At 33.3% G+C, this 68,950-nt stretch overlaps 1 protein-coding gene across 1 annotated transcript; it reads right to left on the reverse strand.

Moving 5' to 3' along the window:
- Positions 1-13,398: 13,398 nt before the first annotated feature.
- On the reverse strand, positions 13,399-41,960 carry LOC108360439 (Ecdysone-induced protein 75B). Its single transcript, XM_017612714.1, has 4 exons — positions 40,470-41,960; positions 40,016-40,160; positions 21,820-22,058; positions 13,399-16,183 (listed from the first exon to the last, which is right to left on the reverse strand). Exons 1-4 carry the CDS (start codon positions 41,958-41,960, stop codon positions 13,643-13,645), a joined length of 4,416 nt encoding a protein of 1,471 aa, XP_017468203.1. The 3' UTR covers positions 13,399-13,642.
- Positions 41,961-68,950: the final 26,990 nt, after the last annotated feature.

Below are 68,950 nucleotides of genomic sequence, written 5' to 3' on the forward strand. Positions count from 1 at the left end.
AAATGTCACGATGCAGCGAACAGAAGGTGACGACGCATTCCGCAAACCGATTTTGACAAAAACAAACGAGGCGCCTAAAACTTTAAATGCACTGAAATTCACTAATTCTTTCACTAAAATCACAGTATTTTTCACTTTTTTTTTGGTTCATTGTTTTTGCAAATCATCTAAGTATTTTCACAATTTAAAGCAATTAAAACACCTCTCCTATCGAAAAATGAAATGTTTAGTTAACTGGCTTTTCTGTCATTTTCATTTACATCAGAAATGATATCGCCACCGGAAATGCGTATTGTATTCTGTTACTCTTCACCAAAACTTCACAATTTTTCACCGACTTCAAAAAAGGGGAAGTTATTGAATATTATTTGCTATATGAACAGGCATATTTTCTTCGTAAGACTAACGGTTTTCGAACAAATTTCATTCAAAAAGTTATAACGTGCAGCATGCACTGGGGCTGTGATTTTGTTTGCCTTTTTTGATTTTTAAGAAGCAACGTTTTAGAAATTGTTATTTTAAAAGGATCTTCAAATATTAGCTAGGAATCCAACTGTGTAAACTTAATTTTTTGAATTTTTTGTAGTTTTCTACAGAGTTTTAAACTTGGGTTTATATGGTTTTTGTTAGAGAATTAACTGGCATAACTTCCTTTACTAAAGTTTTATTTAAAACAAAACAAAAAGAAAAAAAATTTGAAAAAAATGCAAAAATGCAAAAATGTATACGAACAATGTACATATATATACAGCATGTATTTTTCATATCCATGCATTTTTTGAAGGAATTAGTATTATTTTTTATAATTTCACTAAATTCAAGTTAGAATCGTTTCATTAAAAATAAAAATTAAAAATGACCAAATAATTATGAAAACCTTAAATTAATTTAGACAAGTATGATAGACTGTAATATAGCAAGAGTACCAGTTTGACAGAATAAAATATAAGAACGATCATAAAAAATAAGGATGCTGATAACGAAAGTGCTGCCACGTTTTTCGGAAAAGTGGTTTTTGGGCCAGGGTACAGGGAGACTCTTGTTAAATTAATAAAGAAAACACTGAACATCGGGATTGAATCGGTGAAAATATGAAAAAACCGACCGCCACCGTATCTATAGTACTTGAGGCGAGACGGATGGTTATAAAATTTAGAATCTAAATTACGCTGCACCAATTTGTAGGTAGGCGTAGTAGGGCGTAATTGGTTTATGAAGTGATATATTTATAGGAATATTAAAGTTTAACGATTGGAAAGATAAAGTATTAAGAAGATTGAACTAATTTCGTGGCCTGCTTCATCTTCATAAAAAAAGTTAAGTTTTCAATGACGGGTGTGCACCTGTTTATAAAAAATTGCTTACACCTAAGGACGTACAATGGTTTGAACTATTCAACTCTTCTGACAAATTTTCACTTTTTTACTATTCTCTAAACGAGTTAGTTAAATAAAACCGCTTTTCAGCGAAAAGATCATATCACAGTTCGTTCATATACCGGGGATCAATGCCAGGTATTAGTTCTAGTCTTTCAAACTATCTACATACATCTACATATGTACGTATGTATATAGTATATACTTTTCAGAAATGCGCCTTTAGAAAACTTTGGCAATCAATGGATTTCCCCCAAAATTTATAAGATTCATGTTTCCATTGCACCTTGGCTTTGACTTTTTAGAGCCTACAACTTAAACAACAATGCTTATCTATGTATAAATATATAAGTATGTAAATGTGCACATTGAAGCGTGCATTTTCCAACAAAGGAAAAAACTGGTTGCCAAACCGTCAGTCAGGCCACGCTCATATCTCCCCAACGAATGCTCTCCTTCATTAATGAAAGTTCAACAAACTTTGTATGCTCCAAATTGGGGCCAGTGACACTATGTTGCCTCCATTCGTGAGCTCACTGTTTTAAATTTTATTTCGCTTTCAGCCGATATACACTTCGTTTAAAACCATCATGGCCACCAGCCGCTATTCACTCGCCAATTACTACGCGTAATCGCTCGGTTGTTGGGTTTCACATGCATTGCATTCGTCTTTTTGGACTTTCTTGTAAAGCAGCTGAATTTTTGCTGTTCATGCTGGATTTACAATACTATACGTCACTTTCTTCGGTATACATATGTAGTATATGTACATACATGTGTATTTTGGAAATACTTACTTTCTATTTTCATGCATATTTTGCGCAGTGTTTTTGAAATAATAATCACATTCAGATGTACATACGCTGGCAACTATGTTTGGTTACATTAAGGTTAAGTTGCCAAAACACGTACATACGTAAATGCCTGTACAGACGTACATATATACATATGTATGTATGTATGTATGTATATAACATCACATGCAAATTCATGTACATATGTACATACATACATATGTATGAAAAACATACAATTAAACAAATATGTATGTATGTTTAGATAGCGAAAAACTATCAAGAAGAGCATTCCTGCCTATGTACTTTTAAAAAAGTTTAAAAACAAGAGTGTACATACATACATATGTATACATATAACTCGCTAGTTATTATTAAAACCGATTATTAAAATCGATTGACGATCCAACTGTGTGCACAACAAAGTCTGGCACTGATGGCGGATTGAGAAAGTGAAAAGCAGGTCAGTGAACGAGTATCACTCCAACGAAACTAGCTTTCATTTTCAGTCTTAATTTCGTTTTCAAAGTTTTTACGTGTTTGTATATATGTACCTACATACATATGCACATATGTACATATGTATGTGTCTGCATAGGTAATATTTATGTTCACGAATGCGGTACATGCCTCCGTATCAAAAATCGGTTTATATTTTCTTTTATATTATGACTGCCAAAGTTAAAATTGTTTGGTTCCTCCACTTTCGCTTTGTTCCATATGTTGCTTTTATACTTAGGACCAGTTTTTGACTGCACGGCTGTGGTTTAAACTAAGATTAGCCAATCAAATGTCAGCCAGCTGTTCAAGATGAATGCAATTTGCGTGATCTAAATTTAAATTTGCACTGAAAGGCTGGCCCTTGATGTACTGGTAACTGCAGCTCCTTTTAATGCTGTATTCTTTTTATTCAAATGAGAGTTAGAGTTGTCTACTAACATCCAATAGAACCCAGTTCCGAACATAACAAAAACAGAAAGAAATTTAATATACCAAAATCTAACAGATTATAAAATTGCATACTCAAAAAATTTCTATAAATTTAGATAAAAAAGCTCAAAATTTTAATGAAAATTTGTTGAATTTTTATAAGCTTTATACAGATTTATATGGTTTTTGTTAAAACATGAACAATATTTTTATAAAAAAATAACTGAACTTTTTAACTTTAAAAATATTTAACAAACATTTCATATTATCTTATAAAGTTTTCTGGTTGCATAAATGGAAATAAATTTATAAGCTACAAGCAGACCCGGCCAACTTCGTCCCGCCCAAATTAAATTTTTTGTATTGAAACATTTTCACCAAGAGTCCACGTTCATGATTTTCAGTGACGCATTTATCTTCTAATATTACGGTTTGGTGATTGTCAGATGGAATATTTCCAGTGTCGTCTTAAATAACCTAGCAAAAGTGTAAATGCATACAAAGATACATAATAGTTTCAATGCGTTTGAAAGGCACCAGGCCCCCTTTTCAAATAGCCCCAATTTTCTCTAAGAGTATGGGATGGATTTCATATATCTCCACGCCATGTTCGAGTACTCGACCATGAACACTTCCGGAGATATGCAGTGTGAAAAATTCGGTTGCTATGGGAGGTGCCACGGCCCTTATTCCAATAGCCCCAATTTATCTTCATGACTATGCGATTTATCTTATAAATATATATCTTGTACATACCAAGTGAAAAATTCGGTTTGTATGGGAGGTGCCACGCCTCTTTTTCTAATAGCCCCAATTTTTTTTCATGACCATGTGATTGATTTCATGTATCTCCATACCAAGTTCCAGTGCTCTACTATGAACACTTCCAGAGATATGCAGTATTATATATTCGGTTTGTATACTTTTCCAATAACCGCAATTTTTCTCCATGAGTATGCGATTGTTTTGATATATTTCCATACCATGTTCGAATACTCTACCATGAACACTTCCAGAGATATGAAATATGAAAAAGTCGGTTTGTATGGGAGATGCCACGCCCCCTGTACCTAGCGGTATGAAATATACTTTACATCCGATTCTCATTCCTACTAAATATACACAAAAAATTTCATAAAAATCGGTGCAGCCGTTGAGGAGGAGTTCGATCACTAACACCGTAACACGAGATTTTTATATATTAGATTACATATGTACATGCTTTAAACTATGAAAAAATGGGTCCAGATCTTGGGGGTCAGTTGAAAACTCAGAGAATTTATTTAATTTGGCACCTAGTGTTGTCATATTAATTCAATTTTTAAGAAAAATAAGGAAAGGGCTCAAATAATGAAAAATGATTTTGACAAATACCTTTGTAAATGGTGCATTTCTAGCGATTGCGGGAATTTATCTTGGTAAATTTGAGATACCTGCCTCTCACTTCTTCTACGAATTAACAGAACCACTAAGTGAACGTTTTTATAAAGGTTTAATGTTCGTTTCGACCGATTCTTAGTAAAAAAATTTTCCACACCGTTTTTTTTTTATTTTTTCTCTTTTGTGAAATATATCTAGTAGTACCATATTTGTTTACCATATGACAATTTTTATATAGCGTATACATATATATTTTTTTATTGTTAATTGCCGAACCGTTGAACCGAAACTCCGGCCAAACAAATCACTTTGGCAAACCAATCCAAAGGTTCAAAAACGGTTCGAACCGCCAATTTTTTCACGTCCCTGCTTTTTAATATTGTTGTTATTGTAAGAACATACTTTGGTATTTTTCTCGTTTGGATTGTCACCTGGATTTTTTTTTTTTCGAAATACAACTCCAGCCTACGAGCAAGTTTTACGTGCGCATCCCTGTTCTACTTTAAGTTTGTGTTTTAAACGTGTGTCTCTAATTTTTTTAAAACTTGGTTAACGTACCTACGAAAAGTACAGTTTCGTATGTGCAAATACATTTACACATGTGTGTATGTATGTATCTACATTCAAATGAAGTCACGCACGAATATGTGGCACAATACCCCGCTTTCGAGGTTGGAGTTAATGTTTTTTATGTTATCTTATGAAAATATTTACGCATATACTCACTTACTGGAATGAATGTATATATAAAAATATGTACATACATATGTATATGTTTGCAATGGCGGTGCTTTTCTTGCATTTTCGTTTTCTTTGGACCAAACGAAAGTGAAGTGCCATGGTGAGAGCATCAGCTTCGTGTAATGGCAAAAACTTATTACAGTTGCAAGCCAATGAACTCGTGCACTATTCATGCAGTGAAAGTGATTTCAATTGCATTTCTTTTTTAGCTAAAGTTAAGGTATTCCTACATATACATAGACATACGTATGTATATATGTATATACTTTTATTGTACAAACATAAGCACATATGTATGTACATATGTATGTATTAACTTTTCTTTCCGTGGGTTGTTTGAAAACGTGGAATAAAGCTAAATTGGAAATCAGTATGTCGAATGAAATCATACTGTCCTAAAATAGGGAACTTTGTATATAGTACCACGAAACTACTGAAGAATTAATGTTTTATTAAACCTGGGTATATACTCCGGAATTATCAAATCAATTAAACTAGTATCGGCCCGTTGTCGAAATTCGACCACCTCCTCACTTTTTTACACAATTATTCATTTTGCTTGGGAAGTTATGTCCAGCAGCATCTGTTGATCGTCTAGGTCACTTATGTTGTTTGATGGAGTAATATCCATTCTGTTAAATAATTTGAAAATTCATAACATCAGTAGGGAGGAATAGATTTGTATTTGTATTTCGTTAGCGTATTAATATATAGATACTTATATACAACTATTATATTTATTTATATTTGTAGTGAAGCGGGCGACAAAGAACCTACCTTGGGAGCCATGCACGTATTAAGGTGGTTGAAAATATGTGGATGGGGAAGGAGTTTACGTGTCTGAAGTGACAGCCAAGCTGCACTCAAGACATTGGCCAGCCCTCTATCCAAGTTCTTCCAAACTAGTTCGGCAATGCAAGTATCGAATAAATTATGTTGGTAAACATAACGAGCTTGCTTTACTCTGGGTGCCAGTTCACCCGGGAGACATCTGACCATTTGGCCACAGTTGGCTTGGACCAGCAATCCTCGCAACCAGTTATAGCACTATCCACTTCGGAAATCGAAGCCACCATCAGAAACTGGGTGAATACTTCGCTCAGCAACGGCTGGGGGCATCGAGGGAATGCGGGTCGGCAAAACTCATGTTGCCATCAATCTCAGAAGTTCTATCTAATTTGTTGCTCTCATTGAGCAGATGAGACTACAGACAATTTCTAGAACTGCTGGCTGGTCACTTCAGGTGGCACAAACACCTGAATGTGATCAACGTAAATGACATCCATTTGCCCATCCTGCCTAGAAGAGGATGAGACAGTGGAACAATTTTGTGATTCTTGCTTACTTGGTTGTTTGTCATCGATTTTTCTAGATTCGGTCTTTTCTCTATTGCCAGTTTCTGAATTTAAAGTTTGGCGTAAAAGGCTATGCGGTTTTGTTGTTTCAAGTTTTGTGTGTTTAAAAATGTTTCATAAATATTTTTCGCATCACTTTAAAACTCGGAGCGATAAAAATAACAACTATTTTACAAATACTCTGCACGCAAATTCATTCGAGCATATGAGGACTTTATGGTAAAGAGAATGTAAATAAAGCTAGCGCTGGGAGTGCTCTTAAAGATATAACTCTTCAGAGCGAGAGAGTACTTTGATGGCTTTATGAGCTCTGTTCCTTACTGCACGTCTATACCTGCTCGCATATCGTAAGAGATATCTCATACCATTTATCGCATACCAAGCTATGGGTTTTGGCACTTTTTTCATATTTTCTTTGATGTGATGCGAGCTCCCATAGCAGGTATAGACGTGCAATTAGAACTTGCAAGCGTGTAATCACATAACTTTAATAGATCGAACACAAGAAAATATTTTATTTTTGCCACTCCGAATTTAGTTTTGGAACTCACTCGCGATGCAAATTTACATCGTTAGATCTAGTCTTCAAAATAGAAGAAAATAAGACATATTTCCTTTAGGTTTTTTAATTAATTTCAAATCGTTTACACATTTTTGTATTTGCCAGCAATAAACACTTTGGGCGTAAGCGTAAGCGTCACGCGAGTCCTCGCTGGGTAATCTCTTCCTAGGGACACGACTTCCGCTACGATACAATACAATGTCTACACTTTTTCCAAAAAATACCGATATTTCTTACCCGATAATTTTAAGACGATATTTTTTGGAATCGACTACCATAACCCTAAGTATCAACGTTTTAAATTTAGCTTCGTCCTTCTAAAAAACAGTTTATTCTGTCGAAAAGATTTTCTTACCTGAAAGCGGTTAGGGGCTATATAGTATAGACTAGTAAGGAAAACACAGTAATTTGTCATTTAATATATCTTTATTGTTTTTCAAAGTATTTTTCAACGTACCTTCAAAACATGTGTTTTTATACGCATCAACCGCTTATCCCGATGTCGAAAATCGCTGACCACGCAGTTTATTTTTGTTGCTCGGGTGCAAAGAGAAGCCGTTGGATACGAAATCATGGTGAAGAAGGATTGCGTTGTTTTTACTTATTTGGTTGAAAGCTTCTTATTCCATATTCCGTTTCTCTAACGGTACCGTTACAATAAAAACAGCTTTTGTAAAAGAAATGCTGACTATTTGTTTTGAAACACTTCGAGCGTGAGTAACTTTTGTGGGGCTAGGTTCACTCTGAAAATCCCAGATAGTCTACTGCTGCATAGATCCATGACTCGTCACTTGCGTAGAGATTATGGACGGCATTTGGCGTACCTCTATTGATTTTTTGCATCAATTCACACGATCTATTTTTAGTACTTAATTGCCAAATTATGCGGGATCCACAATTTGTTTTACGGCGATTGTTGTATACAACTCAACCCAACACCAATGTCACCTGAACATCACGGTATGCCTCATATCGGTCCTGCATTTTCAGTTGACGCACAACATCGATGTTTTCTGTAGCAGCAGCTAATTTTTGGCGACTTCCGCGAGGTTCGTCGGAGGTCTAATTACGATTTGAATTGAATTTATTAAATCCGAGACAAATAGTGGCCTTATAAAGGTGTTTCATTGCCAAAAGTGCAAAAAAGTTGATCGACAAACTCTTGTACAGATAATCCACGTTCAAAGTCGTTAACTCTATTTTATCGCTGGCATACAATTTTCAATTCACTGCAGGGTAAAAAATGCAAATAGTGTCCGTACGATGAAAAGTATGGAATAGACCAATATCCCAAACTGCCAAAAACGTGTATGGTAATTGCAGTGTTGCCAAGTCGCAAAAATTTACTTACATAATCATTTTTTAAAACATAACGTTATTGCTAAGCTTATCTTTGAAATTCCAATAGCAAGCTCATGTTCGAAGTGAAATCCTTTTTACGTTGTTTCGGCAAGAATATCATTGTCTGAATTCTGTATTCGCATTATGCTCACGGAAACCTTTCACACTTTGTAAGCATACTTCCATTTGTAATATAAATATGTACTTACATACATACAAGTACCAGTATGCCTCTTTTAGTCCGGATGCCAGTTTTTATAACCCCCTCATTCGCTTTCTTAGGAAACGGACAACTCAAAAACACTTGGAGTTTACTGAGAGCATTCAAGACCTGGTTTTTAAGTGTCGACCTTAGAGATTTAGTTCTGCAGTGCGGACTTCTTGTGAAAAATCCCACGTTAGAGAAGCAAAGTATCCGAAATGTTTTACAAATAATGGGGTTTATAATGTTTCTATTAAAAAAAAAATATATATATAACTGCTTGGACTTTTTTATGCAATTTTATTGGTTTATTATGTTCTTACAACAAAAAGTTGTTCTTATCTTATAATTCACAATTTTTAAATCATGTTCACAATAAATATGTATGTTAAGAAATAAGACTGATCTTTGCTTGTCAGCCCGACACAAAACTCCATTTATATGTGTGCAAATATATTTATACCATTCACTGGAGATACAAATGGTACTAATGGTATCCAATTCGTGGGTTATAATAACCATTGTCTTTTAAGAATTCAAGTTTGCTTGCATCAAATATTAAATTTTTAACTTTAATCTAATAAAATTTACTCAGATAATATGTTTTGTTGTTTAAATATTTCGATTTCAATTCTTTGTTACGAAAATATATGAATTCGTCTTAATAGATAAATAATGCTGTGTTTAAAATTTAATTTTTTCATAATTTTAACCTTTGTCATGCGATATCTACAAGAATAAGTTTTCACAAGTTCTTCTCAATCGTACAATTTTGGCAGGCCATACATTACACAAACATTAAGTTTTTATTCTTATCGGTAATTTATAAATAGGTATTTATATATGTATGTATAGGCATATTTACATTTAATAATATACGTATGTATGGATGCAATGATTTTATATCGTGTTTTAAAAGATTTTATATACAGGTGTCTACATGCCTTACCTTATCTTTTTTTATGCATACATACATATGTATGTATATCTGTGAATGCATCATTCATTCAAACGAGATTTCGTTATATTCTTTAAAATCGTGGAATTTACAAGGTCCTTTATCAAGAGATTTTAAAAATTTAAGATCCATTCCAACATTTCCAAATCCGTAGCAGTCATAGATGCCGGCTTAACAATCCGATCCGTTTTGCAAGAACTTTAAACTCTAATGACTTTCAATCAATTTTGGACCTTATTTCTTATTAAACTAACACTTACTTATATTTGCAAATATGTACTCTCATCTACATAAGTATGTATCAATCAATGGTAAATGTGTGTTAATTGTGATTTATAATTTTTACAAATTAAACATTATCCGAGGACTTTATACCTTCAATGTTTAATAAATAATATAAATACATGCAGAGTATTGGCCCTTAAAAATTGGAATCTTTCAAGCCTAGCCTAGCCTAGCTTCGTTCAATGCGTGTTTATCTTGGTAAACATATGTACGTACAAATGTACATACAAATACGTATGATCTGTCATAATAAGTACTACATGCTTGAATGAATGTTTGTGTAATAAGATGAAAGTAAATACTTACTTACATATGTATTTATGTACATACATACATACATAATTATATCTGTAATGCTAGATAAACTTAGTATATGCAGTTTTATTTGAATCGAACCTGCCTAACGAAATTATACTTTTACTTATTTGGAAATTTATAGCCTTTATGGGAGTAGTGTCGCCTTTGAAATTAGAAACACATTTAGGATATCAAATATTTTTAAAGGAATGTATGCCAAAATAAATTTCGCAAATAGCAAATCTATTTATTTTCCATGAAGGGTTTGTATTAGACGGAACTCGTAGTAATTTTAAATTCTCTTCGATTGTGTCCCGCCATATTTCTAAGCGACTGGATGTTTGTAATTGGTATAACAAAATATACCCCAAACTTAAATACTAATACTAAGGGATTTAAGAAAAATGTGTTGATCTGTAATTTGTTCGCCACATTTACTTATTTATTTATTGTATGCCCTATTTTGGAGTAATTATATATTTAAGAGCAGTAATATTAAGATTGTTGCGATTTTCAAGGAGTAATTAAGCCAATAGAAATCTAGTCAAATTTCATTACAAGAACCCCGTGGTCGTTAATTGTAATTATTTTTCATCTTTGGTTATCTGTTGAAACTAAATACTACGTTATTTTTATTTCGCTATCAATAAATATAATAAATATATTGATGTGTAATCATAGAAACGTATCAATCCATTTAAAGCTTTCAACACATAATTAATACCCTTTACTAAAATGAAGGCAGCATTTAATTAAAAAAAAAAAAAAAAAACAAAAACACAAAAAAAACAAAGATCTCGAATATCAGAAATCAACATAATCATGCATATCAATGTATCAGAATAAAGAGAAATCAACATTACATATTAAGCTTCAACTCAAATAAATTAAACACAACGATTTAAATATATTTGTTTTTTATTTATGTATATTTGAAAAAGTTTTGTTTGTTTTATACCTACTACAAATATAGTATGTACTAATTACAATAATTATAATAGTAATTTCATATTTTCGTCTTAAAATCTTAATGAAATGAAAGAACCTTAGCTGATATTATATAATTTAATCAAATACATCTTCGGTCAATACATCCAGAAATTGTAGACACATACACACAAAAAATTATATTAAGGGATTTTCACTACTTCAACAGATACATAGATTAAGTATGTACAAAATAAAATATTTACATAAATCAAAAAGAGTTTTCTTAAATTAGAAACAATTAAGAAAACAATAATAATTATAGTCATCGCAAAAAATATTAACATATTAAAAGTTTTATCACGCGAACAGATAAATAGTGAATTTATTTAATAAAGATAAAACAAACCAACGAACAATAAAACGATTTCATCAAAAAATAATGGTCTTTCAAGTAAAACTGCCTACCAAAGCTAAATTTATAATTTTCTGTACACAAAATAGGGAGAATTAAACATTAATCAACTTTTCCTTAAAAAAAAAAACTCGCAGAGTTTTTAATATCAAACAATTATTTCAACCGGAATAACATTTCTTTTCGGAAATCGTAAAATAAGTTATGTAAATAATTTTAGTATCCTTTTCTTCCTTCTATTGCCAAATATTTTAAATCTGCTTGAATTCGAAGTTAATTCTAAATTCTTCTTTTGCCCAAAAATGAATACATGCACTTGCGCGTACATAGTATGACGAGCTCATAAAACAAAAAAAAAAACATTACGAATATCATAAGTAAGAGCAAAAACGAAATATTTACCAACGCTACCGTTTGCTTTATTTTACTCTTACTTGTGTAGTATTCGTGGTTTTTGTTCTGAGCTTGGCATAAATACCTACATATATATGTAAGCATGTACGTATGTACACGTCAAGCTGATCTATAACTTTTTAGGGCCGTTTTCTAATGTAAACTGTAACTTTAAAGCTCACTTTCTTTTTAAAGGTTGCATTAAAATTTATGATTGTGCCTAAGGCAAAGCATTTTATTATCGGTTTAAATGGGTTTCCAACCAAGAAACATACATACGTCAAAATCGATAATAGAAATGCTTTACTTTAGATATAGATTTACTTTTTAACCAACCTTTAAATATAAAGTGAGTTTTAAAGTTAAAGGTTACTTCGGAAAATGGCGACCCGTTTAGCCTGTTATGATGTTATTTTGATTTTGTTTTCAGATCATTGCCTTATTCTTGAGGATTATTCACACTACGATGATGTTTTGACATTCTGTAATAAGCACACATATGTATGTATCTATGTATATGCACAATATAAACATAAAATGGCATACCAGTGCACTTATGTACATATGTATGTATATACAAGTAATATGCTATCGTTGTGCCAATGATCCTTAAAATATTTCATTGTCATACATTTAAAATTATATGCCTCCAATCTACAGATAGATAAGCTTTAAAAGGAATTGCAGCATAATCTTTGTTTCCTATGTTATTAGGGATATTATTTTTTAATCTATATTGCATGCATTTTGTACAGTTTTTGTGTGCTTTAAAAATACATTAGGTATTTGATGGGATTTCGATTAATCATTAGCAATAATAATAATATCAATGCCAACTGCAATCCTCTCCAAAATGTATACATATACTCGCATGTGTTTGCATATAAATTTATTTTACATACATTTCTTATTGAAATTGTTGTAATTGGTATCGAACGTCTTCTTGGTCCTCCTCATTCAAAACTTATACTTTGTTTTTATTTGTTTTAATACGTAAGTTACATAGATTAATATCCTAACAGTAATTTATATGTATTAATTTTAAGTGTATTAAGGAAAATATATATGCTTAACTGATTTTTATGTTGTTCCACAAGTCGTGTTCTCATTCACGTCAAACTTCGTGTAACACCGCCCCATTGAATCATTATTACTTTATAATATTTCTTTCTTTTTTTCATAGTTTTATGAATATTCAGTCTCGCTCTTTTTGTTATAGTGAAAACTTCACCTAATTTTATTACTTTTGCATATGCGCACACATGCGCTTTTATGTAATACATAATGCTCCTACATACATACGTACATACTTTGATATTCATTTGTATCAGAGTTGATACTACATAGTATAATCCGAGTCTTTAATTTTCCGACTCACTTTTTCCTGCCATTAATCTCAACGAAATATTTTATGCNATTTTATTACTTTTGCATATGCGCACACATGCGCTTTTATGTAATACATAGTGCTCCTACATACATACGTACATACTTGGATATTCATTTGTATCAGAGTTGATACTACATAGTATAATCCGAGTCTTTAATTTTCCGACTCACTTTTTCCTGCCATTAATCTCATCGAATATTTTATGTACGCACGAAAACGCTTCATTGAATTCTTCACATTAAAAACTTACATACATACATAGTTATTAAACTTATTCGTTAACTCATATTTTAAGCTTACGCTTCTAGCATGACTTTGTGGACCTGCAGTTGTTGCGTACTATTGGTCACATTTTGAGTGGCTTCGGCGTTAGTCGGTGTTACAGTGACATCAGCAGATACTGCAGAATATCTTTGTGCTGCTGTTGCAGCCGCAACCAATGCCTGCAATTTAGTTGGCGGCGGTGTTGGCGACTTTTTCGACAGATTCAGTGGTTGTTGTGAGTCGGCTATATCAACTTGTAACTCCAGTAGGCGTGGAGGGGAGTGAACTGCTGACGGCGATGGTCGCGAAGGAGATATTGAAGTAGAGGTGGAGTGTGGAGATTGGAAATATTGGCATCCATTTGATGAGGATGATGATGCTGAGCCATTGCCGCTTGGCGAAACAGACTGCTGGCGATGGCTGATACTCGTTGTAGTTATAACAGAATGGCCGTGCCACCTTGTAGCGGTTGGGCCTACTGTGTTTGGGGGTGGTGGTGAGGGCAATGCAATTGTAGTGGTTGAGGGCGAAGCACAATTAGTGCTTGAACAAGCAGGAGAACTGCTCGAGGATGGTGAAACGCTCGAGTTATAGTGGTAGGAATTCTGATTTAAAGGTGATAAATGCTGCATTGGTGCTGGACTACGGCTACCGGGGTGTGTTGGCGTGTTCGGAATCAGAGCTCCTGATGACGATCCTGGATCACGCATAATGTAATTCTGAATTATATCAGATCTCTTAATTTGTTCGGGAGTCATTCGTGGTTCAGCCATCAAAGATTTAGCCAACACTGAATGAGTGCTCGACAACGTAGATTGTTGTGGTGTCTGAACGGCGCCGTTGTTATTTTGGTTGTCATTACCGTTGTTGCAAACATTGGTAGTCGCTTGACGTGTTAAATGTATATGCAACTGACTTTGCTGATGACAACTTCCTGCATTTTCTGATGGGATATGAGGAAGCGGGGATGATGCTGGTGGTGCAGTCGCTTTAGAAACAACAACCGAATTCGGAGCATTACTCGGGGTTTGAGCAGATGGAGGTGAGATTGCTTGCAAGCTTTGCACCGAAATATTAGTTTGCATACTTGGTGTGTTGGTTTTACCGACGCTATTAGAGCCATTGGATGTAGAACTAGGATCTGCGTCTGCCGTTTCGAATTCGCGATGTCGCAGTGCTCGAAATTTTTTATGTGGTTTATACGCTTCATCCATTAGTGAGTTGGTATCGTAGAGAGGAGGCGCTTGCAGTACTCGTTTCAACACGGGCATATCGTCCACAATTTGTCTTTTTAGCGCATTTGGCGTATTAGCTGGGCCAGCTAATGAAGAGGTGGACGTCGGATTGATAGGTTGAGGCGAACGTATGGGTGAAACAGATATTGTAACTTGACTTGTACTTGCTGTTGCAGTTTCTGTGCAGTCAAGGGCGTCGTCAACACTAGAACGCGGACTGGAACATGAAGAACTTCCGCCAGAGCTTACTGCTTTGATGCCGCAATCGTTCTTTTCATTACCCGACTCGATACCTGAGTCGGTGGGCGAGTCTAATTTTCGGTATCTATTTGTAGTACCAGAAGTTAGGTGATGATGCAAATGCTGGTGGGAATGCGAGCGAACAATTGGAGTGATAGTCAACCCATTCTGGGTTAGATGTGCATGTGAACCGACAATGTCCATTTCGGCGGTAGAATCACCAGACGAACCGGAGTTGGCTCTGTTGCGCAATGGACACGAACCTGATAATGATGCGGCCAACAATGGTGCTGACGAAGCTAATGCAGATGTTTGTGGTCCTTGTTGATTAGAGTGATGGTGGGATGTTGACGTGCTTGTTGAGGTGGTGTATTCTAAGTCTGCCGACTCGGTACTTGACACGGAACCTAGAGGACTCTTTGCCTCAGCATCCATACGTGGATCGTCCCAGTTAATAATAGGACTCTTTACATTCGCTGGCTGTTCATCGTCCATTGTCCACATCTGCTGGCGTAATAGTTCTTTATGTTCCGTACGAAATACAACTAGTTTCTCAGTATGAAGAGTGCTTAATGTTCGCAAATCAGGCATTGTATCTAACAATTTTGCCATGAAATCTGGTTGATCAGCGCGGTTCTGGCTTATGACTTTTTGCAAGCAACCCTTCAATCGGCTATACATCTTTTCGATCAATTCAATGTTGCGTAGTCCAGGTCGATCGGGCGTTATCAAAACTATTGCACAAAACAGCCCGATTTCCGCATCTGACAAATTCATAGAATTCATGCGTTCGGCAAAATTGAATGTTGAATCCACCAAAAATCGGGCATTAGCACCGTTCTGTATTGCATCGCGACGCATTACCTGCCCATTCAAGCAAATTATACTATTGATAGAAGAATCAAACATGCAAATCAAACGCACAAAAAGTGCATCGAAAAGACCGGCTTTGAGCAAAGTGAATTTATCATCCTGGGTGAGGAGTTGAAAACCTGGTATCATACCGGCGAAGTCGATAACGCCACGTATTACATGAGCAAAGCGCTGAGAAAACTCTTGCTCTGACTGCAACTCTGGAGCGGGATTCAGCGGGCAAGCCTATAAAAGTAAAAGAGAATATTTATTAAAATTATGAATCGCGAAATATTCCAATATCAGAAGAAGTACTCGTATACATTAGAAAAATCCGTAAACGAAAAAAGCTTTGTTAATCATATTTCTTAGTACATGTATGTATGTGTATATGTAGGTACATATGTATGTATGTGTTTGCATTTAACTTTCATATCTACAATGTTAAGGTCCCAGTGAAGGTCATATTTTTCACAAAGGTTGTGATATTCACCGTTAACAAAATATTGGAATCGATAACTACAAAGAAACGCCAGTGTATTTTAGCACATGCGCCGGCTTTACATATCTGTGTAGGTTTAATTGTATACATATATGTATGTATGTATGTACTTTTGTATTCCAACATGAGAACAATTTTTAAGAGCTTTTGCTTGTTGCTTTAGAAAAGAGAAGTCAAAGCTTATATTTCCTAGTAAACTAAATCTATGAAATGGCGCAAAAAAGTATGAGATCCATAGTGGGGTACATACATATATATATATACATATGTATATATAGGCTTATCTATGTACGAATGTATGCATAAAGTAAAGAGCATAGAGAAAACTTATTTGGCTTTTACAACTAAGAATGAAAACAAAGCGAAGCTCGCTGGTTGCGCGTGTGTNATGAAATGGCGCAAAAAAGTATGAGATCCATAGTGGGGTACATACATATACATATATACATATGTATATATAGGCTTATCTATGTACGAATGTATGCATAAAGTAAAGAGCATAGAGAAAACTTATTTGACTTTTACAACTAAGAATGAAAACAAAGCGAAGCTCGCTGGTTGCGCGTGTGTGCCTATAATTAAGTTTCGCGTGTGCGTGATGCTTTATTCTGATATTCTAGTCAAGGTCGACGAACTAGAGTTCAAGGTTTTACCTTCACGAGGGGACTGCGAGAATCTACTGCGTATGTACATACATACATATATACATACATACAAAGGTACACACTGTACCTCAATCAGTGCAAGAAAGCCGCGTATACTTACTTACGTACATACATATGAATATACATACATAGAATAAAGGGAGTAGGAGAATAAATAAACTTGCTACAGATGATTTGATTTTTTTTAAATAATATTTAATGTCTAACGTAAATAAGTAAATCTTTAAATAAATTTATTTAATTGAAAAAGTATGTAATAAGCAGAATTTGTTTTTAGAAGCAACATAAATATCTATGCATGCATACATGTGCGNTTTACCTTCACGAGGGGACTGCGAGAATCTACTGCGTATGTACATACATATATGTACATATACATACATACAAAGGTACACACTGTACCTCAATCAGTGCAAGAAAGCCGCGTATACTTACTTACGTACATACATAGAATAAAGGGAGTAGGAGAATAAATAAACTTGCTACAGATGATTTGATTTTTTTTTTAATAATATTTAATGTCTAACGTAAATAAGTAAATCTTTAAATAAATTTATTTAATTGAAAAAGTATGTCATAAGCAGAATTTGTTTTTTAGAAGCAACATAAATATCTATGCATGCATACATGTGCCCCGCTTTATTTGGAACAGAAACCTAGGCACTCAAACGGAAACATGAAAATTGATCTTGAACTTGAACTTTATTTAGTTAGGTAGATTGTTGTTATCGCAAAAATTCAAAGCTTCACCAAACATATTTAGTATTTCACAGCACTTAAAATATACTATTTGTGGTATACATATACATATGTATGTATGTATGTATGTATGTAGGGACATAAATGTTCTTAGTAAAATAAATATTTGTGAGTCTATGTTCGTGTACACAGAAACAACCTATGCGCATTCATTTATTCGTGTATGTCAATGCCAATGCCAGCGTTCATCGCATCATTATCAAACTTAACTTTATGGATTCAATGGCGAAGCCAAGCACATCCGAACGAAGCTAATCGTAGAATCGAATGGGCTATTGTGAAAACTAGTTAGTTCTTTACGCATACTAATTGTACATACATACATACATATACCTAGTATATATATATACATAGGTGTTTTCTATCAAATTTTTGAATTTACTCAGAAAATTTGTCAAGAATGATTAGCAGCAAAAGGTTTCTAGTATTTTAAAAGGTGCATACAGATGNACTAGTTAGTTCTTTACGCATACTAATTGTACATACATACATACATATACATAGTATATATATATACATAGGTGTTTTCTATCAAATTTTTTAATTTACTCAGAAAATTTGTCAAGAATGATTAGCAGCAAAAGGTTTCTAGTATTTTAAAAGGTGCATACAGATGTATGTATGTACATACATATATAATCCCTAATTCCACAGAACGTTTTTATTTACACGTGTACATGCATACATACATACATACTTATTTGCAAGCCTTCTGCTTATAATAAATTGCGCAAACGAAAAAGAAAATAGCCGAAATACAAGTCGCTAAAATATAGCTAAACGTTCATATGTAGTTTGTATGTAGTATAAAAAGTTCGCCATGCACCCCTAAAAGCTTAGACTGAACTTAACTACTAGTCTAGACTAAACTTAACTTAATTTAACTTACCGTAACAAATCATCAATGATAACTCAACACGTCTATTTAAGTCTGAAGCGGAAATATTTTGTTTTTGAGAAATGCAAAAACGAAAATCTGGCAAGCCTTATTCTCTCACTGCTCTCGATTATCACAAGGCCGCAAAAGCCTACAGTTTCTTAAGTTTCTTACGGTAAGTTAAGTTTTAACTAACCGCCAAGACAGTCTCTCATATAACAGGTTGGTNTTCTTAAGTTTCTTACGGTAAGTTAAGTTTTAACTAACCGCCAACACAGTCTCTCATCTACGAGGTTGGCCAAAATATTAAATTAAATTAAGTTACGAAAATTAAGTATAGACTAACTGAGCTTAACTTTAAGTCTAAAGCAGAACTTTTACACTTGCTTATGAAGTTCTGCCAGCGCTGCCCATGACGAACTTAGTGGCCGCCTTTTTACATTTTTCGTCATTTCTTTGGGTCCACATTGGTGCCGCGAGAAAACAAATATTTGTGTTCGAAAATTCATTGTCCCGAAATACCCAGTTCTAGTATTTATCCACCACCCACCAGATCTCAGTTCTTGTTATACTAAAGCTCACCATAAACCATTTAACCTTTGCTAAGGAAGTACCTATTAAGATTATTCCAGTAGACCTATTTTAAAAGCAAATTTTATTGCCAAATGCCGGTGTATCCGAAAAATGTAAATTGCGTTGCAAAAATATTTTGGACTCGGGGGGGCTTGTTAGGTGGTACGGTCTAATGTACATACATATTTAAGTGCACATCTTTATGTTTATAAGAATTGTATGTATTGTATTATTATTAGCAAGCAGACATACTAACGCCTGAACGACAGACACACCAAAATGGAATGACGATGGTCGCGACAAAGGGGACGCAGATGAATTGCAAAAATACTGAGCTGCGAATAATTTCCTCGTATTTTACAAGGTCATGTGCGCCAAGCTTTTATTCTGTTTCGGTTTTTTTTTCGAATCGGTATATATTTCAGTATTTGCGCGCGTGTATTAATTTTTAGGTGTAGTTGTTTTGTGTTTTTGCATACTGCTGATTTGTTCGTGTTGATGTCATTATGACGTCTGTCGTCTGGAGCAAACGCGCATTTATTTGCGTTGATATGGAAATGACAAATTTTGTAATGGATTATTAGTTAATAGTAAGTCAACTAAGTTGCCAGCCTATGTACATATGTATGTATGTATGTATAATGGCATGTGGTGCAAGCAAGAGTATGAGAACAACGCTTATAAGATAATTCCTATGCGTACGTGTACGTATGATTGTACATACCTACTTAGTCCTATTTAGTATGTATCTATGAATGTAGTATGTACAGGCATACTCTAAATTTGCTTTCAGTGTATCTACATATGTACATACATATGTATGTATGTATTTCGCCTGAGTAAGAGAGCTGGCATTTGATTTCATTTAATGTGATTTTTGCAAAAGCTTTTTCAAAACAATATTTCTCTGTGTTTATTTATTTTTTCTCATCGGCGCTTGTTTTTTATTCTATTCTCGTCGAGAGTCAAATTCAAGGTTAAAAAACCTTGCCACAAGGTTATTTCTGCGCTCTTATTCTACCTTCTAGACATGTGCGGTCTTTTTTGTTATTGTTATATTATTGCTGTTATGACGATATGTCATGTTGTTGTTTAATTTTATTATATTTGCTGACTTTGTTGAATGCTTTGTTGTATAAATTTGAATGATGAATATTTGGTAGACCTTTTTATCTCTTTCTGTGTATATATTGTTTGTTTAGCTTCTTTTATTGGTACATACATATATATTTGGAATAAACAGACAATTTTCTTGCCGAATTTTTAATCGACAGAACTTTGCAAAAAAATATTACGAACTGTGTTTAATACAAATATGCTCATGCGTATGTACATACATACTTAGATACGAAAAGAAATAACTATGGGTTTTTTTAAGCCTTTTAAGTCTAATTAATAAAATAAAAAAATAAAAGTAGAAAATTATTTTTGTTTTTATTAGGTTATATATTCAATTAAAATATAACAACTGTGTTGGACTGTTATCAAACTAGGATCTACCGAATGGTAGATCGCTGTTCAATATATGTATATACACTTGTGGTCATCTGATTAAGTCAAGTGACACTTTGACTAGGTTTGGCTATTTTTCTTTTGTTTATTTATTGTTTATATATTTTTTTTTATAAAAGTTTGGCACTTTACCTTACCTGCGCCGTATAAATTCACATTTCAAACTTCGTACAAAAATTATGAAAATTCAACGAACTTTAACAATTGCACCCAAAACTTTTAAACTTTTTATTTAGAATATTTAGGGTATGCAGTTTTGTAGCCCATTAAATTTTAGTAGGTTAAAGTGAAAATTTAAGGACGCTAGAAATTCGCGTTGATTTTTAATAATTTGTTTTGCTGATGGTGCTAGGCGTTTTCTCCCATATAAACGAAATTGTCGAGCATATTTTATTTTGAAGAATATGCACAACACCGTCAGCCAAAAAATTATCACAAATCAACGCGATTTTCTAGCGTCTTGAAACTTGCACTTTAACCTACTGCATACCCAAAATTTTTCTAAAAATTCTAAACGAAAAGTTCAAAATGTTTGGGTGCAAATATTAAAGGCTTTTACACCTACACTTATTCCTGTAACAAAGCACGCCAGTCATTTCTAATATATAGCTACATACATATAATAGTATGAATTACTAACCATGCAAGATTAAAAATAAATTCTTTACAGCTTTTCATTTTAATTAATCGATAGAGATTTTTTTTAGCTGATTTTTTAGTGAGCGCAATTTATTAGTCAAGAGTCGAAACTAAATCCTCTTTTTTTAACGAAAAAAAAAAAAATAAAATTATGAAATTTTCTTCGGAGGGTCTACCTGTTTTATACATACATTCATTTAGGAACTTTTCATAGCAATATTTTAATTTTTATAAGTCATCTGTTTACACCCGGGTAAGCTAATTTTATGAAATAATGAAAACTACTGTTAAAACTAACTAAAAAGCGTTAAGAATACTATATTATTTATTTAAATGAATACATATTAACACTTACCAGTAGCGTTGGCATTGAATAAGAGGGACACTCTCTCGCCCTTTGTCTCATGGCAGCAACTTTTTCTTTTGTAAACTCGCAAGTTTCCAGATGAGCGCGTAGGACAGCAGCTATCAGTCGTGGTTGATCATCCAGCTCCCCTGCAAGAGCGCGTTGTTGGCCACGATTTTGTGTGCTTTGCTGCATGGCAGCTAATATTCGCGCTTTCTCACGCTTTGGTACTCGACCGAATCGGACCGCTGCAAGCAAAAGAAATCGGGTTTTTAGTGTGACAGACATATTACTACTATTAAATAAACAAAAATCCTAAATATACAAATGTACTTATATATATGTATATGTATATATCGTCGTTCGAAGTACAAAACCGCGTATCGTCGTTCTGCCAAACTGGGTAACTAACTTTTTTTGCAAAAATTGGATTTGCTCACCCGAGCTCTTGGCTCAAGCCTTTACCATTCGTCCTTAAATATACTAGCCAGAAATGCGATTGCTCTATAAAAAACCGAACCATTTTGAAATAGTGTTTTTACTCTCTAAAAAATAATTTCTCCAACTTCACATACGCGGTTTTGCATTATATTGATAAGCGGTTTTATACTTTAAACGACGATATGTGCATGCATAAGTTATGCCCAATGCTTATTGTGCCTACTTTATTCACTCCCCTACTGCACCACGGAGTGTGAAACCAAATTCATTCAATTAAATATCGAAAGTCAACGTTCAAAAATATTTAACTTTCGTCGTATTTAAACCTATGTAGATTTGTTTGAATAAATATCTAGGTACTATACATACATACATATGTATGTACATATGCATGTTTAAGAAGTGGAATATGCCTGTATCATGAACAAAGTGCAAATGAAAAACTGATTCAACTAACTTCCTGAAATTCATTTTGCTAATTTTAAATATGGTAAATTTTAAGTTTTACTTTCTGTTGTAGTGTTTTTTTTTTAATCACTCTCTCTTACTTGGCTTAAATACTATTAAAGTGAAATGAGAACATAACTACGAGTACTATAGTAGCCAGTCTAACAACCGATTTCACCTCTACTGGTGAGCAAACTTTTACCATAGACACTTTCATTTCGCCAACGAGAAGTAACGAAAGCAAATTAATAAACAAGAGCAACCGATAGTGGAAAACCATAATAAAGAGTGGGAGAAGGGGTCGCGGTCTATCAAATAAAAAAATGCATATAGGATTATTACTTAAGTATGTATAGCGAAAAGGGAAATTGTTACGGGAGGAAATATAAATATAACTTAATGAGATATGAAATATTCGTGAATTTTCTGTAAAATTGATTTATTAATTATTATATTATATTATGTATGTTTTTAGAAAATTAAAAATATATACATACGTATATGTATGTATATTTGAATAACATTCATATAAATATGTGTACATACACACAAATTACCATGATACAAAAATTTGAAGGTAAACCCACTGAAAGGCAGCCTGAACGAATTTTCATCTATTTATTTTTTGTTTTACATTTATTTGGATTTGATTTGCTCTGGAAACTTCAATTTTATAAAGCAGAAAAACTTCAATAAATTGCCTACACTCATTTCCTAGAAGATCGCCATAGCTCAAAAAACTACTTCTTTGAAGCCTTTAGCTAGGCTTTCCATATTGAACAAAAGACAGTTATTAATAAAAAATACAACAAGTTTGATACTACAATGTAACACAGAGGATAAGTCTATCATTAAACGTTACTGCTCATGTTGCTTATTTTGATCAACGAGTGATTGTTGTAAAACAAGAAAATTTTTCTTCTTACAAGACAACATTGGTAGATATCTTTATGAATTTTATGCACAACTTTTTGATAGTCATTGGCTAACTAAAAGGTTAATGTTAACCAAATACTTTTAAAGTACTGTAAAAATTTACTAATGGTTGACTGCAGTTAACCAATGTCCATTCATTAGTTAAGCAATTTTGATAATAGCCGTTTTTCTATTAGTTGACTAAGTAATTGATGTGAAAACGGCTCATAACCGANATTTCAACAAAAGTGAAATATGGAGGAGAAGAAGCCTATTCGAATGTATGTATGTATATATGTACATATGTACATAATTTACACATACACTCATCTTAACAATAAGGTAGAATTGAAGTGAGAGGCAAATAGTTAAGAAGAAGTCAGAAAGCATATTACTTTGCGGCTGCGCATTTAGCTCGTTGCACGCCCCAGATAAAAACGAAGTATAAAAAAAAAAACAGCAACGAAAGCGGCGACTACACCACGAAGAAATCTCACTGACATACATTAATGCAGGCCGGCGAAATTCGGGTCAAATGAAAATGAAAATGAAATGTTTTCTCTAGCAAACATACATATGCATGTATGTACATACATATGCACAAACTTATATTTGTAAAAGGAAAGAGAAAAGAAATCACAAAATAAAAGAAATTTGAATGTAAAGTCAAATGCAAAGCCACGAATATACCTAGAAAAAGGTAAAAACGCTATCAAAAAAGAAAGTAAGAGGAGGATGTAAAGAAATATAGGCACGGAACACAAAGCTAACAACAATTGAGTTGAAAAATCTATTATATCAATTACAAATAACGAATAGATATTTGTAATAAAGAAAGTTGATAAATTTAACAAGAATAGAATAGCGGGATATATTTATTATTTCAGAGTATGTACATATGTACATACATACATACCTATCTAACAGCCAGAAATATATATATTTTTAAACATAGTCTAATGGAAATTTAACATACATATATAATATGTAGCGACACTTACGTGCATTGTGATAGTTAACATTGCCTTTAAGTATACTTTTGAGAATTGGTAATTCCTCGGTCATTGTAATGAAATTTATTTTAAATTATATGCCTTTACATAAACTTTTTATATGCAAGTTGGTAAAGCGTTTTTATTTAGGCAAACTGGAAATGCTTTTGTTGAATTTTTACAGTGAACAAAATTCCGGCATATGGAATTTTTAAATCAGGTACACATTTTCGATATTTCTCTTCATGGGAACGACTCATTGAATAATTAACAGGAACTTTATTTGCTTTAGTTTTAAGATTTATCATAATTTTATTTATTCACCATATATTTTATTTGTTTGCACACTAAATACATATACACATGCTGCTGTTTTTTGGTATAAAGCGGTCTATATGATATATATATTTTTATTTATTTATAAGAAACGTTAATTCAAAGAACATCTTTCTTAGTACACTTGTCAAAAACATATGAATACATGTATTTATCTTTGATCATCGACAACTTTTTTGTTAATATTACTTTTACAAATATTTAATTATTTTGCACACCATATTTTTTGTTTTGTTTTATTTCTTGCACCCGGTTTGTAGTTTACTCGTTCATTAGTCTGTAATCTACCGTTGGACGCTAACGTGACAAAACTCGCCAAGGCCTCGAAAGCGACTAACTGTAAAAATCAGAAGCATGTTATGAATATACTGAAAAGACAGCATGGACAAAAACGAAACGAAATACGAGATGTGCACGATACAGAGAAACAGAGGTAGGAGTAAGGGCAGAACTAAAAGCAACATTGCGCACAATAAATTAATACGCAGAGTGATGAAGCAAAAGACCTCAAAAGAGAAGAATTAACCTCAACGCCACAGTTACAACCTCATGGTTTATCTCCCGGTACCGACTTGCACACTTGCGAATCGTGGTAAATGAAGATGGAAAGCTTCTAAATGCCGCTTGTGTAGATTTAATCACACAACCTACTGATAAACGAGTGTGTATTTACATATGTGTTTTGCCTCTCTTTTATATATATTGTTTTTTGTGCTACGCTCTCATACTAAGAGAAAAGTGTTCTCGTAAATACATATACACAAATATAAGACAAAAAATTTACACATACGTATCGAAACTTTCCAGCGCAAGTATCGCAATGTAGTTCTGTTGTATATTTTACCACATTTAAGAGAGTTTTATAAATGAACTTTTTGGCTTGTGAGAATATTCAGCAAAAGCTCTGTAGCTCTTATAGNGTAAACAACTACATAGAATGAAGTGTCATATCATAACAGGGTCGGTTCAGGGAATTCAACGAACAAACACAAATTTGACGTTCTCATGCTTCCTCCAAGCCGCAATGCATATCGAGCCCTTGCTGCGAAAATAAAGTAAGCGAACTTTTTTTAAAATTTAATGCTCTGCATCAAAAATTAAGTTTAAAAAAATTAAAAAAAAAAATGCCAAGTCCTCCTCCAAATGGTATTTTTATCCAGAGGCCGCAGCGTTTCTCATACATTTACAAAAATTGTATATTTTGTTAATTTTTCATATGAATTGTTTTTCAACAAGAATTTTTAAACCGCTCCTGAATTTTGAAAAGTAAAATTGTAATTTTGAGTACACTCTCTTATCGGATCTCTCTTTCTTTTTTCAATATGTCGGCCCTCTCATTTTGGGGAATGTAAAAAAAATACTACACTCATACTCAAAAATTTTAAAATAATAATAAATTCACATCATTGAAAATAGGCTTATTATTAAATTACTTACCTAAATATATTTGTTATAGTTATAATGTACTACTTAGTTGGAAACATTCTATTCTAATTTTTTTTTATATGTATGTACATATATTTAGTGCATAAAAAAATTAATTGTTTTGATATCACAAATTCATGTGCGTATGTATGTATATGTGCATGTACGTAGTCACGGGTTATGAACCTACCGTCTACGCTTGAGCTTTTTGATACGTGTTGCGCTTTGAAAGTAAAAGTGAAAGCAGCACATTTTTTATCACAAAAAAAATATACATAACACCGTTCCGTATTCAAGTTTATATGCAATACCTACAGCGATATCAGTAACTGTTTTGAAACTATTGTACATCGGTATGTGTATGTACGCAAACGTAATTTCCGATCTACATACATACTTATGTACATATGTATCTATGTATGGTTGTATACCTACAAACATACATAATTAGGATGGTGAAATTGTGTGTGAGATGGCAAAGTTAAGGGGAAATCGAAATACTTATTTAATTTTGAGTTTGTTGGCAAAATAACAGATTTTCTCCCTTAACAAGTCTACTTTATTTATGTCATAAAATAAAAATCTGATTTTTAAATTTTCATATTTATGTACATATATGTATGTTTTCTAGAGACTGTGAAAAAGCAATTTACTTTTACAGGGAAAATGGCAGACCCAATTCCAAATTTTAATTTATTTGTAAGTATGTATGTATGTACACATGTATGTACATATGAGGCAAATATGTAAATGTACTGCATGTATGTATGTTTATATATGTACACTGTGTCAAGTGTTTATAATTTTATGCGAATAAAAATTTCAAGGAGAACCAATCAAATAAATCTATGTATGCATTGGAGCGCACACTCACCTTCTATAAACTTCCCTACAAGACAGCTGAGTATCATATGAGTACTCATATTATCATTACTCCTAATCACAAAAGTGCTTATCAAAGTCCTCATTTTCGTTCAGGCCATGGGAAAAATTTGAGTACTTTCCCCTCAATGTTGTCATCAGAAAGTCCTCAGTACTAATAGTCAAACTACTCATTTATGCCGTACTACAAAAACAAAAGTGTAAATGTGTGAGAATTTTTGCCTAAAGTGCTCAGCAATGTCTTGTAGGGTTACTTCGGCTAAATGTATAAGTACATTTGTATTCATTTAAATGCATACAAATATGCATATGAATTTACCAATTACTTTGTAAATGTGGAACACACACCATGACTAGTTACTAAGTGTGCCTGCCTGCGCGTTTGATTGCAATCAACAGAAGTGAATGACCGTGCATGACCCACATAAATGTCGCTGCACTCCGAAACAAAGCAGCAGCTTTTGAAGGCGACGACGCTAGCAGTTGAGGAGGCATATGGCATTTAGGTACATTCGTTAAATTGTATGTGCATATGTACATACATACATGCATATATATGGATGTTTATGTCCATATTTGTGCTCTTACGTGGGTATATGTGAATTTATAGACGTGTATACAGGTATGTCTGTATGTGCATATACATACTTACAGTCAAAACTCGATAATACGAGCTACTGATCGCGATTCTGATTTTCAAAATGTTTGAGTTTTATATGCGTATAAGACTTAATTTTTAATTTATTTGCACAATTTTTAAGTGTACCCTCAAATAATTCTCTAACAGATAAATAACATACCATATTGCTCAGAAAATTATACTAATTGAAATGGCGAAATATCCTATCTCCCAATTTGACTGAAAATAAAATAATTTTAGTTAAACGTTTTGGCGATTTGCGCATCGGTGTTAATATCACTGGTGATTCTCGTTCGTCCAATCGAGATGTAGAAAATGCTGTTTTGTAGAGCAAGAAATTCTCTACATAATTGCAGTGGATGGTACTACGCGCTCCGACTTTCCACTTTGGCGCAATCAATTGTTATTGTTTTATTTAAGTCTGATCCATCGCGTGGATACATGCATGGCGTATGCGTAACATTATTTACTACTCATATTTCGCATGAAAATAAATGAATCATTTAATTTAACAATCGATTTCCAGAAAGCGATTAGTCACCGCCTAGTACTAGTACCCACCGCAATTATTTTTAGCTACTTTCCTTCTTACAGAACTATATTTCGGCCATCGCCATTATTTCGACCTCAAATACATCAGGTAGTCTCTATCGCTATATATGTATGTATATTATTATGTCATGAATACTGTAAATTGTGCCATGTATCATTTGATATCGTTTGGCGAGCTTCGCTTCAGATTCGCCTTTTTTAGTATTTTCAATGGTAAGTTAGTATATTATCTCTCAATAAATATAAATTGAAAATAGGTGAATAGCATGTGAGGCGCATTAAAGAGTCGCAAATGTTTCGGAACATATAACAGGCAATGCTATGAAAATAGCCATTTAAATTAAAGTCGTATTATCGAGTTCCGACTGCATATAGGTACTACATACATACATATACATATATTTGTGTTCATAGCATGGGCCCAAATAGTTAAATACATTTGTAGCATATACATACATACGCACATATATGTAAATATATGAGTTCAGAACGCTTTAGGTGCAATGGCAATAACAAATGTACACTCTATTAATGCATGTTTGCATATGGGAATGTATTGGCATGCAAGTGCACAATCGCTATATAAATGAAAAAGAAAGGTTATTCTAGTTCACAAGCGAGAATTTGCTGTATCGCCCCAAACGGCCATTCTAACATAAAGCGCGAACAAGCCAATACTCAGTAACTGAATGTGCATCTTGTATGTCTGTATGTATAGATATTTATGTACATAGCTATAAGTAGCACTGTGCGAGCGCACTGCCACGAAAGAGCTAATTTGAAATGCAGTCAAACTACGTCAGCAGCAGAGATACTGAGTACATTTCAGCATCGACTTGTACTAAAACTGCGGTTGTATGTAAGTGTTTCGCTGAACTTTGGGTGCAACGAACGGCATTCAGCTCAAATGCCAATGCATACATATAACATACATACCTATGCATGCAAGTATGTATGTATGTATGTATGTATGTAGGTACACTTGTGTGTCCGCACTTCGCCTTTGCACACCAAATGCATTTTTTCTTAAGGTGCATTTGAACCACAATATATACACATATACATACAGACATATTTACAGCGACGTGAACGGAATGAAGAATTTTGGTGGTTAGGTTCAGCGGTTCGAACCGTTTTTGCACCTTTGGATTGATTCGTCAAACAGTTTTTTTTTGGTCTTTTAACCGGGGTTTCGGTTCGGGAATTTGTACATAAAAATATACACATATTAGAAACATTTTCAGACGGTAAACCAGCGTGGTATGTTTTACCATATTTAACAAAACGTAGGTACTTTCATTGTAAATACAGTTTGAAGTTGACAATTCGTGTTCTGGCGGCATTTAGGTACACCTAGTTCGCTCAGTTTTCAAAAAAGAGGTGTCGAAATAAGGTGATTGGCATGTTGATGTGCAATGAGGTATTATTTTCTTTTAAAGGGTTGTCGCCTTTTAAAAAAAAAAATGAAGTAAATTATTTAATAAGCGTACGCAAAAATGCATTATTTAAGAAAAGGCACAAGAATAGAAGAGAGGTTTTTATTTGCTCTTTCGAAAGTTCAAAAGCCCTTATAATGGAAATAAAAAAGACAAACAAATTGTCTTTGGAAGGTTTTTTCCGTGAAGAGCCTACGGATATGCCCTGATTAAAATTCTTAGTATTAATTATATAATATAGTTTATAGGGAAATTTTGGTTTAACTCTCTTTAGTAAATAAATTAGCATTGCAAAAATATCAAATATTGCTTATCCTAAACGCATAGTGGCGCGGCGAACAAAGCAACGAGCATAGCATCGAGCAAAGCGTCAATTACTAACGTGTATGTTCGCTTTGCTCTTCACTATGCGCTCTCCCATTGAAACATATGCGTTTGACGCTTTGCTCGATGCTCTTTGCTTGCCGCTCCACTATGCGCTAAGCCATTTACTCGTTTTCTAAAATATGACTAGGAAAAAATGTTACCCATACGCCATGTATGAACTATTAATGAAAACATGAAAAATTACTCCGCATTTTCACTTTACTATTTACAACTCTATATTAATGAAAACATAAAAAATTACTACGTATTTTCCCTTTACTATTTACAACTTGATGTTTTTGCAAAAGAACAGGCTTTAACACAAATCAAAAGAATTTACAAAATTATTTTTTCTAAATTTTCTTCCCTGTTAAAGTTTGCATTTATTTTCATTCATAAACTTACAATAAAAATATCTTGCGAAAATGACCAAAATAATGATTTTGATGAGGCTATCGCCATAATGTTTAGGACGTATAAATGCTCCGAAAGCATATATCAGCAAATCTTACGAGCTGTTTTTTCTAGTGTCACTCACTTCTTTCGGCACAAAAAAAAAACGCTAAAACATTCTTCGCTAAATCATTCTTATGGCTTTTAAGTTAAGGCGTGCGAGTAAACATGTTAGATGACTGTGTATGGTGCTACATGGCGTATACGTTACATACGCAACTACGAGTATATGAGCATGAGTGGTTATTTTTACTTTTTTTTTTGTAGTGTATATTTTTTAAGTTTTCATTTAAATACAGTTTCGTGATGGAATATTTTTCTTTATACAAAACTGAAGATAATGCATTTTCTAAGATAGGTTAACCGCTATTTCCGACCAAAAACACGTTTTCTTATACACCGGTTCCAAAAAACTCGGCTTGTTTCATTTTATTTGAATTTAAAATTAGAAAACCCGTTTTTTTTTAATTTTCCATCTGAAAAATGCGGTATTGCGAGGCTTATGTAATTTTTTAAGAAAAACCAATTACCCATCGTTTCAGCGTTAAATTTGGAATAGAAACCACATCGTTTTTCTGCAAAAAAAAATGACTGGTTATCAAAAAATCCTTTCACACGAACTTTCGAAAATGGTAGCGTCCTCTAAATTTAAGATTTTTAAGCCCATCTTGGAGTAGGCGCCTTCTTTTTTTTTTATCAAATATACGAAATCTCACGGCTTATCGGAGATCCGAAAACTTTTTTTGAAACAGCCTAATGTACGGACTATGTGTATTGTACTTATAAACATACATTTGTACATATTTTATACTTGTCAAGTGGAATGGTAAATATGCGTATATTTATCTACGTATGTGTGTACATATTTAATATATGTATGTTTGTCTGTAAATGTGCACACGTTAACTTATTCGAGTCTATTATTTACCAACCATGTTTCTTTTGCCATTATTATGCATACATGTATGTGTATTAATGTGCCGAAGCTACATACGAAGCTGGTTTCTCTGAGACTGAGCAGAAAATATCATTCGCAACTTTTTTATAAATTTAACAAGAAAATCGAAAGTGGATTTTGAGTCAAATTGATGTTAAGCTATTGAGTTTATTTGCTACTCACTCAAAGCACGTGAAAAACTCGTCGGCTATTCGTTCGGTTATTCAATCGGCTGGCCTTTTCGTCATTTAACTAACAACTCTCTCGCTTCATGATTCGAGGTTGTTCAGTTGAATTGGTTTTTTTTATATGATGTTTCATTTGCTAAGTTGCGTAGCCGAGGTAAATGAACCTTTTGAAGGTTCGACCTACATATATAGCACAAACAACATAAAAAAAGCATACATATGTACATACCAATACAGATGTTGGAACGGAAAGAAAGTGTGAGGGGAATATATTAGTATGTTACAAACATACATACGTATTTACTTAAATACACATATGTACATTTGTAGTTGAATATGTGTTCACTCGGTTGCTTTTATATCCTTCACACATAGGTATAACGGGTTAATAATTTTTCGTGAACATTTTTGTATTGAAAATACAAATGCACATGAGTATATCCTTAAGAGTAATCAAAACTTACTTAATTATAATAACAAGGTTGGGAATTAAAAATGCATAGTACAAATTGGTCATTACAAAATATCTATCTTTGCATACACATACATATTAGCGTGGGCCAAAAAGATTTTTTTTTCTAAAAACAATCTTGGGCGAGCCTAATATATTGAACAAAAATTGTCATCTTTCACACAGATTGTTTTTAGAGTATAATGAACCATATTTTTGCTATTACCAATCAAAATGTAAAAAAAAAACGGATTTTCGGTCCACGCTAATGCGTATGTACGTATGTACACATTTATTTCCGATATTAAATTTGATATTATATTCGGCCGCTGTGGCTGAATAGCTAGTAGTGCGTACTATCACCCTGCAGGACCTGAGTTCTATATCAAGTCCAAACAACATTGCAAACCTCCGAGTATATTTCTGCTTTGAAAAAGCTTCTCATAAAACCATTTGCCGTTCGGAGGCGGCGTGAAATTTTAGGTCCATATGGACGCACACTACAAATACACTACACTACAAATACTAATCATGAGTCGAGTTGCATGATTCATTCATTTTGAATACATATCGATATGAAGTTTTATTTTAGCTTATTTCATAAATTTAAAAGTTATGTTTAACATATCGGGGTGTTAAATTCATCAGTTTCTTCAATTGAAAGGAGAAAGGTAAACTACATAGAATCGTGTAGTAGAGGGTATAACCTCTAGGTAAGCCCGCATGAGCTCTGTCCTCAGTTGTACATACATATTTCCATAAGTGTGTACATTTGCACATATGTATGTATGCATGTCTAAATATCCCAGCAAAAAATCGGTAATCGCTTTTAGTGGTAACGTGTTCTAGAATGTATTGCCTCATAATGTCTTCTAATTTGTTTGCTTCTTTTGAGCATTGCGGTAATGCATACCAGAATGTTCTACAATATTTTATTAATTTCGATGCTCAGCTTCATTACGGGGAATGCGAAGTAGAATGCTTCACCGTTGTCACCTGAAGAATAGAATGAATACCCAAAAATTCTTTTCTACTGTTAACTTCTGTGGAAATATTCCATCGCATAAAAATCATGTTTTGCTTTGTTTAATTTACAGCGAAGTGAGGAAGTACCATTTTTAGTTGAATTAAATAATAACGACATACATACGTATGTATAAAAACTGATTTATAAAAATGTAAACTAATTTTAATCTTTTAAGACAATCTGTATTTTTTGTTTTCAATTTAATATACATACATAAGTATGAAGTTATCTAGGCATTCTACATTAGTTTCTCTGTAAGGCATTCTTTGTTCGCTTCTCTGGACTAACAGGGCTAACAGCCAATGACATGTTAAAATAATGCATCCTTCGCCAAATTCGCTTCCATTTCAACTTCTGTGGCAATCGTGTTGTTTGCTGGGTATGCATGGGGATATATACATGTACAGATGTATGTACATACATATATGTGTATTTTAACAGCAATGCCTTCTCGCATTTGCTTGGTTATAATTTGCTCGAGTTTCGTGAGTAGTGACTGCAGTGCTGTGTGTGGTTCGATAGCAACAAAAATGGCTGACCTACTTTTAGTGTTACGAACATCAGACGCGGTCAATGAACTCGCTCTAGCAATGACGTCGGTTCATCGCACAACTATAGTCACAACCATGTACATACATAGTCGGACATGAATTCAAATTCAAAAGCGAAACAAGAGATATGAAACTCAGAAAAACTGCTGAATATTACTGTGTAGGCGACTCGACCATGAGGGACTTTCATAAGATTTAAACGCAACGCTGCTGTTCATATCTGCAACTGCTTGCTTGGCTGTTATATGAACAATAGAGAGCTTTCAATACTTTCTCTATTTCAAGTTATATTTTTGAAAACATCATCTTTAGACCTGTGTGTATATACATATGTATGTATGTACATATGTATAAATTTCGATTTCATTTGATAAAGGCAATTGTAGAAACAACGGTAAAAATATTGATGAAAACTGGCATCGTCGGGGTTATGTGCATACATACATATGTATGTACATATATGCATTACATACATACTTGTAACGCAACAAAGAGCGATAAAGGCAGTAGATTAACGTATTTGAGCTAAGAAACTATATATTTATAGATACATATGTACATATATGCATTTAGATATTCTTAAGAGTATAACTACAGGTCTCACGCGTATGGTAAGCTACTAAAAACAACCAAGAACATTTTTAACAGGCTATAGCTAATGTCAAATTTAATTATTATAGAGATAGACAGTTTAAGTTAAAGAAAAAAAACAGACCTTGGATTCAAAGAAATTAATATATATATTCGTTCATAAATGGTCACTTTAAACTTGATATAGTACTTAACTTGTTGTTAAATATCTTTTGAAAAGCAAAAATCGATTTTCAGCGTCAGTAATTTGAGTTGGGATTAAAAAACTTTTCAACTCCTACATATAACAGTTTTTTCTACAATATACTTCGTTTTACAAATGGCTATTATATATATGTATCTTTAAATGAGGAATGACGAAAAATTTTCACTTTCTTTTTGTGTTGGTTACACCCGTTACTAAACAGTTAGCTGCTATCTCTATATCTGCCAAAGTAAACACGAAAAGTGAAAGTGTTTCATGTTGGCTGCAGCCCAAGTATTCAACGCATCCATAAGTAGGTTGCGTATTCGTCTACCAAAGAGTACAAATACTCACACATGTATGTATATGTATGTATATAATTTAAACTTTCGGCAGTTGTAACTTGCCTATGTGCATACATACATATGTACATTCAGGTAAATAGTAAAATTGTGCATATCATGTTTTACTTTAATATGCCTTAAGTGGCTAACTTTGGTGAATGTATGTACGTTCATGAATACTACTTTATTTTACAACGCTTTTATCACCTAACAATGTTGTATGTCCAGACACCTACTATAGCTATAATACCTTTGCTTTGTTTATTTAATACCTGTTCGTAAAATTATATTATTATAACGGACATTGAATAATCTTAATTTTTTTTTTTATATAATTAATGCTATCTTATAATTTTGATAGTAATATTTCGTAGTTCTTTCGCTTACTGTATAACTACATAGCAAATTTGTCGGTAGGTATTTATGACGATATTTAGTTTTCAAAAATTATCAAACTGGTTGTACATATACAATACATAGCACATTCTCGCAAAAAGGGGCACAAAAAAAATATATATATGTCGTTTTTTTGCATAAATCAATTCGTAGGATTTATCTCCAAAGAGCGCAAATATTTTTTGCTTCCCAAATTCATTCTCTAACTAGAAAACTCGGTGTCTCACAAGAGGGATTTAAAAAAAGGAAATTGGTCTTTCTTACAAATTTAGTATTTTCGAATTAAAAACAATAAAATAATTACTCTTTTATCGTGAGAAACTTAGTCAAGTTTGATTTCGGCTACTTGTGTATATTCGGCACAAACTACCTAGACCTACTACACTCGGTAGGGCCCAGGTTAAATCCGTGATCAGAGCAATGTTTTCTCAAGATTTCTCGTATGCGCCCCTTTCTGAAGGAAACAGCACACCTGCGAGTGTATTTCTCTCATGAAAAAGCTTCTCATAAAAAGCATTTGCCGTTCAGAGGCGGCTTAAATTGCAGTTTACTTCAGTTGTGCTACAATATTGACGCAAATAGGAGGGGAAGACCGGCCAAAATTCAAATGTTTTATTCGTTTTTTTTTTTAACAAAAAACAGCAAAATTAGCACATATTTTTTAACAAATTAAAGGTTATTTTCATGATACAAAAAATAAGGTAGTTTCAATAAACAGAGTTTTGATAAAAAAAAGCAGATTTTTGACAATTGCTCAATTGTGAAAACTTCTGGGCGGTGGCTGCTCTTCCGTGGAACTGCTTGAGGTTGTATTGTCTGCCTCGATAATACTCGCTCGGGGTGCGGGTATACCAACTTTCTTGAAATATCTATTGAATAGTAAATGTTAATTATTAAGTTCGAAAATTTATAGCTTTATACCTTTCCATATTTCTGCAGTTTTGCAAATATTCAACAATCCCGCCGACAACAGAAATTTTGCCAAAAGTATGAAAGTGATGAACATAGCATTGCAATCAGTGTTGCCACTCACTCCATTTATTTTGTAGCAAAAAATTTAGCAAATCCTACTGAAATGTAGCCGATTTTGTTTTTTAAGACTGCAGTTATATTTAGAGAATACCCCGCTTGGTATTATTTGTTTATTAAATCAATAATATTGTTTTGTTACATATGAAGAATATCTACATTAGTCAGTCCATTATTTTGAGTATGTAATGTAAAACATATACACAAGGCGTTCAGAAATTTAATGATCAAACTTTGGGAGTGTATTTGGGACTCAAAAATAAGCCAAACATTGGGAATGGGGAAATGTTCACGATTTTGATTTCTTAAGGAGATAATGCATTACTATTATCCCGTAATTGCCGTGCCAAAATCATACATTAACGCAATATCGGGATATTCCTTATGATAAGATTTGTGTCCCTTCAAACACTTCAATCACTGGCTGACATCAGTGGGAGGTTCTTTTTGATGAAATAACATTCATATCATACATCAAAAAGTGCGATAGCGATTCGAAAATTGTCGCTAACTGGTTACAGGGATGAGCAATGTGATAGGGATGAGAAATTTGATAGGGCTGAGCATTTAAAATATTCGTTAAAGGTAAAACACAACAGCAATAGTCGATTATTTATCCCCTCAAACAGAGTTAAAGGCGCATAAGTAGATATTTGTACATGAAACCTGTGTTTATCGCTTTTCGTCATTTTGTGACGATTAATTCAGCCGTATTTGTTCGTACAATATTTTTTATTTGGATTTTCCTAAATTTAGAAAAAAGCTAGAAAAAGCTAAACAATTTTCGGAAAAAAGCTAGTAGCTAAATTGGAGTTTTTCTAGCTAAACAGCTAAATCTAGCTGGAAAATAACCAAAATGGCAAGACTGGTTGTAGATATTCAAAGCAAATGTACAATTCAACGTCCTATACGTAAAACTCAACAAAGGCATTTGCTCACTCATTCGCACTCAGCGAACGACCATATAGTTACAGTGAGAGTTTTTTTTCGATTTATGATTTTTTTTTTACATGCCTCGTGTTGTTATTATCCGAATGGCATAGCATTTTAAATGTTAATTTTCTCAAGCGAATGTATTTGTGTACATATGTATGTATACACTTTTTGTATTTGTTTGACTGTTTGATTTCAGCTTGTCTCGGGTACTTTATCCGTGAGTGAATTAGGTTAAGTGCGGTCATTAAACCATCGGCACAAATTTTGCAGTCATGCGGGCATGATCATGATGTTGTGCTACATTTATATTGTGTTGTTGATAAGAAGCTTGGCAAAACACCCTGTTTTTCCAAAGTAACTTCTGTGAAAATATGGCTATATATATGTACATATAGATATGTCGTCGTTATGTATTAAAGCCTTAAAAGTTGTCAATGTAAATTAACGGTTGAAATGGTTTTAGGAGATTTGTAACTACAGCAAAATATTTTTGAACAGATAGAACATATAAAACTAGCTCTAATCATACACAGAATATCGCCTTTAAATATTATACCGTTTTATATGTAAACATATTTAATTTTTCATGAAGAATTTTGCAACAAATGCGACTTTTTCCTCAATCGGCTTATTATGTTACGTATACGCACCCCACTCCGCTTGCCAGTCGGTGGTATGTAGGCATCTACATAAAGACATATCGTTATCTTAATATAGAAAGGCCCTAACTAATTTTCGTTCGAAATTCAGCATTATAAAAAGATTGGTACGCTAGTAACTAAGGATTTAATCGAATTTAAAAACAACTACTTACTACATCAATAACCCGTGTTTTGAAGAAATTCGCAACTGAAAATTTTTAGTTTCTATATAGTTTTATAACCGCTTTGTAAAGAAAAGAAAATGCGAGTTAGGGTCTTTCTACATATATTAAGGTAACGATAAGTACATACATATGTACATATTTATTATTCGTGATAGTTTTGTTTTTATTGCCATTGCTTTAAAAAATTCGTTCATGGTTGGTCAACGAACTCATGGCTGGTGCACACACATTTAGTTTAAGCGTGTAAATATATGTACAGATATATAATAATGTACACATACGTAACTAAACATTTGTGTGGGTATTAAACTCACGATTTCAGCATTCATTGCTACGGAGTGTCGTTTGTTTCTTTTTTTTGCGTCTATGCTCTCGTTGCTTAGCTCGGGCTATTCGTTCGTGTTTTATATTCCTACTCAGAGACAATGAGCAGGCAAAAGAGTATGAGTGACAAAGTCGTACTACTAGTATTATCGTGTATGTATAATTAACAACATTTGAGAAAGACCTCCAAAGCGTACATACTATGAATGTTAATCCCGGGATCCTGGGATTCCGGCCTTTTTAACTTAGGGTTTACACCGGACAATATTGTCAAGACAATTATGTCAAAATTATCTGTTTGTTGTAATATGAATTCGCCGAGTTTACAACAAACACATCATTTTGACATAATTATCCTGACAATATTGTCCGGTGTAAACCCTAAGTTAGATCCCAAAAATCCCGGAATTCTTGGCAAATAATTAATAAATAAAAATAAATTGTAATTTGCACTGATGGCAATAATAGAAACGCCTTTTCTTGACCAGTATTGGCTATATTTCTTTTTTTATTTAATAAATAATATTTTTTTATAAATCTCTAGCTCATTATACATATAAAACTGTGCGATAGTAAATTTTACACACAAAAGTCAATATATTCATGCAACCATGGGCCAAATATAGTAAAATTGCTTTTTTAGTTTTTCACCCTGAAGTCAGTAATCCAAAAATTATTTAAAAAATTCAGTGAAATGTACTTATAGAAGAAGTATGGGTATCAAATTAAAGAGGAAATTCCGTAGATTCAAGTTTTTGGTGCTGAAGGACTGGTAAGTGTTGAAAATGTCCTTTTAAAATTGTATCCTTGAAATTTCGCAATATTTGTTTTTGAAAAATATATATGTCAAGGACTTATATAAGCTCGATAACATCCTCGAATTTCGTCCTTCTAACTTTATCGGCTTAAAAAATTACCTATTCGTCCTTGTGAATCCAACAAATTTTAATTTTTTTAAATTCTAAAGAAATTTCCTCTTGCATTTGGTACCCATGTTTTTATTCTACATTGCATATAATTTGTTTAATAGTTTTCGGAATTAATCATAAATTTGAAATTACAAAGTCCTTTAAAATAAATCCTAATGTCAGAGAGCAAAAATAAAAACGTCACTTTGAATAAAAAAGTACGTCTCAAACCCATTTATTTATTTTATTTTTTATGGTGGGAGAGCTTCTCAAACAATATAGAAAAAATTTTTTCGATTTAAGTTGTTGAAAGGTAATGAATATCTAAATCCCGGGATTCCGGGATTGTGATAACGACATCCCGAAAATCCCGGGATCGGAAACAGCTAAAAAAATTAACAACCATAGTACATACATACATACATAAATTCATAAATATGTGTATCAAATACAAGTACTTATGAATATGTATGTATAGACATGCTTATTTTTAATACAATATCCATTAGCCAGCATAATTCGGGGAATTAAAGCATCTGATGCATTCATCTGTATCTATATACATACATAAGTATACATATATGCATGTAGTACGTGTGTATTATTAAATATAGAAAATTAAGCTTACCATCACGACTCATTCCAACTGCAATACATTTTTTCAGCCGACAATACTGACAACGATTACGATTTATGCGTAAAATGCTGCATTGCTGATTTTTTGTACATGGACGATATTGAATTTTTTGTTGAATGGATCGTCGGAAAAATCCCTGCAATTATTAAAGTAAGTAGTCAATTAGTCAATTAATAAACAAACGTAGTGCATATCAAATGATACAAGCTTAAAATCTATTCTTAAAGCGGGAACTATGTACATGTAAAATCGTCTTGAATAAATATATCATTTGATTTTATTGACAACATAATATGTACATATATTATTAATATTATTATTAATTAAGTACCACAAATGTATGAAAACGACATAAAAAAGAAAAAATAAATAAATAAAAATAAATAGGGATATTGAAACAATAGTGTAAATATTTGTCATTTTCTAACTAATTTGAACAACGTACATCAGGGTTGGCCGTATCACTGGCTGTCTTTCCCAATGCAGAGTCATGACATGAAATATTTTTCAAGCATGAATGTATTGATTCGTCATTTGGACTGCTGTCGGTTCCAGCCTCAGTGGAAAATTTTATGAAAGTTTCTAAGTTTTCATCGAATCTCTGACAAAGATCATTCATAGTCGATTGTTCACTTTGCGTTTGTTTTTGTGATCTGCAGTGAACCTCGCACAGTTCATCGTCACAGCCCGATTCGTTGTCCTGCAAATTAGAATCACCACATTGACAAGATGAAGGATTTCCACTATCGTCTTCTTCTTGCTTCAACTGCTGCGGAGTACAAGTGCAAAAAGTAGGTATAACACATGTGGATGATTGACTGCTTGAATTGCTTAAGAGGGAAGAATTGCTATCGGAACTGTCTCGTCGATTTTGCTGAAATTGTTGCTGTTGCTGTTGCTGGAGAATTACAGTGATCTCTTTTTGTGTATGTTCAGACAAAATACATTCAGATCTAGCTACTACTTCATCAAATATCAGCTTTGAGGTGGCCCCTTCCGTTTTCACATCATTCGTTCCTAATTTTTCAGACGTTACTGTTTGCGTCTGATGTTCAGCGCTAAATGATTCTGGTTCTTTTCCTTTTTGAAGCTGTTCTCGTTGCTTCCATTCTCTGGCAAAACGAATTTTTTTCCAAGGGCAGTGGTATTGTTCATAGCAGTCACTATTTTTGCCGAAATCTCCCGCTTCATCTTGTGTAATCGTTATTTTATTAAGAGCAGCTGTCTTTGCTATAGTTCCCCTAACTTTTTTTTTGAGGCTATCAATTGTGAAATTATTATTTTTCGTCCTACTTCCATCCTCATTATCATCTATATAATCTTGTGCTCCTATTTCAGAAATGTGATCTGTAGTCTTTTTTAAATTAATTGAAGTATCAGTTTTAACCTCGTGGTTTGGGGTAGTAGGATTTTCGACTAGCAAAGGAAGATTTTTCCCAGTTGACTTCAGTCTTTTACATTGAATTGCAGGCACATCATGCATGGCGTGTTGCTGTTTTTGTTGGTTTTGCTCTTTCAAATATGTGCATTCGAGTTGCCCTCGATTTTGCGTTTGGGCTATTTGACCCTTAACCATCAGATTAGAAGCACCTATCTCCGTCCCTGAGCTTTTGGCTAATAGCTTCTTTGTGATCGGTTCAGATTCTAAAAGCTTGACCAGTGCGGAATGCTGTTGCTTCAACTGTTGACTCTTCGTAGGCGGCAGACATTTATGAGTTCCCAAACATTCTGTGTATTGCTCTTGTATATTTCCACTGGGCTTTTCTAACAAAACTATTTTTGTCAATTGGGGTTCCAGCAGTGGCATTGAATTTGATTTCAATAGCTGAGGCTGCGACGTTTCTTCCATATGTGTCTGGAAAGGCTGACGATGGTGTTGTGGCTGATGCTGATGTTGACGCTCATTGGCGTTTAAATCCTGTGTTGCACAAACCATTTTCACAAAATCTCTCTCTAATATTTAACAAATTTATTCCAAATTGTTGGATACACACTTTTTTCTTTTAAATCCTCACAACATGAATTGAACATGTTTCAACATATTTCGCTATATTTTGCTTATTTAACTGTCTACTTCTTGAAGAATTTCCCGCCAAAAGACGAACACTGGTTTTTGTGTTATTGACTTTCCTGTTTCACTTCAACATGTTTATATATTTTTCCCGCTCATCCCTTATGTATGGATGCTCAAGTTTTCATAGCATGCAATCAAAAGTTGTCTTTAAATTTTTTTTTTTGTATTTTTCTTTTGCCTAATAATTTAGTCTAGTTTTGTACGATGGGTGTTGCACGTTGGGTTGCAAGTTCGATGCTACTTAAATGTATGTAATCACTGAATATTTTTGAACGCTTTTCGACTAAGCTGTTGTCAATCTTAATTTGCAATATTACTTTGTCTTTTTTACATTTTTGTTCACTATAATCTCTTCAATTAAACAAGCTCACAAAGCGTTCGCACATATACTCAACCGTAGCGTTTGACAGGCAAATTGCGAATGATTTTCTCAACTCAACCTCGAATTGTTTATTCGTTGCTGTGCTCGTAACGTACGAATCGTTTTTACGTCTACTCTAGTACATTCTTCGGTGTCTCGGCCAGCCGAGCCAACTAGCTGAGAACAATGACCCCCAGATGAGTACAAGAAACCAGCTATATCTGAGTGAGTTTTGGAATTGAGTCAATTTACTGTGTGCGTGTTTTTTCATACACATAATATTCAGTATTCAAATATCTGTCCCACTTTTTTGGCGATTACAAGGTACCAGAATAAACGTACATATGTATGTACATGCATACTCCCTTGAAGCTTATCTATTCAAGTTTTAATCGATTAAGTACATACATCAGTATACATATGTACATACATGCATACATACATAAATATGTACATATTCAAACACACTAACATACATGTATTTTATGTGGAATGATAAAAACTATGAAAATCGTATTTATTGCGGAAGAACAGTTATTATAAATGGCTCTACTTATTGGTTTGAAACCTAGGTTTTTGTCCCGTATGTGGGTGCACGAATTTTTAGTTTTTATACTCTAAAATTAGAGCTTTTTACAAAATTTTAAATTTGATTCCATCAAAAGTTATGAAAACGTAAATAAAGGTCTGCTGAAAAATCCTCATTGTGCATTTAGCATACGAGGGGCGAGCGACTTTTCGTGCAAAGCTAGATATGTAGCTAAATCTACAATCAACCATTTCAAAAATACCAAGTGACGACGAGATACATACAAACCTAGTATGAGACTCATGGGGATGCAACGCGTTGAGCGAAACAAGAGTGCAATGATGGCGTCGTCATTGTTGCTTATACATATTAGTTCAACGAACTCCATCATTGTCGTGACCCAATTCTCGGTCAGCAACCTCGAAAAGTGGAGCTCGTTTGTTCGCTCACTTCATATGCCCGTTCTATTCAGTTCGTTTACAAAACTATACAATGATATTCATATATGTACATACATATCTATCTACATATGTAGGTATAGATTTGTATGCACATTTATTTGTATATTTTTACGAGAATAAACGAACAGATAGCTTTGCATACACTCCCACTTTGGTTTTGTGCGCGACAACTACAATAATGATGTTGATATTCCGAGTCCCAAACATTGAAGGAGAATCGCTTTTAATCTCTCAGCACGAGTATAATAAATGCTCACACCTACAATTTTTTTTATAAATATTGCATCTCTCTGAATACTTGATTGCTGGCTCTCATACTGAATACTATAAAAATTTTTATCAACGAGCCAGAGTAAAGAATGCAGTCCTACTTGCATAAATTTAAATGTCTGTATATAGATACATACATACACATGCATATGCATATACAGAAATCATTGTTCTTAAGTTCACGCAGCCTGTTATGGAGTGAGAGGTGACGATTATGCTTCTGCACCGCAGGGAGAACGCAGAGTGAAATGTGGAAACATTGGCGAGTTATATGGAACAAATATGTATAAAATCTGGGTTCACCTTAGCTACTGAACGGTCAATGACATAGAAACGCTCAGTAAAGTGCACACTGCACATTCTCATAGCATTAATATTTATGCACACATTAGAGGAACTCAGAAAATTAGCTTTAATTCTTTGCACTATATCGCACGCTTAATAATATAACGAAGTATTTCAAAATTTAAATTTTGTGGGAAAACGCAATCAAAAGTTTTATTAACTCACGCAGATGGAAAGAAAGAAATACACCGTCGCCATATTTGGGAAGCTTAATTACCTGATAGACTGAATAAATTCTACTTATCAAGCATATCAATTGCATAACGATATCTCCAAAAACGTAAATTTTGAGTTACATCTCTATATTATTAAGCCTGCGATATGTACTAGTATTTTAAACTTTCTGGTTCTTTCAAATGAATATCTTTGTTAAGCTCCTTTAAAATTATCCTGGGAACAACCAAATGGGTTAGATTTTTATGGTAACTGAAATTTCAGAGTATACAAGCTGGAATTACATACATACATAAATATGTACATATATCTGTTGATAAATAGGGTAAAAATGCGTAACGACAACTGCTGTGACGTAAAAAGATATTTACATGATCAAGTAACTACATATTCATCCCCGACATAACTCATCATTTTGAACTTGTTTCTCATTTCTCTGAATTCAATAAATTAAATTATAAAATAATTCAAATTCATTCATTAATCTATATACATAACCGAATCGCTTGATATATTTTAGCTTAACCAAAATATATTTTGTATACGCACTCATCTTGAACCAATTCTGAATCGGGGAAATACAAACAGGGTTATTACATTTAAAATTTTATTATCTCAATCGATGAATCGCGAGTACAACCTATGAAACACAAAACTAGGGATTTCTAGAAAACGCCAGAAGAAAACGGCGTTAACGTTTTAAGTTAATCCATAAATTTTTATACATAGTGGTTGGTGCCTAATTAAAATTTTACAAGCAAAGGGAAATGTTGTAAAGAAAAAAATCTCTTCTTATGAGACTTAAATGACAGGTATTATATGTAATGCATTTTTTCACAACATAAAAGCAAAGCAAACGTGCGATGTATGTATGTTTTAACATACCCATAACCAGTGTTTCCGGAAGTTTGGAAATTAAAAAGCTATGTAAGCTTAAAACAAAAGCAATAAAAATCTATAGGCTACAAAAAAGGCGCTATCTTTATTTGTTACACATTGGAATTTAGATATTTTTTATTACACGTTATGTTCCAGAAATGAAACTGCTTTTCGCCATTGATTTATTTCATTAATAAAAAAATATATAAAATACATATGTATATGTATATAAAATCACATGTTCAGAAATTGAAAAAAGCTGGCAAAAAGCTTGGAAGATAGACCAGAAATTTCGAAATAAAATAAACTGCTAGATCTAGCCTCAAAAAGACTAAACTGGCAACACAGCGCATAACAAGACTGGTTTAAACCATACATACATACATATATACACACATACATATCTTTGTATTATATATTGAATAATCTTTGGCTTAAAACACCCCATTTCATGCTGCCTTAATGTCAACAAACTCTCCGCGTAGATGAAAAAGGAATAACAAAACAACTGCCAGTAATGACCGCAATTTATGGTACAAGCGCGATGCTCAATATGCTTACTCCTGCTGGTTGCACTCATTCATACTCTTAAACAAGTTTTTGAAGAAAGTGAGAGGATTTTTCATCTTCACCTTGTCATCTTTCTCACAGTCAACACGTTTCAGATGGAACCATATTAGGTTTTTATAAATCAAAGTTTTATATTTCTAATTGGTTATGGTTCTCAAACCAAACTAATCCATCTTTTAATAATAATAAATACAGTTAAGTGGAAAATGGAATTAACAACAAGCAAATAATATAGAGACTTCTGTATGCCAAATATGAACACAAAGAAAAAATTATGTCCTTTTATTTAACATAAATTTTCTCAGAATATGCACCCAATACATACATCCATACATATGTGTTAAATATACATAATTTTGAATACATGGATAGAAATAAGTCACGATTTTACTATTGACGTCATTTGGCAGCACCCGTTGTTTATTTATATGTGCAGGCATATGCAGTTACATACGTATAGTTATTTACTTACCTATGTACATAGATTTTTCAACAAATGGACACATTTCAGAACACACCTACAATAATAGGTATGTATGTATGTATGTCCTCCACGCAAATCAAAACTCATACTTAGTCGTAACCGAGCTAGCAGACAAAGTTCATTTACCTCGTCGATGGACACAGTTCCATTTCGACCTCGTTGGCCAAGATAACCCGCAAACAGTATTTTTTTCAATTGCAACTACATGTTGAGTTTGAGAGTCTCTCAAAATGAAACATGTATGTATGTATATGCACATGTATTGGTAGGTATACTCGTCGCACGTTATAAACGCATTCATAGATGGAGTACGTGGGAGAGTGGAAATAAATCGAGTATAAAACTACTTAAGAAAATCGTGCTCTTCTCACTCACTCTAACCAATCAACTCAGTGCGTTTGAAAACTCAAATATTCTTTATGGGTCATTCCATATTAGTACTTATAACTGAAAAATATTTTTGACTGAGTTCAGGATATAAAATAATCCGATACGTATTTTAGTAGTTCCGCAACGTTTGAAGAACGAACAATTTTGCATATTTCAAAATGTACTTTTTCAACGAAATCTTCTAAAAATACTGAACTCACATGTACAGTGGGGAGCAGTGATGCGTACATGTTGATTTTTGTTAAATATTTGCAAGGATTTGGAAGTTAAAATTTGTTTGTTATGTTTTCATAAAAATATGGTTCATATTTCAGTAGTTAGAGGAGCGCGCTACCACTCTGCAGGGACTGGGTTCCAGCCCTGGTCAAAGCAAATCACAAAAAAAAATATGTATAGTAAAAAGGTTTTTTCTTCACAGCGGTCGCCCCGCGGTAGGCAATGGCAAACCTCCGAGTGTATTTCTGTCATGAAAAACAGATTCTCATAAAAATACAATCGCCGCTCGGAGTCGGCGTAAAGCTGTACGCCCTCCTTTGTGTGACAACATCAAGGCGCACGCTACAAATCAGAGGAGAAGCTCGACAAAATACTAACATATGTGTAAGCGCCAATCTATTATTATAAAAAAAAAACTTTTAAACTTTATACAGAGCTTAGACAATTTTAACAAATTTTCATTTTAATCTGATTATTTGAATATGCAGTTTTGTACGCCATTAAATTTTAATGCAAGTTTTAAGCGGCTGCAAAATCGCGTTGATTTTTAATATTTTTTTTTTGCTGATGGCTAAAACATGAATCACATTTTTATGAAAAAATAACAAAAAAAAAAAGTTAAATTTTCATATATGTGTGATAAGCACTATATTAAATACATACACACTATGTGTATTTCGGTAACTGCTTCACCCATCTGTACCAAATTGCATATGCTCATTATTCTCGGCCTCAAAAATATTGTTAACATTGATTTATCGAAAATACCCTTACACAGTAGAAGCAACTTTCAGAAACTTCTCGACTATGCAGAATAAAAAGAGAAAGTTTGAAGTGGCTCAAAATTCTCTTCGGTTTTTCATAGTTCTTTTTTGCAGGCGGTGTTGAATATTTTCTTCCATAAAAAATTGTCAAGCATACATTTCTGAAACTGAACTTTTCATGAAAGCTTTTGGAAATTTGTTGAATCTTCGCGAAATTCGTAAACAGTTTAAAGCTTTGACTTATATGGTTTATGTTATTTAATGAACTATATTTTTGTAAAAAAATAATTAAAACTAAAAAAATTGGATAAACTTAAAAATATTAACATCTGAATATCGTTCGTAATCATTTGTATAGATATCTAACTATGTACATTGTATATTGTACGAAATCAGCTGAAGACCGCGAACAGCACTTTAAAAAAAGGTGTTTTTAACTTTTTCCGGTGGCCACCAGGAAATTTCCTTGACAAAAACAATAACCTAATATGGAAATAACTAAAGTAGTCTAAGCCCGGGCCAATCCAACCTTAATAGTTACATATACCCGGCCGGCGCACAGTGCCGCCTAAGTAGGCAAAAATCGAAAAATTCGTTGTCTGCATTGTGTATTTGGCATTTTTGCAAAGGTAATTTATCCAATAAAAAGAATTAAACAGATATTTCCCTATAAAATAAACTATATGCCGCCAGGGGGCCACTAAAGTGGACAAATTTTATACTAAGAATTTTTATAAGAGCCTAGCCATGCGTAATATTGGTTTGACGTTTTTTATTTCCATATAGATAGTAGAGAACTACAGGATTAAAAATTTTGGAATACAATTAAACACAGGGTGTCCCTGTGGTATTTCAGAAAAGCTATTTTTTTAATAAAAATTTTAATGGAATTAGTAAAATGTATGTATGTAAAAACAGGTTATTTTTTATTATTTTATTAAACAATGCGGGTTGTTAGCTTTCCAAAGAAGAAAAAAAACCTGCTCATTTTTACACTTTTTGAAGTAATGCGGTTTTTTGCTAACGCATAAAATCATTTTTTGTCAGTGCCATCAGATTTGCACAATTCGTTCTATTTTCAAAAATGAAGTGTCAGATTAAAAAGCTGGTCCTGTAGAAAATAGAGGTTTATTGTTTTAAAGAGTTGCCACCTGTTAAAAAACTAAATTCAAATTTTTTAATAAGTTAAATACGTTATTAAGAGATGGGTGTCAATCGAAATGTGTATGAAAAGGGTTTATTCCTTAACTACATGTAGAGTGTTGCCACCTGTTTGAATTAACGAAATTAGGTAATTGAAATTGATAGGTATCACCATAAGGGAGTCAGACGAAAGAGGTTTAGGAAGGTTTTAGCTTGCAAATATTACGAAGAGGGTTTGCCACCTATTTGTTATTTTATTACAAATACATACATCAGTGATTTGTTCTGATTACATTCCTTTTAAATTACTGAACTGTTAAATTAACTCAGGAATTTTTTTACTCTTCACTTACTTCTAGCTAAATAAGTCCAACTTTTTCTTTTGTCTGATACCCATACAGATATACATATTTCCGTTACCTTATTCCCTTAAATAAAGTGAATTTGATTTTTGAAGTGAAACTTCTTTAGCGGCGGTTGGTTGGTTGGGAGTAAGTTGGAAAATTCAAAGGAAATTGCACATGGAAATCTTGCAACGGAAATGAAGCAACGGAAATGGTGCAACGGAAGTGGTGCAACGGAAATGGTTGGCGCTGAAACAAGTGCTTCTTGTGTGAATGCATATGATATTAATTAAAAAAAATTTGCTATGCAACGGAAATGGTGCAACGGAAGTGGTGCAACGGAAATGGTTGGGGCTGCAACAAGTGCTTCTTGTGTGTGTGCATATGGTATTAGTTTAACAAAAAATTGCTAATAAAAGGTTAAAGAATAACACTTAGTAACAACACACAACACAAGTAAAGATGAAGATAGTGGAAGAAAGATTAAAAAAAAATTATAGTTTAAAAAACTACAACCTCCCTATTATAATTGCCATTCGTACTGTCATCAGGTATGTAACCTGAGAATAGAAATCGCTGCGTCTTTTAGGCGCATCAATATTACATAGTTACATCCCGAGCTGGGAAGGTAATAAAGGTAATTAAAGAGGAAAGGGTATAGAGAGAGACACAGAGACTCAATCTGGGAACTATTGTTATCAATTTTGCTATCGATATTTTCGGAAGTTTGTAATCGATAATTTTGTTGATTTTGTTATCGATATTTATCAATTTTCTTATCGAATTTGTTTTCGATATTTATCGATTTTGTTATCGATCTTGTTTTCGAAATCTATCGATTTAGTTGTCGATATTTATCGATTTTGCAATCCATATTTATCGAATTTGGTATCGATTTTGTTTTCGATATTTATCGATTTTGTTATCGATATTTATCGATTTTGTTATCGATATTTATCGATTTTGTTATCGATATTTATCGATTTTGTTATGGAATTTTTTATCGATTTGTTATCGATGTTTTTGTCGATATTTTTATAGGTTCATATATCGATTTTGTAATCGATATTTTTGTCGATTTAATCGATATTTGACGATTTTGTTATCGATATTTATCGATTTGGTTATCGATAATTTATCGATTTTGTTTTCGATATTTATCGATTTAATTATCGATATTTCTCGATTTTGTTATAGAAATGTTTATCGTTCTTGTTATCGATATTTTTATGGATATATATATCGATTTTGTTATCGATATTTAACATTTTTGTTATCGATATTTTTGTCGATTTTGTTATGGAAATTTTTATCGATTTTGTTATCGATATTTTTATGGATATATATATCGATTTTGTTATCGATATTTATCGATATTGTTATCGATAGTTTTGTCGATTTTGCTATCGATATATATCGTTTTTTTCCTTAAAATAACATAAATGTAATTAGAGAGAAAAAAAGAAAAAAATTTAACCTACATATATGTAAGCAAAAGCAGATATATGTATGTATTATGCATATATGTATGTATATTGTTTATGAGAAAAATAGATATGTATGTAACGTAAGTTTCACTTCTCCAGTGTGGTCCAGGCGCACTTACTTTTTTTAAATATGTGGCAACCCTTCTACGTGTCGTTTAGAAGTAAAGCATTTTCAAAACCATTTCAATTGATATCCATATTGTAATACCTACTTCATTTAACTTATTAAATATATTTTAATAAAATTTAAAACAGGTGACAACCCTTTCCAAAACAAATACAACTTTATTGCACATCTACAGGCAAAACCCTGTCATTTGACACCTCACTTTTTAAAATAGAACGACCCATATGTATGTGCATATCTATGTAAATGCCACAAGAACCCAAATTGCCAACTTCAAACTGCAATTACAGTGAAAGTATGAAAGTTATCCAAAAACAAATTGCATTTTTGAATTTAGCGTCCTCAATTTTACTAAGAAGTGAATTTGTATTTAAATCCGTCCGTAATTCTATTTTTGCCCACATTTTATATGGAAAGGAACCACTGTGCGGCGTGCGCACTCAGTCATGAAATAAGCCGTTCAGTGCACACATCGATTAACACCACTTTTTGAAAAATCTGAAATTTAAGTGTCCAAGCAGTTGGTATAGTCAAAACTTATTACGGATGTAATAACATATTTAAAACAACATTATTTATTTATAAGCTTAAATCGTTTACAAAAAACCAAATAAAAAAAAAAATATCCAAACATGAAATTTTAACATTTTATTTTAATTACAAAATTAAATGCCACAGTTTTAAAACTTTTATAAAAACATCGTCATATACATATAGTCATGCGAAAAATGATAGGGACGCGACATTTTGACCAGTTTTCGCTATTTTTCTTTTGACTGTTTAATGTTTGTTAGTTTTTCATAGAAATACAGTTCATTATCAAGCGTACACCTTATACCAATTTCAAAATTTAGAGACAAATTAGAAAAAATGAATAAAATATTACAACAATAGCGAACTTTTTATTTAGAATATTGAGAAAAAATTTAAGCATGCAGTTTTATAACCCATTAAATTCTAGCTCGAGAAAGTGCAAGTTTCATGTGGCTAAAAAATCGCGTTGATTTTTGAAAATTTTTTTCCTGAATTTTTCTGTTTTTTCTGCATGATTTGAAATTTGGACTTACATGTAAGATTTTTGTTAGATAGTAGGCTGTAAAAAAAAAATAAACATTAAACAAACAAAAGAAAAGAAAAAAATATCGAAACTGGTCAAAATATCGTGTCCCTTTTATATTTCACATAACTGTACATATTTATTAGACAAGTGGGTTTATTATGCGAAATGAAAAAATTGGGTAAGCGTCTCAGAGACACACTGAACCAAAAATCCATATCTGGATCAAAGAAAAACTTTCCTTACTTTAAGGTCGAAAATTCTTCAGAATTAGTAAAAAATTCTCCCGAATGAGTAATTTTTCTTTGGAATGTGTAAAAACGTACACGAAAATGTGGAACCATGGATGTAATCTATCATTTTGAAGGAATGTTGGGCATAAAAAGAAGATAGAACTGCTTTAGTGCTATTTCGTTCCCATTTTTCTTTAAATTGATTACTGTTTTTATTCAATTAAGAGACATTTTTTTTTTTTTGAGTGTACAAATACAATACTTATTTGCTTTAGGGGTTACAGAAACATTTCAGTTTTTAAATTTTTCCTAAATGCAGTCACATAGGAGGTGGGTGTAGTAGTTAAAGGCAATTTGGTACATTACTCGTATGTCCATAGATAAGTCTGAATTTTCTTTTTTTATTGTTGTGGCCAGCTTCTATGTGCATATGTATTTATGTGTGTACATATTATACCGTTGACCATTAACCTTATTAATTTTTTCTTTCGAATCCTTCAGTCAGGCTGGCGACGAAACCCAAGGTGGTGTCAGCTGCGTTTATTGTGCTAATTTCACTTTCTTGCCAGGGGTTGACCTACTTAGCAGGCAATGCACCCAAACGTAACAGCATAGCTATCAGTACGTCGCTTTATATCCTGCGTACATACTTTTAATGTGCATGTATGTATGTACATATGTATATATGTAACTATATATTCAGTATAAACACTGGAAAGCAACCACTTAGCGGATCATGAGCGCAGATTGGTCTCGACTTCGTGCAAAAAAATCTGCATTCGAACTGAAGCGTAATATTCAAGTACATAGGTATGTACAATATACATACATATATATAACGAAAGAGTAATGACCGCACTAGCGATGACTTCAACGTGCATGCTAGCGACACTTCTTTAAATTGGCAACATGTAGTTATAAAAAATGCGTGTGGAATTCAAGCATTCAATAGGTAGTACCGTATATTCGAAATCATCCAAATTATACAAGTACACAACACTATCCAAAAGACCAATATAAAGTTGCCTTACTCTCTGCCTATAGCAAAATTACAAGAAGAGCAACAAAACCATTAGAGCAACGAAAAGCGAAGCTCAGCCAGGTCGGCTCCGTTCAGTAACCTCACCAACACATCGAGATTTTGCACACAATCAGGAATTTACGCCAGCAAGCGGCGAAACGATATGAAGTAATAAACACAAGTGCACTTGGGTGTGTATGTATGTACGTACATATCTATGTATATACATTTGTATACGTACATACATATATACACTATATATAGAGACAAACACATGACCGCAACTGCAACTGCAACGGCTCACTGAGTGAACATCGACTGCATAGAGGCAACACATGCGCATTAACTAAAGAAAATGTCTATGAATCTATTATACCCCATAGGAAAATTATCAACGATTGTACCAAATGCCTACGAAATCTGTGCGCTCCATTGCTGTAATGTTATTCATATTCGTTGTACTATATTTCCGAAACAACAGCTCGAAGGAAAACAACTTTTAAACGAGAGGAACAGTACCAAAATCGTATTTATTCGGTTCTAGCATTGCTGTACGTTTCTGCTTTTGTTGCCATTGATTATATATGGAGCTCTGTTACGACGAGCTGCGTGTAGTGCTTCAGAATAATCGATTGCACTATAAATAGTAAGTTTTTTCATCGAATGTGGTTTTTGTTTCTCAGCTGAACATACATATGCCGCAATTTTCTAAAGAATGAGGTATAGTTAGATATTTCCTTTGCTAGTTTTTCTCTAATGTACGTACATATCCACTGTAAAAAAAAAACCTTTTGATCTGTAAAATGTCGATCTTTGTTGACTATGTATAGATTTAGGACAAGGGTTTTCGGCACTCCAATCAGTTATTTTTCTTCTTTTTTTTGTCTTTCGATGGCCGGATTTCCGCTTATAACTAAACTAAAACAAGCATCTATTGTGCGACGTTTAATTAACATTCCACACAGTGCGGCTAAGCACTATATGGAAGCCTTCTGCTGGGGGATATCTCTTAAAAAGGTATAGGCATGTTGATGCGGTTAGATTTTAGGTGAATGTTACTTTAAACATTAAAAGTTTGTATTTTATTAAGGAACAAACTCTAAACTCGAGAAATCTCTTAAAACACATAGGTAATCTACTTGGTATCTGAAAAATCATAGGCATGCGAAGTAGCTCAATTGTGTATTATTCAAATACCAAAAAATCAATTTTTTGCATGGATCGGCCTCCGCGTGCGAAACAACTGTAACTTGTAAAAAGTCGTATATGTAAAGCGTTTTGTCAAAAATTAAAAAGTGAAATAGTAGATTACAAAAAGAAAACTTTCTCTCAAATAGACTTTCTTCTAATTAACGCCAAAGTTTAGTATAATCTCAGTATAATTTCTGTGCCATTTTGGCTCTTCTGAAATTATGTGATTATNCTTCTAATTAACGCCAAAGTTTAGTATAATCTCAGTATAATTTCTGTGCCGTTTTTGGCTCTTCTGAAATTATGTGATTACTGAGATCGATTTTAGTCGGTAAACCAATAGATATTTATATTGATGTTTTCGTACAAATCAAAATATTAAGATTAAAAAGATAAAAATTTTCTTTCAGTTTGCAAACAAGAATATGTCTAAATTATTCTTTTTGTCCAACTAGAAACTAAATGACCAGTGTTCCATGCTAGTGCCGTCTTTGTGGAATTAAAATGCGTGTAAGCACGCATTTACATATGTGCATTAATACGTACATATGTATGTGTAACTATTAATGTNTTCTTTTTGTCCAACTAGAAACTAAATGACCAGTGTTCCATGCTAGTGCCGTCTTTGTGGAATTAAAATGCGTGTAAGCACGCATTTACATATGTGCATTAATACGTATGTACATATGTATGTGTAACTATTAATGTATGTATGTATGTACGTGTAAGCCCAACTGCAATTCATTTGAATTGTAATGCAAATCAGGAATGCCGTCACATCAACCAACTAAATAAGTCAATGAACTGACTTCTATTTAGAGAAGAAACGGGATTTACAGCTAGTCCCCCATAGCTTGCACTTCGCTTGCTGGTGCCTTATTGTAACAATTAAATTGTTGGTTTCATTGTTGCAATTCGCATTTATAGAATGAGAACTGACTTTGAGTATCCTATTTACAATGTTAACTGAATTATAAAATAATTTTCTTTTTTTATAATATTAACTACTGTGGCTGTTTCCTAAGAAAAAAAAAATAAATTTTTGGCTTTTACACTTTTGCTAAGTGTTTCGCCGAGCTTCTCCTCCAGTTTGTGGTGTGCGTCTTGATGTTATTACTTGGGAAGACAAAAATATGCACAAACAACTTAATTATATGATCATTAAAATCACTCCAAAATGTTAAAAATATGATTGATACATGCCCCAAAGATGTACATACATACATATGTACTGAAAATTAACGCTCTACGTCACAAGACTTTGTTGGACAGAATTTGAAAGATGACAATTATCCAGGTGAAAATATTGCAACATTTTATTGAAGTGTTGCTTCACACAAAATAAAATTTGTTGCTGATATTGAGCAGTTACAATAGATGCAGCAGAATAAAACTCCCTGCTCAGTTCGCAACACACCTGGAAACTGTTAAACAGCTTTCGCTAAATCCGAAAAAATTTTTATTGAATTTTTCAACCACAAAGACCGGTTTAGCGCGAAACTTAGCTATTGGAAAACAATAGTCTNTAGATGCAGCAGAATAAAACTCCCTGCTCAGTTCGCAACACACCTGGAAAAATTTTTATTGAATTTTTCAACCACAAAGACCGGTTTAGCGCGAAACTTAGCTATTGGAAAACAATAGTCGAAATATTTTTACGAGTATATTAAAATTGTTTACTAGAAGAAAGTAACGGGACTTTCCGTTGTTTGTCAGCTTTTTCTTTTTGTCAATTAAACAAACCTCATCAGCAACCCTGGCTATCTCCCCAAAGGTATTGTGAAATGAAATCATGCGAAAATTTATTGACTTATTACCAAAATAATCATTTTTAAGCATTTAAATGCATTTTCGCCAAAAATATCCATTTTTTATCATAATATGCATGTGCAATTTTACGCCGGCCCCGATCGGCAACTGGTTTTATGAGAAGTTTTTCGTGGCAGATTGCCTGCCGGTGGCCCAGCAAAAAATCGATAATCGCTTTTAGTGGTAACGTGTTCTAGAAGGCATAGCGTTATAATGCCTTCGAATTTTTTCGCTTCTTTCAGGCATTGCCGGTAATGCAAATTAGAATTGTCTACAATATTTTATTTGTTTCGCTTCTTTGCTTCATTTCGAGGAATGAAAATTAGAATGCTGCATCGTAGTCAGCTGAAAAATAGAATGAATATCCAAAAATTCCTTTTCCACCGATACTTTCTGTGGAAATTTGTCTCGCATAAAAATCATGTTTAGCTTTGTTCAATTTGCAGCGAAGTTGAAGTTAGTCAATGAAGTGAAGTACAAGAGCGAGGAAGTACAATTTTAAGCTTAATTAAATATGCATGTATGTACATACGGATTTTTAAGTAAAATCTAAATACCTAAATACATACATATGTATGTATAAAAACTGATTTATAAAAATTTAAACTAATTTTAATCTTTTAAGACAATCTGTATTTTCTGTTTTCAATTTTGGTCCTTTTGTAATGACTAAGCATGCATAAGGGTAAACTCAGAATTTCTGAATGTTCATTTTAAAAGAATAAATATTAAAATTCATGGCCCGTCAAAAAATTTTAGGAGCATAATTCGATGTTAAAACATCGCTGAAGCGATTTTTGGAAATTGTAAACATCGATGGCAAACATCGAATTTCGAACCGATAATCGATGTTTCAAAAATATCGATGCATCATTTGCATCCCTACCAACGAAATGCCCATGTTAAAATTATGCCTTCTTGAAGCTCGTTTCCANCGAATTTCGAACCGATATTATCGATGTTTCAAAAATATCGATGCATCGTTTGCATCCCTACCAATGAAATGCCCATGTTAAAATTATGCCTTCTTGAAGCGAAAGGGTAAGTGATTTCCATCGCCTAGCTCGTTTCCGCCTTCGTTTCTGTGGAAATCGTGTTTTTTGCTGGGGGCGACATCTGTTAGAAAAACTTTTTCCAATTTAGATGGTGGCAGTACGCACCTCTAACCGCCCAGCCACAGCGATCGATATTTGTTTTTTTTTTTTTTTTGTGAAGTGAAACTTCTTCGCTTTGAAAGTGTTCCTGTTTTTTTTAATTTGCCCATATATGTACATACACTTAGACGAGCGTTCTGCGCTAACCGCCCCTAAGTAGCTTTCATGTGTACATATGTATGTATGTATGTACGTACAAGCACACGCAGTGTACTTAACAATTTTGAAAAAATGTAAAACCACAGAGCCCTCAACTACAATAATGTCCAATTTCAAATAAGCATAAAAACTACGAAAAATTTTGAAACACTAGGTGGAGACGAACATCATTATTATCTATTTTTAATCAATGAAACGGGTTTTTATGTCGAACTTTGTCACTGTATTTTTTGTCATTAATGATATTAAATTACCCCTACTAACTCTAAGGGCCAGTCTTCAGTGCACGACTGTGATTTGAACTTAGTTAAAACGCTCGATCTGGCTGGTTTAGAGTAAGAATAGTCAATCAGTTTACGTGATCCAAGTTTAAACATGCAATGAAAAACTGGCCCTAATTCAATAATTCCCGAAATTTTCGGCATACTTGTGAGTGTTTAGCAGCAAACAAGTAATAAAAAATCGTTTAAAGAACGAAAATTCTCTACATTACTTAAACAAGAAAATTTTAAGATATCCCACCTCGATAATATTGTACTTATTTATAAAATTGAATTCTTATTTAGGTAAACTTCNAGCAAACAAGTAATAAAAAATCGTTTAAAGAACGAAAATTCTCTACATTATTTAAACAAGAAAATTTTAAGATATCCCACCTCGATAATATTGTACTTATTTATAAAATTGAATTCTTATTTAGGTAAACTTTAAAACCGTCGTATTTCAATTCGGTTGTGTCAGCATTAAAATTGTATGTGCATAAATATAGACACACAATTCTAATTACAATAGGGGTATTCTCGATCCGTTGAACGCATGAAACAACAACAACAAAATTATGCAATCATGCTATTTATGCTATCTATGCACCATGCTAGACAGAGTATGCAACGGATCGAGAATACGCCTAATATGATAGAATTGTGGAAAGGCAACAGATAAAGTTCATTAAACCCAGCTAACCTGCGAGAGCGCGCTAGTGTCTGCTTCACAAAACTAACCTACGTAAAACGAAAAAACCTTGATGCACATTCATATGTACCATATNCTTCACAAAACTAACCTACGTAAAACGAAAAAACCTTGATGCACATTCATTTGTACCATGTATGTATGCATATGTATGTAAATGTCTACGTATACATGCATACATATGTATGTATATGGATAGGTTTGTGTACATGAATATATGTATATAGTATGTTTATATATGAACATTAGGGTGCTCCTTCAATGTAGGAAGCAAATCATTACATCAGATTTAGTAAANCATGTATGTATGCATATGTATGTAAATGTCTACGTATACATGCATACATATGTATGTATATGGATAGGTTTGTGTACATGAATATATGTATATAGTATGTTTATATATGAACATTAGGGTGCTCCTTAAATGTAGGAAGCAAATCTTTACATCAGATTTAGTAAGCCTCAACCCCTATGTTGATGCTACTATAGTTAGTCGAAGATATCATATATAAATTTTGGTCTCAATTGGAGACGGTTAATGGGTGTCGCATAGGGGTCAAAGTTCAGATTACCCTAAGAAGACTACCTGACTCCAATCGGGACAAGAATTTATATGCAGGGCTGCAAACCAACCCAAAAATCGGTGCGGTTCGGTTTGGTGGCTCGAACCACTTAGAAAAAGCTTGTACCGGTGCAAGAACCGGTTCACGAGTATCCCAGAACCGCGGTTCGGTTCGGTTCAAGTGGTTCAATTTCTTTATGCCAAAGTATATTATTTACAAAAATATGACAAATCCATAATATAAAAATTAAAGGCTTTGTTATTGCGATCAAATTTAAATATCCACATGTATAGTGAAAGAAAAAGTAGGGACGCGACATTTCATCAAGTATTGGCTATTTTTCTCTTCTTTATTTAATGTTTATTTTTTTTTAACCATATAAACCCACTTTTCAAACGCTATGCAAAAATTATGAAAATTCTTCACAGCTTGATCTAAATTGGAAAATTTGGATAGGAATTTCGCGGACAAGTTTTTACATTTTACGATGATTTTTAACAATTTTTCACGGATTTTCTTATCACGGATTTTTCATACCAAGTTACATACTTTGTTGGACAATTTTTTTCTGAAGAAAACAAAAAAAAAATGATTTAAAATCAACGCAATCAAAGTGAAATTAAAAAATTTGTAATAAACTTTTTAAAGTTTGAGCAAGTGGTGAGCCTAGTCGAGTATGTAAATTAAAACAGCATACTCAGAATTTTGAATTGGCCCTCAAAATTTTGACTTAATGTTGAAAACCTCATTTTCTGTAGGCTGGTGCTGGTGCGGCATTTGTCTATTTTTCTTTTGTTGGTTTAATGTTCCTTAATTTCTTATAAAAGTATAGATCGTTATGTAAAAACAACCATATAAATCCAAATTTCAAAGATTCAAACTTTTTAACCTAAACTGAAAAAATCCGAGTTTTAGAAATTTTTATTTAATTGTTAAGCATTTTCACCCACATAAAAAAATCAATCATTCTTTATATGGACGAAATTACTACTCACGGGGTTGCCATCAAACAAAAAAAGTTGAATTTTTAGACCAAGTGTGTATTACAAAACTTGAAAAAATGCTTTAGTGAATTTTCATTTTGAACCGAACGGAACCATTTTTTGGAATGGTTTTCGGTTTGGTTTTGGCATTTCAAGATTCGGTTCGTGGCGACGGTTCGGTTCAAAACCGGTTTGCAGCCCTGTTTATATGTGATATCTTCGACTATGGTTGTATCGATTTTCGGTATTAGATTTAAAAAAAATAATAGTTTTACTTTTTTGAGTCTCTATATAGGAATCTGTACTTTATGGTGGTATTACCGATTGATGGCGTGAGGCTGAAAAAAAATCGTTCATTTGATTTTTTTAAGGACCACCCTAATGTCATAAATAAATATGTTTCTAATGGGAATGTGCGCATAAAAGTGTATACGACAGCATTATCGTAGCTGCTATATTATACATACACACGTACTGAAGTATCTACATATGTACGATATACATACATATGTACGTGCATGGATAGAATTTTAGAACGAAGAAAAGTCATTGGTATAAGAATATACTGTCAGAGTCAAAATAAAGGGCACACGATTTAGAATTACGACTACACCTTTTTTATATTTAAAAAACCGACCAACACCATATTTTAAACATTTAGTACACTATTACAAAATTTATTATTAATATTTAGATATGAATCAAATAAAAATACTCATGAACATCACACAATAATTTTCTTTACTCAACACTTATTCAAAGTCTTTTGAAATTTCCAAATGCTAAGATACTTTTTGTTTGGAAGGTCAGTCAGTCTTTTTTCTGAGAAGTGAAGAGTGTTATCATTTATGTATATCTACATACAGATTTTTTACGAACTTGAAACTTGCTCCTTATTGTACTACAATTTTAAGGACTACAAAGCTGAATAGCTGAACATTTCTCCATTGCACTCCTTTTATTTTGTGGATAATAAGGTATGAGCGCAATTTTCTTTATATGGAAAAAAAATACGTAGAGCCGTCAACAAAAAAAAAAAATTATTAAAACTCAACGCGATTTCTTAGCTACAAAACTGCATAGCAGAAATTTTAAAATCTGAGTAAAAAGTTTAAAACTTTTATAGAAATGTGTTAAATTTTCCTTAATTTTGTAAAAAGTCCAAAACTTTCATTTATATGGTTTTATTTATAGGCTGAACCATATTTTTGTAAAAAAAAAATTTTAAAAATTATAGCTTGCAAAAAATTTTTAATATTTAAAAACAAAAAGGTGTGCGCAGATATACATATCGCACACCGTCTTCAAAAGAGTCACAACTCAAAATAATACGAATAATACGAAATTCTTCCCCGTAGAGAAGTAATTCAAAATTTACTTTTTTTTTGAGATTTCATTATAGAATTAATAAGCTTGATAAGGAAAATATGTTGCGTTTCCTATAAAATAAAAATATTGAAATACATAATTCTGTATGTATATTATTAAACGTGCGATGCGTACATAAAAATGTTCTCTAGAAATTGCGTGCATATATTGCACACCTAGAGCTAAAGTGCGGTCAACTCAAAAGAAAAAAAAATAAAATAAAAAGTGGGGGTTTGTTTTGCATAAATCAATTCACAGGACTTACATCCAGTTAATGGAGATATGTTTTCTTCGTGATTATGTACATTAAAGCTCGGAACACTTTGACGACTGCAACTTCACGACGTAACGACAGCCCATCATTTTGTCGACAAATGTCGCCTTGAAGCCAGCTTCTTAAACATTTTGAAGACCTCAGCGACATAGCAAACAGCTGATTTTAAAGTTTTACATTTTGGTATATTTATTTCACAAATTGTGTATTTTTATTTAAGTAAATAAGAAAAACATGAACAATCAAGAATATGTGATTCACATTTAATTTTGCAGCACTACATCTACTCATTGTCGCCGGCAAAATTAGAAATAGATTTAATTTGGCGACGTCGACAATTGCAGTCCTGCAGCCAAGATGTCGTGCTGTCGTCAAAATAATTGTGTCCGTAAGAACGTGTGTATTTAAAATTTGACAGATGCTGCTTGTCGCTTGCTGTCGTCAAAGTGTTCCGAGCTTGACCACTGTTATACCTATTTTTATATTATTGGCGTTGAATTGGTACGATCCACAAGCTATTTTTCCCTCTCTGAGTTTGGAGTTAGCTCACTTTAGATCTATGTGTGTAATATAAGCAAATCACACGAGTTGCTACATTTTTCGACAAAAAGTGCTTTTGGTCGAAAATGGTAGTTCACCTATCTTAGAAAATGCATTATCTTCAGTTTTGTATAAAGAACGAAATTCCATCGCGAAATTGTATTTAAATGAAAACATAATAATAAAAAAGATATACAAAAGGCCGACGGCCTGGCAAATGTGTCGCTCGCATGATTATCACAAGCAATCGATAAAAAGTCGATAAAGCAGACCGGCGTCAAATTTTAGCAGGCAGTCGAGAAAACTGCCCTAAACAAGTAAAAATTACCACTCGTGCTCATACACCCGTAGTTGCGTATGTAACGTATATGCCCCGTAGCACCATACGTAGTCATCTAACACATTTACTCGCACGCCTTCATTTAAAAGCCATATTATTTAAAAGTAATTAAATATTGGCGTTTAAGATTTTTATATATTTCTTTCGTCGTGATTATAACAATTGTAGATAGAAAAATTACAAAATAGCTGCGACTAATATTCTGCATGCTGCTATTTTTTTTTAAATTTCATGGTGCACTCTTGAAACTTCGCAGATATTTTGTATTTGGTGCCAACGTCCACTGGCTCCAATACGAATATTCTATTTGAAAACTTCCGAAAGTTATTAAAAAAAAAAAAAAACAATTATGATTTCTGCGAGTGACAATGAAAAAATTAATAATTTCGGCACTTTTTCATACACATTTTGGGGCTAAAATTGTTCAAATACTTGCTTTATTTTTTATTGTACTTAATTCTGGAACTCCATTTATTGAAATAAAAAGCGTTTTTTTCTGCCGAAAGAAGGGAGTTAAAAAAAAACTCGTGAGATTTGCTCATATGTACGTGTTTCAGTACTACGTGAAAATTCGTGCTGGTTTCATTTTATTCTGAGCACAGTAGTTACAACGTAAGTATCGCATAGTGCAATGACTTTCGCACTCGGCAACAATATGCAACGTACATAGACAGTATGTACACTCTACATCAGTGATTCCCAAAGTGGTCCAGGTGCACCCCCAGGGATACTCGACGTGAGACTCGACGTGAGAAAAATATGGGGGTCCACGAAAATTTATCTGGTTTCGATAGTAAAGAACCAAAATGGTTGCTGATAGCCTTTTTTTTTACTTAATTTTTTTTTAGTGTTGTATAGTGCTCTTGACGCACTGCTACACTTACGTGTCTTTATATGTGGGGAAGCCTTAAAATACACCTGCAGACTAAAAAGAAACGGATGTTGGTATAATACTGAGTGGGGTGAGGTGAAAATTTCTGGCGACAGAGATTTAAGCACTTATGTCTTTTCAATGCTACGGGATAGTACTCCACCATTACCTTTGGTGAAGAGATTCTATAATGTTGAGTTCCCTGAGGCTGTATGCTGGTTTAATTCCAGTACTGAGCCCGGACTCACACATTGCGGTATCTTCAGTGGGGACAAGCTTCCATCTTCCAGGCTGAGGTATTTGCAATCCTCAAAGCTATGGACTATGTGGTGGAAAATAGGTGGAAAAGTTTACATGTTTGCAGTGACAGTCAAGCCGCACTGAATGCATTGACCAGCCCTATATCTAAGTATACAAACTACTTCGGCAATACAAGTCTCGACTAATTATGTTGGTAAACATAACGAGCTTGCTTTACTCTGGGTGCCAGGCCACTCGGGAGTACCTGGTAAAGATACGTACCGCAATTGGTTTAGACCAGGCATTCCTCGAGCCGCAACCAGTTACATCACTCCCCACTTTGGCCATCGAGGCCACCATCAGAAACTTCGCTCAGCTATGACTGGGAGGCATCGAGGGGATGCAGGTGGGCAAAGTTCATGTTGCCTTCAATCTCAGAAGGTCTATCTCGTTTTTTGCTCACACTGAGCAGACGGGACCGCAGATAACTTGTTGTATATGACAATTCCATTTGCTCTTCCTGCCCTGAAAACGATAAGACGGGGGAACACTTTTTGTGCTTCTTGCTTGCTTGGTCGTTTGTCACCGATTTTGCTAGATTCGGCAGAAGATAATGTAAATAACGCAAGCGCTCGGAGTGCTCTTAAAAAATTTATATATATTTCCTCAGAACGCGAGAGCACTTTAACAATTTTACGAGCTCTGTTTCTAAAACTTGGAAGTGTTTAATCACATTATCTATATACCTATTTCTAAAGGTTATTTTATAAAATTTAGCGAATGATATCTCATTTTGAAGAGGTGAAGCTCACGTACCTCCAAAAAAAGGTCACTTCGTATCAATTTAGTTATTTATTAAAAAAAGGGGTTTAAATAGCTGAAAGCACTGTATCCGGACAATGAAGCGCCATACCTTCTCTAATACTCTATCAAATTGATTGAATAAAACACCATTTTGAAGGAAAAAAAAAAAAAAATTTATAGGGTTGCCACCCGCTTAAAATTTTAGGGACTTAAGTATAAATCGGTTAAAATACTGCAACGCATTCTGGGAATGAAAGGCATTTAAATACACTCTTAATCAGAAGAAAAAATTTTGAAGAGGGTTGCCAACTATTTTAAAATTTAAATCTCTATATATATGTATAAAACAAAGTTGTTAACGTAATACCGAGCATAGCTCTTGAATGGATTGTTCTATATGAGCCAACCCAAGGAAAACTGAAAACATTTTCTGAATGGAAAATTCCGGAAAGTAGATTTTCCATAGACTTTGTACAAGAATTTTTTTTTAATTGTATCAACGCTAAAACTGTTATGCAGGTTAAGTTATGTTAGATTAGAGTAACTGTGTCATGGAATTCCAATTAAAAATTTGAGATCCGCTTTATCACAAGCTTCGTTTTCCTCGAACTGGTCACTTTTCGTTTCCATGTATTCACTACGGGCGCATGAAAAAATTTCGGGCGAATTTGATTTCGCGCGAAACCCACGATAAGGCGGAATGAGAATATTTGGCGCGTACATTTCTTTTGCGAATATGGATCGATTGCTTCAAAGATAGTTTAATGCATCGGCGTTGTACCTTCAGTGTCCGTGTTCAGCCTTATCCTAAGTTTCGCAAAAAAAAAAAAAAAATCACCCGAAAATTATTCATCCACCCATAGTAAATACATGGAAACCAAAAGTGAAAAGAGAACCGGCTGGGGGAAAATTAAACTCGTGATAAGGCTATGAAACATTGGCTCACACAACCGCAATTTATAAAGATAGGCGATTAGCAGTGCACATCAAAATCCTCAGCAACGCGCCCAAGTTAATCGACAGCCTTGAGAGCTTGCGTCGCGAATTCATGCTCCTGAACAACTGAAATAAAAGCGGAATCCCAATCTGCATCGTACAGTGAGAAGAAGTACGGTGAATATCCAATTACTTCGACATGCCGCACCGTTGAGCAAACCGAAAATGGCAGTGTAAGATATGCCTTCTGACGACCCAAAAAACCATAATCAGAGCAGATAAATGTGCCACAGGAAGTTGGTTAAAGTATTGTATAAATGTTGGGCGAGACGAAGTTCGCCGGGTACGCTAGTTTTAATAAATGGAACACAAGAAAATATTTTCTTTTTATTTTTATTTCTGCCATTCCGAATTTAGTTTTGAAACTCACCCGCGATGCAAATTAAAATCGCTGGATACAATCTTCACATTTTTTGACGAGCTTTGGTAATATGTTAGAAATGTTGCAGCAGGGGATCCACCGAAACCAGTAAAGTTTTGTAAAAGGGTCTACGAGAAAAAAGTTTGGGAACCTCTGCTCTACATAGTATGTACCAGAAATAGTAGGCAATCGGACATAGCCATACCAACTTAACTAACTACATTCTCATAGGAGGACATATGTATGTCCTCAAACGTGCATTTACTCAAAATTATCCGTTTTTCAGAAAACGAGAAAAGCTCTTTGGTAGCACATATTAATAATATGAGCAAGGGAGACTTTACTTTAATTTTTTTCCACAAATTACCACACAGTACATATTTAATTTTGCTTTAGATTTTCCTGGAAGGACAAACATCCAAAATAACAAATTAATACGTTTTTGTGTAACGTGTGCGATAAATGTGTACATATGTAGGTATGTATATATAAATATTTTTATATAAGAATCAATCTGTTTCCGCCAAAGCTATATGTAAAAGCTAGAAAAACAGTTATCGAAAAGCGTCTGGAAAATTCTTTTCATCAAACATTTACCAGATCAACCAGCAATTACTTATGTATGTATGTATGTACGCATGTACACAAGTTGCTATGGCAATAAACTCCCGTTAATACTCATTAAGATAACAGTATTTCGTTGCATACCTCAAGGAGTTTAAATATGATGAGCCAATAATAAATATTGCTTAAAAAGAACTGTTGCCCCTAAATATATGCAAAGTTATTGAGTATCTAATAATACAGCTATATCCAACCGTTTTAGCTCATGATTCTCGCACGCATTTTCTCGTGTAAGCATGCACACTGACACAAATGGAAAACATTATGTATTTGCACAACTTAAAGTTTCAACTAAAAATACTCTCTCCTGTTATTCGTGTAAGCTCTCTCATGTTTATCTGGTTTTGAGAACTATTGTAAGTGTGTTCTAGAGAGTATTGTGGGAATCTGTTTTATCGAAGACAGTTTTATGCCACACTGTGCCTAACCTAAATAAGTGGAAGAGGTTGATGACACATATCGGTAAGTGCATTGAACTGTTTTGTAGTAAAACAGGGCTGCGAACTTCGTATGCGGCACATTCAAATGCATGCATATGTACATACATATGTATGTGTGTATGTTTGTACATACTTAGGTAAAATAGCCGCATGTGCATATATACAGATGCGCGCATTCATACATATAATTTGATCGTACTACATATATAAATAAGTTGCAGCTACATTTGAGTATTAATGCACAGATGTGACATACATATATTTGTGTGTATATTCGTACCTACACAAATATGTGCATATGCATTTAGATAACACAATATTTTATTGCAGTGGCGATTCCCATTCCATAACAGCGAATGCAGAATGTAATTAAAGAATAACTACATACATACATATTTACATACATACATCCATACAAACATATGTATATGGAAATATGGCCATTATTAATGCAAAAGCCCAAAATTTTTAGACAATTTATAAGAGAAGCAAGACTTTTAAAGTTAGCATAAAAGTACTTGCAGTGAAATAAGTACGAATGCACTTAAATTTGGAACAAACATTTTTTTTTTTTTTAAATCATATGTATGTATGTACGCTCTTATGAACATATGTATGTAGATATGTATGCATTTTTAAATATATAAAAAGTATGTACATACATAGTTTCTACATATTATGTAATGTGAATAAATGTTAAATTTAATGGGTAGGTTCAGAAGGCGCAGTAGTTGAGCGCAACCGTTGCTTGNTAGCTGTCAAATTCAACAACACACAACATGATGTCTCAAATGATCAGAAAAAAATTACGATCATCTAACACGCAACTGTTCAGTTGATCAGAAGTACAAAACAACGCGTTCAGAAGGTGCAATCGCAACAGTTACTGAGCTGTTGCGCCTTCTGAACGTGCCCAATGTTGCACCATAAATATTCTATTGTGAGAAATACATATTTATCTACATACATACAACTAAGCACACATTTTACTATAAATATTAAGATGGACCGAGTTCGAAATCGAATTTTATAATCTCCGCCAACTATGAACAATTTCATGTTCCAGTAAAACCAGTGGCCGACAATACATACATACATATGTATTTGCAAATACATACATGTTTAAAAAAATAACTACATATGTATGTATGCATCCAAACTCAGAATACACACTTATGTACATATATGTATGTATATTAGTGCGTGCATATACAAGTTTATATGTATATGTACGCGTTTTTCTCTCTATGACGTACTTCTCTCTCTGCTGTTTATGGCTCACGAGTTTTCTTACTATTCACACCAATATGAATTTGTAATAGTATTGTATAACAAAAAATTGACATTGAATGAGTTCATTAACATCAAGCCTGGTCAATTACCGCCACATTCGCCGGGGCTAAACTAACAAAATTGACGGATAACTGCAGAATGGAGCAAACAGAAATAAGTTTGTGTGAAGATTAGTGTGGGGAATTGCGATTACGTATAACATACATATGTATGTAGATATGTATGTATGAATTTACTACGCATTTTAACAAAATGTTCCTAAATAATAAATATTTTCGAATCAACAAAAAATCTAGATTTAATCCAGCAGCAAATCGTACTATCTCTAGAACATCTTGAAACACGCATATTTTATTATAGTAATGAACCCAAGAACGTAGCATGTTCTGCTAAGAATTGCAAAAGCTCACTTTAGTGCGGTGATGTCATTAGAAGAAGTTTATTTTGGCAAGTTTTGAGTCGCCCAAATTTATTTTGGCATACATGTGTATATACATACATACATATGTATATTTATATATAGTACATAAGGCTGGTCTAATATTATACAGGAAAACCTCCTTTTTGGAATTTTCTTACTGCCACCCCAGAATTATAGAAAACTGAAAATAAGAAAAACGGTTAGTATTTATTCGGGTCGTCGGGGAGTTTTAGGGTTTTCCATATGTTTTACATGTGAAAAATTCGTGTTTGCGTAGAATTGCTATAAAATCGTTAAAAATAAATATTTATTAATCGAATAAAAATATTACCTCTCAGATCTCTTCAAACAATAAAATTATGATAAATATTTAGCTTTAACACAGTTAAATATTTTAAAAATAAATTCATTAAAATGAGTTCACTATGGGCAAGTTTTGAGTCGTCCAATTTTTTGGCATCCATGTGTATTTATATGCGGCTTCGAAATTCGTGCACAGCCAGCGTAGGCCATTGCAACCGCAAAGGCAGTATACAAACGTTTAGGGGTTTGATACTTGTCTTTTCTATCAGCGACAAAAACCAGCTATAA

This window comes from Rhagoletis zephyria, unplaced genomic scaffold (genome assembly GCF_001687245.7).
Source record: "Rhagoletis zephyria isolate East Lansing unplaced genomic scaffold, Rhagoletis_zephyria_1.1 Rzeph_scaffold_00573, whole genome shotgun sequence".
Taxonomy (NCBI): domain Eukaryota; kingdom Metazoa; phylum Arthropoda; class Insecta; order Diptera; family Tephritidae; genus Rhagoletis; species Rhagoletis zephyria.

What these genes read in the sequence shown, in the direction of transcription:
- LOC108360439 (XM_017612714.1), bottom strand. Translation starts at nt 41,960, where the DNA reads ATGGTTTGTGCAACACAGGATTTAAACGCCAATGAGCGTCAACATCAG. An exon ending in GTGATACGGCCAACCCTGAT is followed by an intron (nt 40,161 to 40,469) that starts GTACGTTGTTCA and finishes TAATAATTGCAG; the next exon opens with GGATTTTTCCGACGATCCAT. An exon ending in AGTTGGAATGAGTCGTGATG is followed by an intron (nt 22,059 to 40,015) that starts GTAAGCTTAATT and finishes TTTTGCTTGCAG; the next exon opens with CGGTCCGATTCGGTCGAGTA.